General features: G+C 41.3%; 1 protein-coding gene and 1 pseudogene across 3 annotated transcripts; both read right to left on the bottom strand.

Moving 5' to 3' along the window:
• Positions 1-23,106: 23,106 nt before the first annotated feature.
• ABHD5 (abhydrolase domain containing 5, lysophosphatidic acid acyltransferase) lies at positions 23,107-56,491 on the bottom strand. Of its 3 annotated transcripts, XM_072726288.1 has the most exons (8): positions 56,270-56,393; positions 55,628-55,744; positions 44,901-44,986; positions 41,826-42,198; positions 31,465-31,619; positions 28,801-28,912; positions 25,918-26,104; positions 23,107-25,349 (listed from the first exon to the last, which is right to left on the bottom strand). In XM_072726288.1, coding segments are annotated over exons 2-8 (1,005 nt in total). In that variant the 5' UTR covers positions 55,630-55,744; positions 56,270-56,393; the 3' UTR covers positions 23,107-25,259. The 3 variants fall into 3 exon arrangements, with proteins under 3 accessions (XP_072582389.1, XP_072582388.1, XP_072582390.1); XM_072726287.1 differs by lacking the exon at positions 55,628-55,744 and having other exon boundaries at positions 56,270-56,491; XM_072726289.1 differs by lacking the exons at positions 25,918-26,104; positions 55,628-55,744 and having other exon boundaries at positions 25,137-25,349; positions 56,270-56,457.
• A 13,149-nt stretch (positions 56,492-69,640) lies between these two features.
• Positions 69,641-70,950, bottom strand: LOC140594521 (heterogeneous nuclear ribonucleoprotein A1-like; annotated as a pseudogene).
• Between the last annotated feature and the right edge of the window lie 1,139 nt (positions 70,951-72,089).

Here is a 72,089-nt window from a genome sequence, read left to right on the forward strand (position 1 = left end):
AAAGACACAGGCAGAGGGAGAAGCAGGCTCCCTGCAGGGAGCCCGATTCAGGACTTGATCCCAGGACCTGGTATCATGCCCTGAGCTGAAAGCAGATGATCAACCACTGAGCCACCCAGGTCCCCTCCTTTTGTGGTTTTAATTGAGCATTTTGTTATTCTATTTTCCCTTCTTTGTTATCGTATCAGCAATACTTCCTTTCTTACCTTTTTTGGTTGTTGCCCTAGAGTTTGCAATATACATTTGCAGCTAATCCAAGTTCATTTTCAAATAATACCATACCACTTCACAGGCGGTGTGAGGACCTTATGGCAATCATCATCTGGTTTCCTCCTCCACTGCTTCCCCTTGCTGGCACTCATTTCTCTTATACATAAGCAGATATGTACATGAGCATATGCTGTCAAATACACCGTTGGAATTGTTTTGAGCAAATGTATCTGTTAGATCAATTAAAAATAAGAAAAATAAAAGTTTTGGGGGTACCTTGGTGGCTCAGTCAGTTAAACATCCAACTTCCGATTTCAGCTCAGGTCTTAATCTCAGGGTCATGAGTTCAAGGCCCCCCCCATTGGGTTCCACACTTGGTGTGGAGCCCAGTTTATAATAAAGAAAAAACTTTTCTTTCTTCCCACTGTGTTATGCAATCCTACAGCCCTTGGATATTCTGTTCTTTTTTTTTTTTTTTTTTTTTCTAATTCTTGTTCTCCTTTTCAGTTTTCAAGGAATCTATTGATATATCCTCCAGCCCAGAGATCTTTCCAGAGCTGTGCCCAGTCTACTCAGAAGCCCGCAAAGCAGTTTCTATTTCTGTTAGTATTCCATCTCCAGCAATTGTGGCTTTTCTTGGTTCCTTCTTAGGACTTCCATTCCCGCTTACATTGTCCACCTGCTCTTGTGTGCTGTCTACTGGATTCCCTGGAGCCCTCAGCATACAAATCCTGGTTGTTTTAAATTCCTGGCCTATGGTTCCAACAGCCCCGCCGGGTCTGTTTCTGACGCTGGCTCTGTCTTTGCAAATTGTGGCTTTCTCTTTTGGTGTGCCTTGGACTTTTTCCTTCAGGGCAGAGAGGAGGTGCGGATGAGAGGAACTGTAAGTGGGCCTTCGGGGATGTGCTGATGAGGTGTCGGGGAGAGGAAGCTACCTGTCGTTCTGCGTGTAGGCTTCACAGGAACATCATGAGAGTTTCTCAGTTTCTGCACGACCAACACCTTGGATGGAACAGAGGACAGAGCGGGCTGCAGTCGTGAATTTACCTTCCCCCAGATCAGGTTAGGCTTTGGTTAACGGGTTTCCCCTGAGAGCAGGCCCTAAGGAAAAGAGACTGCTGGGTGCACTGCAAGATGGTTCTTTTCCCTTCCCCATTAGCAGCCTGAGATTTTTCCCGAAATTTATGGTGGGAATCCAGTGGAGCCTCTGGAGGTAAGCCTCACAATACTGTAGGGGTCTCTGTTTCCTTGGGTCTTCCCGGGGTGAGCTTTGAGTTATGCACACTGAGCTCCATCAGTTGGTGGGTTACCAGCCAGGTACTTGCTCCCCCTGAGCTTCCACTCCCAAGTCTCCACTCAGGTAAGCCAGGATTCCTCATATTCACCGGTCTCCCCAGGCTTGGGGGTAGGGGTTCACCTGTGTCTTCCTCTCTTTTATGGATCCAAGAAGAGATGAGGATCTCCATGCCTATAGCTTTTCACTTGTCAGATAAAATGGTGACTTCCAAGCTCCTTACATGTGGAGCCGAAACCCTAAATCCCTGCATATTTAGAGGTGGAATTTCTGGTAAAGCATTCAGGGATCAATGGAGAAAAACAATCTGGGCTGCTACCCACATGCTTTTTTGTAGCTCTCTGAGGCTCCACTCTTGGCTGTCTGAGCCCCCAGCCCCCTTCCATTCTCACAAGTTGCTGTGTGTGTCAAGGGTCCTCTTCCTTCCCCGGGCGGTGGGGACCAGAGTGGGGAGTGCTGGGCAGGGACAAATGGGCTCTGCCCTTTCAGCGGATAATGTCTGTTTCCCTCTTGGACCATGAATCAGGTGATAATTTGGTGCCCCCGGTCCCAGCACTGAATTCGTATGTGATCTGCATGTAGTTGGGGGCTGGCGGGTCAGGAAGGGAAGATGGAGGCTGGAGGTGAACCTGAGCAGGACTCAGTGGGAGCAGGAGGACGCTGCTTCCCCAGGAGTCCACGATCACCGCCAAGAGCTTGGCCTCTCTCTTATCAAGACACACATGCAAACACCCGCGCTTCACCTTCAGAAGAGAGAAAACAAAAAACAAAAGCAGCAATAAAAGATGGGGAGGCTCCTGCTTCGTTTTTCTGCGTGGAGAAAACTTTACCTAGAATACAAGGCTGAACTCCCTCAGCCTTTTTTTTTTTTAATTTTTATTTATTTATGATAGTCAGAGACACAGGCAGAGGGAGAAGCAGGCTCCATGCACCGGGAGCCCGACATAGGATTCGATCCCGGGTCTCCAGGATCGTGCCCTGGGCCAAAGGCAGGCATAGGATTCGATCCCGGGTCTCCAGGATCGTGCCCTGGGCCAAAGGCAGGCGCCAAACCGCTGCGCCACCCAGGGATCCCCCTCCCTCAGCCTTAACCACAGCCTCTTTCTCTGTCTTCACTGCCCAGAGACGCATTCTGGTTGTGCAAAAGGCAAAGATGGGCTGGCAGTGTCCACATCTGGCCCCCAAAGCGAGGTCTTTATAGCCCTGACTGGCTCAGGTACCAAGTGCAGCCTGTGACCTTGAGCCAGGCAGACGCAAGGCACTCTCACCGGAGGCGGCAAGCCACACAAGCAGGAGTGCTCCGATGCCATATGTGGGGCTGAAGTTCTCCGCGGGGCTTGATTGGTTTCTCTAAACCAAGAAGGGCTGGAATACTCACCTTACCATTTCCAGGTGTGTGGCCTGAGCACGCTACCTTATTTCTGACTCTAAGCCTCTGATTCCTTCTTTATCAAATGGGGCGCAAAGACTCCATGAGCTCCAGGCACTGGAGCCCTGGGCAGGTGTGTGTATCTTTGCCCTCTCTCTCCCTGCCCCTTGCCCCCACCTTCCATGAGATGGTACGACCCTCCTCTTCTTTGTTGTCTATACCACACGTTATTCACCCGTGTGCTCAGGGGCCAGGCTCCTATTAGCACTGTTGGCTCAGGGGACTCTGTTCAAAGCATCTGTCCAGCTTCCAAAATTTCAAGATCAAAGTTGCTAAAAGAACAGTGCCCATCCCACCCCCCACCTCTACCACTCCCTGCTTCCCCACTGAACATCTCGGGAGTCCTGGAGCTTCCCCTGCTGCTATACAAAGGACCACAAGGTCAATAGCTAGAGACAACAGAAACTTAGTCTTCTAGTTCTGGAGCTCAGAAGTCCAAAGTGGGTCTCTCTGAATTAAGAGCGAGGTGGCCTCAAGGCTGTGCTCCTTTCCTGGGGCTCAAGTGGAGGTCTCTGTCCTGGCAAGTCTGAGCTTCCCCTGGCCCAAACCTCCTCCCATCTCCGAGGCCAGCCATGTCGGTTCGAGTTCTCTATGCCATCGCAACCCTGTGACTTTGACTCTCCTTCCTCTGTCTTCCATATTTAAAACCCCTAGTGGCCACATTGGGCCACCCGGAGACTCCAGGGTACTCTCCCTACTTTAAGGCCAGCTGATGAGCCACCGAATGCCTCCTCGTCATGGACACAATGTATTCACAGGTTCCAGGAATGAAGGTGCAGACATGGCTGGGGGCTATCATTCTGTCCCTTGCATGGACCCAGGTCAGAATGTCCCACTGGGGAGCTCTCCACATAGTCAGCCGGAGGAGCTTTCAAAACACAAGGCTGTCAGCCATCCCCTAGCTGCACCTGTCTGCTGATATTAAGGAAAAGACCTTGAACCTCATCCCCTAGGCCTGAATCTTCTGGCCTCTGCTTTCACATTTGGCCTCATCTTGGGCCTCCCTCCCCTCTTCTCTCTCCTCCTGACCTACAAGCTTCAAATAGTCCCTCATCCTCCCCCAGCTCTGTCCTGACAACTGGCCTTCACAAGGGCTGTTTTCTCTATGTGGAGTGCCCTTCTCTTTCCACGCCATGTGTTGAGTCATTCTCAGCCTCTAGTGCTTGGCCAAGGGTTGCTTCCTCAGTGAAGGCCTTCACCTCCCTGATGACACTGTCTATCTCTCCACTCCTGCACTTGCTGTGATTTGTTTAATGACGACTCAGATGAAAACTGCCAGGGTGACAGTGTGGTAGGCAGAAGCTTGCCCCTTCCCCAAGTATGTCCACATGCAAAGCCCCAGAACCTGAGAATACAGTACCTTGCTGGCAAAGGGGCTTTGCTGGTGCAACCAGGTTAAGGCTCCTGAGATAGGGAGATTAGGCAAGATTTTCTGGGTGGGCCCAATGTCATCACAAGCATCCTTAGAAGGCAAGAGAACCAGAGGTCAGAAGGAGAAGTTGGAAGGATGGAGCTGGAGATGGCAGTGATGCCCTCTGAAGATGGGGAGAGGGACATGCACCAGGAGTGTGGAGCCCCTGGATTTTAGACTTCTGAGCCCCAGAACTATAAAATGGTAAATCTATGTTGTTTTAAGCCACAAGTTGGTGGTAATTTATTACAGCAGTTTGTAGGCAACTAATCCAAACTGGAGCTGAGTCTACGGCTACTTGACATGCTATCGGCACAAGCCCAGAATGGAGCTTCCTCTTTAGTTAAGCTTCCTGTATAGTGGAGACGAATGAAAAGTGAACCGGACAGGTGCTGGTGAATAAAACGCCCAGCATTCAGAGGTGGTGCCCCCCAGGTCCTTGCTGCCCTCCGTGTGCATGCTTCCTTGCCATCCAGTGCCCAAAGGAAGCAATGTGCAAAACCACTCCTCAGATTTCACATACAAAAGACAACAAAAGGAGAGCTAGGGGGACATGCTGCAGCTTTGGGAGGATCGGGAGGTGCCACCTATCCTACTGCTGTCCAGCCGAACGGGCCACAGCTTGCAGCACAGACGCCTCTGGTACCAAGGAAGAGGCTGTCCTGTGAAAGAAGACTTTTCCAGGCCACTTAGTTATGGTAGCAGGGAGAGCTTCCAGGGCCTCTGGCTGGGGTGGGGTGCCTCCTGATGTCCACGGTCAGGGTCACAGGAAGGCGCCAGGCTGGGCTGTGTAGACTGGGCATCTGCACCCCCTGCTCCCCTGCACCCACACCCCCTCCTGTGCCTGGTGCACAAATAAATGGAGCTCACAGCCAGAACTTTGACAGCTTCTAATGTTAGGGAAGCAGAGAACCAACAAAGAAGGTGCCAGTAGAGCAGGAGGCCGTGGGTGGAGAGAATGAACTTGAGGGGGAGAGGAGAGGCTTAAGGAGGGAATTCACACGTGTCCACAATTGTTTATGTCCTTACAAAGAAAAGAATCCAAATATGGCAAAATGCTAACGTTTTTTTAAAACTAAGAATAGGTTAAAAAAAAAACTAAGAGTAGGTTATAGTCTGTCACCTTTTCTGTATTTAAAATATTTTAAGAAGAATAGAAAAATGGACAAAGTATTGCTCTCTGATACGTATTCACAAAGGAATCCCACAAATTCTCTATCATACACATACTGGTTTCTACACAGGCTAACTGCCCACTCTTTCTCCTTTTCTTCCCATCATTAAATCATTCTCTGTGTATGTAGAATTTATATAATTACAGTGAGTAGTCTTAGTGGTTTTTTTTTTTTTTAAATTCAATGAGTTTTCTTATCAGTTTAATTATTTCAACACATTGTTCGAGTTAATTAACTTTCATGGAGTTGATTTACTTTTATAGTCAAAAAAGGTTTTTAAGTTCAACAAAAAGGATTTTTAGAAGTCAACATAAAAATGCATGTTTATTATTGGAATTGTAGTTTTAAAAACCTTTATCTGCATTTTCTAATCACCCTACCAGCCACTATGCAGACATAAACTCTAAAGATTTCATATATTTCCTTTTGATTGCTTTTAAGTACAGGTAAAAATATTTTTAGACGATTGACACAAATTTGTATTCTTTTTTTCCCCCTTAGTATTGCACCATAAGCATTTTTTCATATTAAGAACTTTTTCTAAATACAGTTTTAATGGATCCTCAACATTCATTATAGCATATATACCCTAAATTGTTTACACATCCCTCCTCACCAGCATTTAGAATATTCTGGTGTTTTACCGTAGTGCTGAGGCAAACATTTTTGTATGTGGATCTTTGACCTAAAGTGTGTTTGTTTCCTCAGGGCATTTTCTAGAATTGGAGTTACCAGGGGAGAGTGTGACACATGGCACATAGAGTTGTTGACACCAGCTGCCAAATTGCCTCTACATAGGACACAACCCTGTCGTGTGGCCACCAGAGAATATCTGCGTGCCAGACAGCTTAGCAAGAATTCCGTAAACCTACCTCATTGGTGTGATTCACTTTGCTTCCATCAAGAGTTAACTTGAACATTTTTTCTTAATTGTCTGGAGTCTTTTCAGGTCTAACTGCTGCGTGCTCTCTCTGGACTCTGTGCCCTGCCCCTGCCCACAGGTACAAGCCCCCTTATGTACGACGGACAGCAACCCTTTGTCTATTTTGTTCTTGAAAACTGTTCTGCCTCAGTTTACATTAGCTCCTGTTCCAGGTAAACCTCTAAAAGCCGCGAGTCTTTGATTCTAGAGAGGGAGATTCTAGTTCTCTCAGCTTTCTCTTGAGGACGGGAGTAATGACTGCTCTGCTCTCTACATGTCAGAGTTGGAACCAGAAGAGACTTATTTCTTCAGGAGCTTTCAGCTTCTGAATTCAATTTTTCTAATGGTTATAAGACTATTCAACCATTAAAGAAGTTGGATTCATAATTAAAAAGCTCCCAAGAAGACATCTCTAGGCCTGGATGGTTATACTGGAGAAGCCTACCAAACACTGAATAGTTCTAGACCTTTTTAAAATGCTCTGACTGATTTTCTAGATCTAATCCTTTTTCTATTACTACAAATTTTTATTTTAACCTAAAATGTATTTCTGGTTTGTATCTTTGTTGTGTGTTTGTCTTCAGTATTGGCCACTAGGATATGGGTTGCAGTTACTCTGTCTTCCATACTTCTTAATCACCATGTTCACTTTATATTTTAGCATATTTTCTGTACTTCCAATGGAACTTCAATTCCCTCTACTTTCTCTTTATATACTCCCTGACTTTGCTGATAGAATTTTAAACTATTTTAACTAGAGAAAAAGAAGGGTCTCTTGCACCAACTCTCTCTGAGAGTGGTGTGACATGGCCCCTTTGGATTTTCATCAGCATAAAGACAAAAGCAACAATAAAAAGCACAGTAGGGGGATCCCTGGGTGGCGCAGCGGTTTGGCGCCTGCCTTTGGCCCGGGGCGCGATCCTGGAGACCTGGGATCGAATCCCACGTCGGGCTCCTGGTGCATGGAGCCTGCTTCTCCCTCTGCCTGTGTCTCTGCCCCTCTCTCTCTCTCTCTGACTATCATAAAAAAAAAAAAAAAAAAAAAAGCACAGTAGGAAAAACTCAATCACTTTCCTGCTCTGTCGTACTTCCTCCCTTCAAAGGTTGGTCTCCCTGACTTGCTATTGGTGGCTGTGGATGGGGTATGCAGCTGGCCCATGATTAAATATTGCACTGGGGACTCCTGGAGGCAGGAGCCATGCTAACCCTGAGCTCCTTGTCTCTCTCTTGCAGACGGTAGCCCAGTCAGACAGAAAGGCCGGGAGCAGTGAGTAGCATGGGTACAGTTTGTGGCAGTCACTTCGGCCCTGTTCTAGGGCCGGCAAGAGCTCCTCACTATGGTCTTTGCCAGCAGCCTGGAGCCTGTCAGACAAATGCGTTTTCCATCTTGCTTATCCAACCCTGGCTAGATTTGCTCAAAGCAGCACCTGCTTCAGTCCCTTTCTTGTACTTTGTCCTGCTCTTGATCTGTTGGAGCAGCTACTACTGAGAACAGCCAAAGGTTAAATCAGCTGACACTGTGCCGTGTGCCCGACTGCCTTGGCGGCCCAGGAATGGAATTCTAGGGAAATGAGTACTGAGACCTTTCTAGTCCATCCTTAGATGGTTCTGCCTCACAAGGGTTTTCCTTCTCTAATGCTGACCCGGTCACATCCTGCTTCCATGGTTGAAGTAGAGCTGCCCGAGTGTTACGAAGCAGGATGGTCAGATTGCAGGAAATCAGGTCACCAGGAGTGTCTGCTTTCCTCACACTCTGGGAAGGAGGGCTTCACATGATCCTGCATTCTCTTGACACCTGCTGAGAACCCGATTTTCTGGGAGTGCATTACCTTTGGGCAGGTTTAATGACCCTCCCACTTTTTTTGCCAAGGTCCTTCCACATTCTGTCCCTCCCACCCGAACAAGGAGAGGGTGATGCTGTCCAGGGGCCAGCACTTAGTCACTCCCAGGGTAGGACAGTCTAGATTGTAAGGCTTGTTTTCTTTTTATCTTACCCTCAGGACTATCACATAAGATTGTGAAGTCTGAGCACTGCACGGCTCCACAGGATGCCATTTACACAGACTAAGGTGCCCTGCTAACCCTAATCATTCACACTTCTTGTCTCACCCAGATACCTCCTGATGCGTCTGTCATGTGCCTCTAAGTCAGGGGTTGGCAAACTTTGGCCCACAGACTGGCTGCCTGGTTTTGTAATATTGTAAATTGGCATACAGACACACCCATCATTTACATATTGTCTATGACTCCTTTTGCATTTAAAAGGCCAGGGGTGAGTAGTTCTGGCAGAGAGACCAGATGGCCCACAAAAAAAGAAAAAAAAAATACTATCTGGCCCTTTACAGAAAATGTGTGCCAATCCTTGCTCAAAATGGAAGGTGTTCAGTACCCTTATTCTTTCACCCAGTTGTCCAAAGCCTCCAGCTGCAGCACCTGGCTGAGGGCCTCCTCAGTACTCTAAAGTCACTGGAAAGGTCAGGCACACCTAGATTTGTCCATCAGCACTGATTTCTCATTTTGCAAACCATTTGGCCTCCAGGACTCTGTCTTGTGCCATGGATGTGGCATGAGTGTGACCTGGGAGACCTTCAGCCAATTCTTAAGCACATTTTATATGTGAAGAAACTGAGTCTCAGAGGTGATTTCTCACTGAGATTAAGAGGGTCAGATGAGATGGGTCACGAAAATGCACGTAGCATGCAGCTGTCACCACTCAATGCCAATTTTCTTAGTTTCCTTTCTTTGTCTTCTCCTCTCCCACCCAAAGCCCCCCAGAAAACCTTCACACCCTGCTTGATGGGCTCAGGAGATGGGTGGGGCATTTCTAACAGATGCTTGGTGTCCTGGCTTAGGGTCTGGAGGCCATAGTTGGGAACATCAAATCTCATTCTGGAAACCTTCACACCTCTGAAGAAGTGACCACACCAGGGAGGCCCTGTTCCCCAACTCCAGGACTTGCCCCCTCCAGCCCATGTCACCATTGTTGAGAAGATGATCCCTGTCCATGGGGTCCCTCAGGGAACATTAGCCAGGAGAGGCCTCCAACTCAGCATGGCCCTGCTGTCTGTGCTGGCCATGGCTGAGGGTCTATAGAAAAACTCTAACCCAGAGACAGTACAGGACTGGCTGAGGATAGAAGACTTGCATTCTCTGGTTCAACATCTTTACTCCCTGTGTGGCTCCCATCGCTTATTCTGAAAAATCCAGGAGGAGTCCCTCTAAGTTTTCCCTAAGCACTCAGTGGTAAGGGGATTAAGAGACACAAAATAACTAAAAGTCAGGTGGGCTGAGAACCACAGAGAAGGCTGAGTGTGGGCAAAGCAGCAGGTGTCCCCCAGACACTGAGAAAGAAAGGGTAGCTGAACCCAGGAAAGCCACTGGACGGGAGTTGGCTTCCCCATCAAGTTTACCAACATGGCAGGTGGTGACAAAGAGGAAGATCAGAGCCTACTGACAATGCTCCCAAGGGTTGGCACCTGCAATCCAGGCATACTTGCTGAGATGACCCTTAGATGACTGCTTTCCCCCACCCTGATTTCTACCATGCTGCCACAGGAGCAGGGGCAGTCTAGAGACCAGGGCCACCAGACTTTTCCTTATGCTCTCTCCTTTCTCCCCTTTCTGCCCCCAACTCTTCTGTCCCATGACCAAGCCTCTCATAAGCATTCTAGGCCCCTTTTTAGAAATTCAATTTAGTTCAGTAATTATTGAGTACCCACCCTGAGCAAGGCATGAGCAGATCCACTTAGCAGTGCCATCAACAACACAAATGTAAACTAAATTGTCTATAAACTAAAAACCACATATTTATTTAAATATATCTAGTGCTTTAGTTAAAGGCTTCCTGTTATTTTTATATCTCACCATTCCCCATTTTCATGATGACATACACCCTCAGGCAGATTCAGGAAATCCCACAAACCTGAGTGCTCCCCTCTCAGGTAACTTTCTTGGATTAGAAGTAGATCTCTAGATCTACTAGAACCTGAGACAAGAATTCTGTGTATTTGATTTAGGGAGGTGCTCAGGAGGAGAGAGGAAAGCAGACGGAGTGAGGGAAGGAGGTGAGGAAGTATCAGTTCCCACGGGGAACTCAGAGCATGAATTGTACCACAAGGCTCAGTCCCACATGGAGGGTGAGGAGCAGGCTTTTTTTTTTTTTTAATAATAAATTTATTTTTTATTGTTGTTCAATTTGCCAACATACAGAATAACACCCAGTGCTCATCCGGGGCAGGCTTTTTGCACCCCTTTGTCAGTCAATGTTCGGGAGTGGTTGCATCAGCCCAGTGAAGAGGGTCTGCGGGGAGCATCACAGCACCTGATCATGGTCACCCCTGAGAGCTCACAGTGGAGTGACAGACCCCTGAATGGATGGGTAAGAGATTTTTCATCGGAACCTCTCATTCCACAAACAAGAGAACTGTGAAACAGACAGGGAGGGTGACTTGCAGGGCCACTCAGCTCATGTGGTAGTGCTGGAACACGAATCCCTGACTTTCTGAGCCTCTGATGTGGCTTCACAGGGTGAGCACTGGCCTGATTCTTGTGCCAAAAACAGAACAGCGACGGTGTTAATGAATCAATTCTCAAAAATCATCTAAAAGGCATCAACTAACAGGCTTAACCTAAGGCAGCCACTACCCCTTGCACACAGTGCTTTAAAATTGATGGCACTATTGTTGTGGAAAAGTAAGTACATATCCCAAAATATGTTTCTCCCTGAGTAAAGGACATTTAAAAGGAAGTGCTATATTTGTTCGAGTTTCTTGGAGAGAAACGTGATTCAAATGTAAATGGCTGTGAAGGGCAGGACTAACAATGCTCCAGATGTGAAAGGCAAGCACAAGGGTATGCTGTGGAAAATTTTATTCCTCAATGTTTAAGCCCTTTTTTTTTTATTTTAATGTCACATGGCTTGAAATTTTGACCTTTTAATACACAAAACTGCCAAATCAGTTATATAATGCAAATTTAAAACAACCTATTAGTGGTGCCAGACTCTGTTTTCTCAAAACTGCTTTCATTTGCAGCAAATTGATATGTTCGTTCAACAAATAGTGACTATATGATTGCATTTGAAACCACATATTGATATTTTCGGGCAACACATTTACTCTGTCAACTTCAGGGAGCACAGGCAAGGCTTTTTGTAGACCAAGTGTTTCACCAAGTCTCCAGGATCCAACAGACCCTGAATTGCGCATGAACGCGGGGCAAGCCCTCTCAAAGTTGTCCCAGCAAACTCCACTGCCTTTGTGTGACCTCCTTCCTTGAGTGTGAATGAGACATGTGACTTCTTCTAACCCCAATAGAACCTGGAAAAGCTGATGAGATGTCACTGTTGTGATTATAGTACATAAGATAATAACTTCTGACTTGCTAGCAGATTTGATTGCCTTCTTAGCTTATAAAGTTTGATGAAGGGATGGACCACATTGGGGAGGTTAAATGGTAAAGAACTGAGGGTGGCTTTGGCTGAGAAGCAGTGAAGAATCAAGGCTCTCCACCCATCAGGCTCTATGGAACTGAATCCTCTCCCCAGTAATCATGTGAGCTGGGAAAGCTGATCCATCCCCGCTCAAGCCTTCAGATGAAAGCCCCACCCTGGCCACCATGATGGCAGCCTTGGGAAAGATCCCAAGGCAGAGAACCAATGACACCATGCCTGGGTTCCCAATCCACAAGCTGTGAGATAATAAGCATGTCAAACAGCTGTAGGCATGCAAGGCATTTGCTGAGGAAAATGCCTACAGAAGGGAGAGACCTGGAAGAGACAGAGTGGGCTGGGCTGTGTGAAAGGAGAGGAGGAAGAAAGAAGTTAGGCAGGAAGATCACAGACAGGAGTGCAGCTCCAGGACAGTTTCTGGCAGTGGCTGGGGAGTGACCACTGAGGGAGACCCGTGTCAGGCAGGGATGCCTGGCTCCTGAATGCCCCCAGGCTTGGTCACTGGCTGGGGCTGCCTCTGCCACTGGCTGGGATGAGTGTGGCCTCAAGGAGAATGCAGAGCTGGATTTGGAAGGGTGGCTCCTGGGGCAATTAGTCTGTCTTTCCCCAAAGCACATGCTCCAAGTGGCACCTTCCATGGTCACCTCAACCTTTTCTGAGAAATGAGGCCACTTCCTACCACCACTCCTCTCTTCAACATGTGCCCAGACACAAACCACAGTTTCAATCTCAGCATGCTGTGTATCACAGCCCTCCTGGGAGTTGTGATTATTTACATATATCCAAATATATGCCTTTTAAAAAATGATTTTATTTATTTATTTATTCATGAGAGACACAGAGAGAGAGGCAGAGACACAGGCAGAGGGAGAAGCAGGCTCCCTGCAGGGAACCCAATGTGGGACTCAATCCCAGGACCCCAGGATCACCTCCTGAGCTGAAGGCAGACGTTCAACCACTGAGCCACCCAGGCGTCCCCAAATATATGCCTTTTAAACTGCTCCCTTCCCCAGCTGTAAATGTCATGAAGGCAAAGAATTCCTCCCTTCTGTTCACTTTTATTTAGCTCACTGCCTGGCACACATAAATGCACAACACATACTTTTGAATGAATGAATTAGGATTCACAATTTGCTCAGTTTTATTTTTCTCTTGTAAAATGCAGGTGACTGAATTTAAACCCCGTTGTATTAAGAGTGTTTGTTTTATCTTGGTTTTGATTTTATACTATTTGAGAGTCTGTCATTTTAACTGAGGGTAAAATAATTTCCTATGGCTGCTATAACAAATTACCATAAAGTCAGTGGTTTAATATACCACAGATTTGTTATCTTACAGTTCTGGAGGTCCTATGTCCAAAATGGATCTCACTGGGCAAAAATCAAGGTGTTCCTTCAGCTGCTCTAGGTGAGAATCCATTTCTTTGCCATTCCCAGCTTCTCAAAGCTGCCTGCATTCCTTGCCTTGGGTCCCCTTTCATCTTCAAAGCCAGCAATGGCTGGTCAAGTCTTACTCTCATTGCATCACAATGACTCTGACTCTTCTGCCATTGATGCTATCCTAAAATTCTTAGTGTATTTTTAAATTAGGGACTCCACATTTTCATATTGCCCTGAGCTCCACAAATTATACATCCAGTCTTTTCTGCGTGTCCAAGAGCATTATTATTTTGCTTTCACTCTTAAGAATCATAAACTGGGTGTAGAATTCTAGGTTCAAAATCAATTTCCTTCAGAATTTTGTAGATAGCTCACACTTTGAAGATGAACAATTGGGCACCAGTCTGACTGTTGAAACTGTATTATCTCCCTCTGGAAACTTGTAGGATTCTCTCTTTATCCTTAGCCAAGGATCCTTGGCAACTTTAAGAGTTTGAAATTTCACTAGGTGGTGTCTACATGCGATTTTCCCCCACTATTGTTTCTTGCCACCTAAGGGCACCTCAAGGAAATTTACATTAAAAAAATTGAGCACTATTTTGGGGGAATCTGTATGGCTCAGTTGGTTAAGTGTCTGCCTTTGGCTCAGGTCATGATCTCAGGGTCCTGGGATCAAGTCCTACATCGGGCTCCCTGCTCCCTCTCCCTCTGCTCCTCCCCACCGCTTGTGCTCTCTCTCTCAAATAAATAAAAAATATTTTTAAAGTCCTTTAAAAATGAACTTTTTTTCCTATTAAGATAAAAACATTTTTCTATTAAGATAAAATTGTTAAAAAGTCTCTCTTTCTGTAATGTCAATTAGATGGAAGATAGATCTGGAAAATCCAACATTCATATTTCTCACCAGTTGTTTTTCCTGTTTTCTCCCTTTGTCCACAGGTTTCCTTGGCTTTGCAATCCAATTTACAACTCCAGGTAAGGCTTCTTCTGCCACTCAAGAGCAGTCCTCAAGAAAAAGGTCAGTATGAACCACGGTCACCAATGCCATTAGCAGCTAGTCCAGCCAAGGCTCCAGGGGCAGGTCACCAATGGCATCTGCTCCAACAAGCAACAAGTATACCTTCCCACAGAACTGTTACCAGGGTTAAATTAAATAATGTTCCAAAGCTTGAAGCACACAATTAGTGTTCCATAAATGTTTGTTCTTACGAAAAATGAGTAGTATTAAAATACCAGCTTCTTGACATTTCAGTTCAAATGCCTTGCCTCCTTCAACTTTCCTGATCCCCCCGCCCAGGCCAGCTCCAGTTCCTCTCTTTGCAACAGATGCATTTACCTCACAGCATAAACTGCCGAAAAGTACACAAAGAAGCAACAGGCTCCCAAGTAGCCATGACCTCCCAGGGAAGAGCCCACCCTCACTCATTTTCTCCACTGAAGTCTCTGAGGTATTGAATACAGTGTTGGCCTGTACTGTTACACTTTTTAGAGCACCTTCTATCATATAGCAACTTGTAATCATTCTGAAAAAGGCTATTTCTGCCTTGCTAAGGTCCTGGCAGCTTTGTGAGATCTAGATCAAAACTCTGCTAGACAACCAAGTTATCTACCTTTGTCATACCCATAATTTTCTGTAAAGATCCTGTCCACTCTACACCATGGCAGACCAACCCTACACTATTAATTATTTGGCAAACTTTGCAGAAGGAAGACTTTGAATGAAAAGAACTCTAAGGGGGCTGACACTATTTTGATTCCAGCATCCCAGCTGACCATTCACTAGCTGTGATTTTGGGCAAGTCACTTGACCACTCTGAGGTTTCCCCCCCCCCCCCCCCCCATTTTCCTCCTTCATAAAATGGGAATGGTTTTTGGAGATACCTTTTATGTGTAACTCCCCCCCGCCCCCCGTCCCTTGTATACACTTCCACACCCGCATGTTGTCCTTAGGATGAAACCCAAGCCCTCCTGAGATACACAGAGCAGGTAGTCAGGATGAAATAAGTACCAGCTTATTTCTTGCTGCTCAGTGTCTCCCAAGAACCAGGAAACTCTTGCTTTGACATCCATTTCTAAGCCACCTGGCAGATAAAAAAGAGCAACTGGGAACTGTGGTGAGAATGCCAGCTGCATTCTGTTGAGACGGTCTCTGCATCTTCCCATATCCAGGGCTTTGTGTGCAAGGCTCAGTGGGGGCTGTTTTGAGGGCTCAGGCCTTGTTTCTCCTCTTGGGTTCTCAGCAGTATCTCCAATAGTGGAGGAATGGTATGTGTGTGACACCTGACTTCATGGCTGGCTCCTGTTCCCACAGGCCAAAGATGAATGATGAGGTAGATGTCAATGCACCAATTCACACATCAGAGGACAGTGACTATCAGAATTCCAGACCTGCTTCCTCAGTGCCAGTGTAGTAAATAAACCCCTTATTAGTTCAGATCATTATTTTCAAATTCCTTTGTTATCAGCACAGTAGACATGGAGAGAATGTGTCAGGAACATCACCTTTTAGAGTTTTTATGGGTTAGTTTTAGGGAACCATGAATAGTTTCCCTCAGCAATGCAAAGGTTGAAAAGCATCCAGACCTCAAGATTTTTGTTGATTTCCAGACTAATCAGACTTCACTCATATTATCCTATAGTTGACGCCCTGGGATTCTGAGTAATGCAGAGTATTGCAGTACTTTACCAACTGAAATTGTTGGAACCTTCCTGATTTATGAGGATTTGGCTTTTCTCAAGCATTTAACCATTTTTGCTTTTTGTTGGCTTGGTAAAAATTTACAGCACTGGGGCTATTAGATTACAATGAACCAGCACGGCTCCAACCATAAATACGAGAAATAAATTCCAGAGAGGGCAGAGGGCCCAAAAACAGTGCACCAGGGAAGTGTTGCAAGTTCCTGGAGCCATTGGTGGGCAGGGTAAGCAAGGCCTATGAGGCTAGTCAAAGCTAAAGATAGATGCGCCAAAAAAAAAAAAGAAAAAGAAAAGAAAAAGCAGCTTTAGAGAGATAAGACAGAAACGGTGGTTTCCAGAGGGGATATTGACTGCAAACTATATTTGGTTTTCACCTCAGCTAAGTGTGGGGCCTCTTCTCTAAAAACAGTGCAAATACCATACCACTTTTCCTGCCTTGGCTAATTCTTATATTTTTCCAGTAAAGTGAAACATCCACAGATTGCTAGATGTGGCCACAACAGGCGGATGGTAAGTAAAGAAGTACAGAAATAATATGTGTGTCTTACAGCACAACAGGCCTCCACCTAGCCAAGTCTCAAACTTGTACAAAAGAACCCTGGAAAACGGGACCCCTGCTGCCAGTAGCTGGGGAAGGTCTTACCGGGGACCAGTGCACCTGCTAAGAGCAAACGCCCACTGGACAGTATAAAGGAAATACCACATGAAAGCCTGGAGAATGAACAAAAGCAAGCAGATTTAGGAAAGGACTTGATACTAGGAGTGGAGAACAGCTTTTTCACGACTCTTAGCTTTCTTTCAAGAAGGCCATCACTCAGGGCCACAAGATAGGGAGGGGCCCAGAACTCTGGTGGAAAACCAGTCTTTCTGGCTTCAAGATCCAGAGGACAGAGTTCAGGACAAGCACAGCCACAGCAAAATGAAGGGAGAGTCCTGGAACGGAGAGAGCCAGACAGAGGCGCCTCAGAGTCTGAATATAATCTCTGCCCCAATTTCTGGCAGACTACAGCTAAGGATAAAATAATTGAACTGAGACCTCAGCTGCCACCAAGACATAGCATTTGCAGTTTGAGTCCAACCCAAGTAACTACCTGATGAAACAAACAAACAATGGATATGTCTGCGTCAGATGTAGTGAAGAGATGGGTTGAGGGGAAGGTGTGTGTGTGTGTGGGGGGGGGGGTGTGTGCTGAAAATGTAGATTCCCAGGTCCTGCCCACAGATCTACAGAATCAGACTTTCTTGGGTGTAATGCCTCAGCTCTGCGTTTGTAACAAGCAGCCTTGATGACTCAGACACACAAATTTGATCCTCATTGCTCTGAGTGCAGTATCTTTGGCTGCCAAGGAGGATGCGTCAGCTGCTCACATCTCCCGTGCCTGGCCGCATAAAGCTGAGAGGTCATTCAGAAGGGAAGAGGAGATGCTTCACCCTTAAGATCATCGCTGAAAACTTTGCTATTGAAGAGGGCCACATAGAGACCGGACAGCTGTCCATCAGTGGTCTCCTGCAGGTAGCTCCAGGCCTCCCTCCTCCACCACCTTTGACCCTCTAGGTCCCCTAACTCTGATGTCCCACCCACTGCACAGAGAGAAGCTTTTTCAAGTCTTGAAGTGATACATGTTCAAGATTTGCTGGGGTTTTCACAGATCAGCAGACAGATAGCAAGCTGCTTGGCACGGGAAGGTGAAATACCAGTCATTTGTGCCTGGCATCCTGGTCCTCACGTTTTGCTACTTCCATTGCTGTACATTCCAATTATAAAAAATTCATAGATAAAACTAAGCAGCACCTCATAATGAACATGATGAACATAGCAGTCATGTTTATGAGGCACTTATTCTCTACCTTGGTCATTGTGACTAACACATCTGATCTCACCAAGGAGAAAATAGGCCTGGTTATTTAGCTCTCCATACCTGTCTCCATGACAAGTGTCTATTGTCACAAGATGTGGTAAACCCGACTTGGAACTCTCAGCCTTCACATCTGTCAGCCAAGTGACCCCTCTGTCAAGGCATGAGTTATTCTAAATTTTCAATTAATGGGCACGTCACAGAAACCTTTTAAGCCTTAAGTGAGCATACAGAATTTTTAAAAAAGATTTTATTCACTTATTTGAGAGAGAGTGAGTAGGGGGGAGGGGCAGAAAGAGAGGGAGAAGCAGACTCTCTGCTGAGCAGGGAGCCCAAGGTAGGACTCAGTCCCAGAACTCTGGGGTCATGACCTGAGCCCAAGGCAGATATTTAACCCACTCAGCCACCCAGGCGCCCCCAGAATTTTTTTTTTGATTAAAATATATAGTGTAATAACATTCCTTACCCATTCATTTAGAAAACCACTCGCTAAGAATGTTTTTCAATTTTAAATCTGGGAATTGATCTCATTAAGTGATCCTAAAGCCAGGCTATAGCCAGGAAATAGACAAATACATTTTAATCACTTCTAATTCAACATTAAAATAGCAGGAGAGATATGGTGGTACATACGAGATGGGGAGAGAGAAAAAAATGTGGAGTATAATACAGAGATACAGAGATACTCTAATTCAGGTGCCCCTTGCAACAAGTTTAAGCAAAATTAAACAAATGAAGAGGGCAGTTTCATGTTGAGACTGTGTTTCTATTTTAGAACAGAGACAGACCAATTATGACTTTATAGCTTAATTTTTGATAATTAAATTACTGAGGCTTATAGCCTTCCAAACTCTGAACACCTGTCCCTCTGCCCCCATTCTGGGGGATAATACCACAACTGGTGTATAAGGCCCTGTTAGTTATTTTCTTACCTATTTGGTATTAACTAATATTAACTAATATTTGGTATTAACTAAGGTTTTTTTCTATTTATATATTTTTACCAAAACATAACGAATGCACAAGGATCTAAAATTACAAGAACATACAAAACACACTTGTCCTTCTTCAAAGCTTACCACTGGCAACCAACTTGGGTACATATTTATCCTCCCCAAACTGTCCATTTATATGAGCAGGAAAGTACATCTTTACATGATTTCAGAGCCACATATTATTCTATATGTATTTATTCATTTGTGCATATATGTTTATTTATGTGTGTAACATATTATATACACACTATTCTTAAATCTTTGTTTTTATTACTTTGAAAATTTTCCATATTGTCATTGATAGACCTATCTATGGATGTACCTATGTTTTTCGGCTTCATTATTATTGGCATATAAATAAATTTCAGGTATACAATGTGAAGATTTGATACCTATATATTGATATTTACCTCATTTTTAAGGCTGTATAATATTCTGGTATATGGATATATTGGAATTTAATCAAATATTGGGCCCCCAGACGTTTCTTTTTATTTATGTATTTGAGAGAAAGCAAGAGACAACGAGCAGGGGGAGGGGCACAGGGAGAGGAAGAAGCAGACTCCTTGCTGAGCAGGGAGCCAAATTTGGGGCTTGATCCTAGGACCCCAAGATGAAGACCTGAGCTGAAGGCAGAGACACTTAACTCACTGAGCCACTCAGGTGCCCTGAGCTCCAGACTTTTAATATTACAATGCTGCAATGAAAATCTTCTATATATCTTTGCACATTGGTGCTGGTGTATTTGTAAGATTGAACACTGCAAACAAACTGCTGTGTCAGGTAGCATTTATAATTTTGCCATTATAAATTACTTGTCGAGGGGTAATAGCTATTTACAGTCCTACCAATAGTATCTAAGAGTTCCTACTTGCTCTTAGCTTTGCTAATATATCACCCCAACCATTCTCTCCTGTGGCACCATCTTCCCCCACTCTCTGCTGGGTTATTCATCAGGATCCCCCTCTAGCTATTACCCCCTTGTCTGCTCTTTCTTTTCAAAAAAAAAAAAAAAAGTTGTCTCTACTGGCAGTCCCCAATCTTTTCCCTTTCTCTTCCATCCTTAAATTCCTATTATATAAATGCTTAAGCATGCATAGTAAAACAGAATAATAAACCCCTATATAAGCCCCTATGTTTCTGTCCCTTAGCTTCAACATAACATTCTGCTCATTTTATTTCCTGCCCCTTTTTTTCCTAGAATATTTTTAGGTAAATCCCAGTCATAATTTCAACTACAAATACTTTAGTGTGTATCTCTAGTGGATAAGCGCTTTTAAAAAACAACAAACGTAATCACTATGCCATTATTTCATCCAACAAAATTAGTAATTCTTTAATATCTGCTATCAAATCCATCTTAAACTTTTCTGTCTCAAAAAAAGTCTAAAATGTTTTTTTGTTCAATTAGGATTCAAACAAGTTCTTTAAGCTTCCCTCAGTCTTTAAGTCTCACCATCCATTTACACCTTCAACTTGTTGAATAAACTGGGTTATTTGTCCCATGGAATTTCCTACATTCTGGATTTGGTGTGCTGTTTAACATATTCAATACTGTGTTTACAAACTGATCATAGATGTGGAAGCTTGATTTACATTCAGGTTCAATTTTGTTTTAGCCAATAATTCATTGTGGCTGGTGTTGGGTCCTTGCTATTGAAACACATTGGAGGCATTAACCTCTGGCTGTTCCTTTTTTAGTAGCGCTAAGATTGATCACTAGGTTTGCAGGTTATCAACATGAGCCATTCAACAAAATGTTTTCCATCAACTTTTCATCTAACACTGTTAGCAACCAAGATCCATTATTTCACTAGAAGTGACAAATGGTGCTTTCTTAATCTTATCATTTCTCTGGCATTTAGCTATGATTCTCAAGTGAAGAACTTTCCAGTTAACCTTATCCAGTTAACCTGATATACAAAAGAGGTCAAGAAGTCTCATTTCTCCGGTTAGCAATTTTAAAAATAATGGGTTGGCACCCTAGGAACCTCCAAAGGTGATCTATTGTTTTTAACTATCATTATGATCTCATGGATTTTTATATATTTCATATGTCAATCCACTGTCCTTTCATATGCTCAAATTGCTCCATCTTTGGCCAACAGGAGCCTTTAAGTTGGCTCCTGGGTCCTTCTGACATGACCTTACTCTGATTGGTTCCTTGCTTTCAAGCACAAGATGGTCCAGCCTCATCTTATCCTTTCCCTGCCCCTTTAGTGAGACAATCTTGGTGCCAGGCTGGGCCTCACCACTGGGCTGTGACTGCTTCAAGACCTTTCAGGGGACAAAACTATGTAATATGTGTTTTTCAGAAAAAGAAAAATAAATTACAGCATGTTACTGGTATTTCCAATTGAAATATACAATCAGAGTTTTTATTTGAGTCTTGTATCTCTTTTGTGCTGAGAATCTTGGTTTGTAATTCCATTTACATAATAAATATGTGTTTTATCATCAACAAAGTTTCAAAATGATGATGTCAATCTCATTGTTAAAAACAAAAATACTGAATGCAGTTTAAGATTTCTTTGTGATTTTTTGGTCTGTTGGATGTATTTCCTTAGGGAAGTGCAGACAAAATGTGGGTTTTAAAGTCACTTGAAGAAATTCTATATGTGGTTTTACCTCCAGCTTGATACAGTTAACTTTGTCTTAGTTTTAAGAGTTGCTTTTCTTTTTTTTTTTATTAGAAAACATTGAAGGATCCCAAAGTAAAGAGTATAAAACAAGATACAGATTCAGTTGCCATCCCTGTCCAGCTCCCTAAAACTACCACAAAGGGAACTGATTTATTAGTTATTGGTTTAACACACTCTCTGCTGCATTAAATTTCATTTGTCATCTCCTTTCCTGCACAATAAGTAGCATACCACAGATCCCATTCTTCACTTCCTCTACTCCAGAGGTAACTCTAGAATGGTCTACAGAAAGAATCCTCATTTCCTTTCCCTACTATGTATTCCATTTTATGGATGTACCATTGGTTCTTCCATCAATGCCCTCAGTGGAGAATTAGAAGGCCTCCATCTTTAGTGGCTATCATGTTATAATGAAGATCTTTGTGCATATACCATTTCAGATTTTTGCCAGGGTGTCTCAGATAGATTCTTAGAAGTGAGACTGCCCAGATAAGGAACAAATTCATACTTAATTTTGCTATTTATTAACAAATTCCATTCATAGGAATTTATAATTTTCAGAGTGGATTCCCCACTATCTCAGCAACAGCAGTGTATTGTGTAACTTGGATTGTCCCCCACCTGACCAGGTAAGAAATGGTATCTTAGTAGCTGAAATTTGCCCTTCTCTTAGAAAGCATGCCTTCCTATGTTTAAGGGCTATTTGCATTCTATTTTCCAGAAACTGTTTCTTCATAGCTTTTTGCCTATTCTTCTTAAAGTTTTAAAATTTCTCATATATTAGAGCTATGTGGACCCTCTGTAACAAACAGTGCAAATATTTTTGCCACTTTACCTTATAACTTTTTTGTTTTGCCATCCAAAACTCTTACCTTCAGTTAAAGATGCAAACTTTTGGGCAGCCCAGGTGGCTCAACAGTTTAGTGCTGCCTTCAGCCAAGGGCCTGATCCTGGGGACCCAGGATTAAGTCCCATGTCAGGCTCCCTGCATGGAGCCTGCTTCTCCCTCTGCCTGTATCTCTGTCTCTCTCTCTCATGAATAAATAAATAAAATTTTTTAAAAAAAGATGCAAACTTTTCCATTATTGCTTCTGGATTTTCAGTTACAGGAAAGTTTTCCCTCCTCTCAGATTATTATATTCCCTCCTCTCAGATTCCCTCCTTCATACATATCTTCTTGTGGTTTATTTAGGCTTCATTTTCACAGCTGGGTCTCTGATCTATTCAGATTTTATTTTTATGCAGTATGAGAAATGGATTGAACTTCGTTTTCTTCCACATAATTACGCCCCTTATATATATGTAATATATATGTAATTATATACATATATAATACATATGCATATACACATATATAACATATCTACATAAACAGAGACACTTCAAAAGTGTTTTCTAAATAATATCCTGAAACCAACTCTAGGCAAACTTTCTCTTGAAAATTAGTTTTAGAAGGAAATAGACATCACACTAAGGGTGCATGAACACAGGAACCACCACATATGGAGGTCGGCATACTGCAGAGTAGCCTTCCCACCCAATGCCAACACGTGTCACTATACCAACACTGGATCCATGGTCTTATGAGTAACTAGTATAAACAGATGAGGCCATACCAAAAACTCAAGAAAATATACAGCAGCTGACTTGTTGCAACTATCAAAATAAAATTTATTCTGCAAAATAAAGTTAAAAGTACATTGTGCATAATTTAGCAAAGATCAAATACTGTAATAGATTTTTAAGAAAACATTAAGCACCTACTTATTTTTAGGAATTTGAGGATTCTGACCTTCTCTGCTTGCTCAATGTTCACAAAATTACATATTCTATAACCCAAGGGAGAATTTAACTTCTAAAAAGAATTACGACAATATATCTCAAATAAAGCAAAATCAGTTGGTAGGAAAATATGTTCCACTTGACATTTGGGTACAACTTTTTCCCGAATCACTTGACACATCTGTGGCCAGGAACTCTATTTACTAAGCTGGGACCAAGTTTCCTTTGAAGAAACCTTGCTGTGCAAGTAAAAACTGTCATTTACCCAAGTAAGAGTCGGAGTGTGTCAAAAACACAAAAATATTACCCAAATTATTTGTACACCACTTAAAGGTTTGGAGCTAGCACTCTAAGATACTAACTGAAAAGTACAGGCTACTTTTGTTCTTAGGTAGAGAGATCTGACAACATGTCTTCGCTCTCATGCTACGTTTTGCAGTTACCTAGCTAAAGTGCCAACTGAGACAAACTGTTCACTGGAAAGCTATCTCTTGCGCTTCACTCTATCTACCTATTCCTTTGTAGGGAAGACAATGTTGAAAATAGAACAGTTGCTCTTTCTGGCAGTTAATCCACAGTGATTCAATCTTATATTTCCTAACTAGATTTCCTAATTAACCATCTAAAAAACACCATAGTCAAAAACATTAAATCATTATTTGCTCTAGTTCACTGTTTTTATTTACATAACCACCTTTCTCCTAGACAAGCAATGTTAACAAAACATGAAGCAAAGAAGCCTGGTTAATGACAGTCCTATTCAATTTTCTTTTTTGGAGGGTCTTCTCAGCAGCCAGTTACCACATGGCAACTTTCACAGTTTCAAAGTTTTTCCCCATTTTAAAACAGCAAGAAAGTGTTACACGTGATGGTAGTTATTGTCAAACAGTTCAATCAATCTTATATAGCTCTTATAATACATAGCTTCAAGTATGTATATTATTTAATCAACACAAACCTCAAACACAAAAACAAAACCCAATAACCAAGTGCTATCTCATTTCTGGTGCCATGAGATGCAATAGCACCACCTATTTTTGTATTTTAGTGGTTAAAAATGGAATCCAGTTTTAGCACCCATCTACAGGAGTTAAATAAAGGTTAATGACAATATATGATCGGCTTACTGGAAGATAGCAGTCTTAATATCCCCTCAGAAGGCAATTTGTTCCTTATGTTGCATCCTGGCTCATGAAAAGAATCTTATTAATGGGGGAAGAAAGGACTAACTTTTAGTTAAGGCTTTTAGGTACTTAAATCACTTAAATACTAATGTCATGTTTCCCTGAAAGTATAGAATTATTTCACATATAAAAGATCTCAAGGAGTTCTGTTGCTGCAGATACATCAGGATGGACCACATTTAAAATGTTGAGCATGGCTTTGTAGCCTTAGACAACAGAGGAAAATCAGAAAAATTAATGCTAGTGATCAATTCCCATCTTTTTAGCCAAAATGCTGTCTCTTCACTCCATTTCAAAAATGAAGTGAAAGATTCTAAACAAGTGATAGCTTTTTACATAAAAACACATGAAACTGTGATTAACTATATCAGTTATTAGACAAGGTAAATACAAGCAAAGAAAATAAAGTGCACCTTTACAGTATATAAAATTAATAGACCCAGTAATCATTTTTTAAAATTGGCAATATAGATTGAAATATAAAAAGTACCTGACATAGCAAAGATAGATAGAAATCAAAAAAATTTCTGTTGAAAAATTACAATTTTTCAGTATAGCAGAGGGACAAATAACCTTTTATTAAAGCTAATTAGATTCGGAGACTCTTGAATATTTCAATTTTGTGTAGGAGAAAGGAAAGCCATTCTTCTAGAAGGCACTAACTGGATTAAATGTGCAAGCAGCAACTTCATAAAGAAAATATGTGCGAAGTACAGTAAAGAAGCCTGCCTGGTTCTTTTGTGGTATTCCTCACTCTGCACGGTAGAATGCACAGTATTGCTGAGAAACTATGTCAGTCTGCAGGCTCTCTCTCCCACATTCTCTTCAGCGTGCTCAGTCTACAGTGTCACAGATCTCCTTCACTTTCTGGTTGAAGTCTTCTGGTTGATCTGCATACACATAATGCCCTGCCCCAAGAATGGCCTGGGAAAGGAAAAGGAGTTGGAAGGTCAGTGAGCAAAGGCATTTAGTAAAACACAATGATATAAGCAAAAACATTTAGCAATGAAAGTGAGAACAGCTATACAGAAATAAAACATAAAACAATGAACAACACTGATTTGTAGTAACTTTCATGTATATCCATCAAATAAACAATCCGAGAATAAAGAGAAGAATCTATTGGGCCTTGCTAAAATCTTATATGCAAAAAAACTATTCTAAACTGACTACTAATGACAGGGCCAGCAGATCCAATGAACCAAATGAGAACACACTGCCTTGTGAGGTGGGAGCTGGTCAGGTGCCACTGGAATGTTCCTCTCCACCTTAGAGATGCCATAACTCTAGGGACAGGCACGGCCAGTTTAGACATTAAGATGTGTGTGGGGCAAGCCCTGTCCCTCATCACAAGTGACATCAGGTCCTGATGCAGGCTGCTGGTCTAACTCAGATCTGAAAGCACAGGGACTAACTGAAATCTCACTGAAGGCAAACATAATGCAGCAGGTTTCACCTACAACTGAAAACTCAAACTAAGCTACACACTTACTATTGTCTTCACGTATGAATGTGGTCGTAAGGACTGGATGCTGGTGCCAGAATTGCCATCTATGCAGGATCGGGCGCCAAAGATCACTGAAACTGGAATGTCAGGGTGCATTTTACCAATTCGCTGGAGCATTGGTCTTTTTGCCCATCCATAAGGAATAGTCATATTTTTGAATGCTGTCTCACCACTTAAGGAAAAGGAAAACAAAACACATACGATTTTTGGGGAAGAATATGTACTGTACCCCCACCTCCATGAAAACACTCAGACTTAGTTTCTCCCTTCACTTAAGACAAACCTCAGCTTAAAAAGAAAATATTAGAAAGTGTAAGAAACAAACCCCACGGAAGATATATGCTTTTAGAAAAACGAGGATGCTTTAAACTCTAGATAATTAAAAGTCACCCTCTTCTAAATCAAACATGCAACCTTATCATTATTAAATTTCCTGTGGGGAGAGTTAAAATGTTTTTTTCACTGTAACTTGTTTCAAATGTAGAAGGTAGCTTTTCAATATGTGCATGGCACCAGCTCTTTACCTGTAATAGTAAAAAACCAATACCAAGATAAGAAGTGCAGATTAAGTATTCTTTGTGTATTTATAATATTTTCTGCATATAAAAAGGTTTCTTTTCTTTTCTTTTTTTTTTTTTTACTTATTTATTCATGAGAGACACAGAGAGAGAGAGAGAGAGAGAGAGGCAGAGACACAGGCAGAAGGAGAAGCAGGCTCCAGGCAGGGAAGCCCGATGTGGGACTCAATCCCTGGAATCTAAGATCACACTCTGAGCCGAAGGTAGACACTCAACCGGTGAGCCACCCAGGCGTCCCATGTTTCATGTTTATAAAAACCTTTTTAGCTAGAGAGAGACTGTGTCTCCTGGAGACACAGCAAAGAATTCAACTGGGAACGTGGCTGTCATGTAGCAACTAACTAATCCAGAGCCATACCTCTCCAGTACGCCCACACATCCAGGAGGCAACATTCCTCTGCCTTCATTATCCTAGGGCCACAGCTACCAGGCAATGAGAAACTATCCCTATATCTTAAGAGCCCACCAAATTATTCAACTACCCAATCTTAAACTATCTGTCATATGCCCCTGCCTTGCCTTTCCTAAAGAGCCCCCTCCCCGCCCCCCCCAATAAAAGTTCTGGCCTCAGCTTTCTCTTCACTGCTGTTTTCTGCCACCTGACCAAAATCTGGTGCTTCCCTGTTACCCTTTCCTGGCATTCAGTGACCTCCCTCTCTAGGACCTGTGAGTATAATAAACTTTGCTTTCTTGAGCCTCTGTGTTTTCTCTTGTGGCCACACGTGACTGATTATCACACAAAAGAACACAAAACACTTTGAAAACTGCCAGGATAGATCCACTCTGCTGTTACTTCTGTTTCCTTGCAATATTAGGAATAACTCAGAATTGTCTGCTATGAAGAATTAAGTTCAATCACAAGAAAGACAATAAACTACCACTACATAGGCACATGTAATCCTGAAATGGAAGTAAAGAATAAGCATAGAGACCAAGCAAGAAAACAGATGATGTACCTGGGACTGACCACTAAATACTGTTGGAACAAGTCAGTAGAGCATGAAGCCCTAGTATACCAGACCCAGCCTAGTGAGTCATAAAACGTCAAATGTCTTCAGGACCGCAAACCTTTCCAGCCTCCTTCACTCCAGAGAATCTCTAATGTATAGTATTGAAAAGATTAAGACTTTGGCTCCATCCTGATAGCGGCCATAGCCTCGACCCTTTAATAAAGCAGGTGTGCGTGTTCTCTGCCAACAGAGGGAAGTTGGCTCTGCCCTGAGTCTTTTGGCTTTGTACCCAAGTCTCAAGCCTGGAAAAGCTGAAGTACCACTTCAAGGTTCTGAAGTGTGGCCTACGGTCCACCTACATAGGAATCATCTGAAGCATTTGTAAAGATGCAGCCCAGAACCACTGAGTTAGTCTTAGGAACAGGGCTCAGGAATCACATTTTAGATAAGCTCCCCCAGTAATTCTGGTACACCATGAAGCATGAGAAGCAGAGCTCTCTGCTTACTACCTGCTAGACCCTCTCCCTGGCAACTCCAGGGTCTTATCTTCCAGGCTTCTTCCAGCTCCCTACTATCTTCAGGCTTTCTCCAGTGGTACCTTACATCTAATGTTCATAAGTCATATATTTTAAAAAACAGGAAACACCTTTGTTTGGCCCTCTTGCTCCCTGTGGCTTCTGGGCTCACATGCTCTTGCTCTTCCTCCTTCTTTCTCCCCTTTTCTAATCACTGTCAAAACACCTGTAAACTCCCCCTCCCCCATCTTCCAGGCCTCACTCACTCTTCACTCACTGCAGCAGTGCTTCTCATGCTGATCCAGGGTCACTAAAACGTGCTCAGCAAAAGAGGGGTGTAGTCATCATGTGAACTGGAACCATGCTGAATGGCATCTCCCAGACACTTGGGAGACTAAATACCCTTTTGGCATATAGCAAAAGTTTCTAAGAAGATCCACAGTACAGAAAACCATTAACTTTTATTTAATTCAGCAGCCCTTTTTTTTTTGTAGAACATGCATACTCAGTGTGGAAATGCTGTTTTATTTGAAATTCTTCTTCATCTCTCAACTCTAACCACCTCTCAGAGGTCCAGGACCAAAGCTTCCTCAACTTATCCATAAGCAATTCTGGGGAAGACAGGACCTCCTGCTTCTCAGTCTTTCATTAGCATCCAGTTTGTAACATGTAAAACAATTGTTTTACGTAGTAGGCACTCTATGAATACATGTGTAAATTAAGAAGTACTAGTCAGTTAACTACTAATAAAAATCTCCTAGAGTATTCCCATACACACAAAAGTGTAAAACACTAACAGGGTAAATTCAGAATCCTAATCCTTACCTTGGAGTCTGCACATTACAGTGGTAGATGTACTCTGTCACGGTGTCATCTTCAAACATTGAAGAATACTTCCGTTTGAAATCAGGTCTTAAACGCTGCACTAGACTTAAGCCTATATAACAGAAAACAAATGTTTTAAGTTATAGTTTACTGACAGACTAACAGAAAGGTTTTGTGTTTCTTATAGAATGAGTAAAATTACGTGTATTTATTTATTTATTTATTTATTATTATTTTTTTTTAATTACGTGTATTTAAATATATAATTTAGGTAGAAACGAGCACAGATCCTAGAAGCTGCTCTCCTCAAGTTCCCTAAGAATTAAAATAAGAGGTAAAGAATATTGTATATTGCCTTATAGATGCACTTCAGGAGCCCAAAACATACAAGTTAATTTTCTAAGACTTGTCTTTGTAGGCAAATAAATTCTATTAAATATGGCAGGTGAACAGAGCAGTTTGAGTTACCTTAACTTGTATTTCTCCCACAAATTTTAACACATTAGTATTTAAATGGAGTAAACTGGAATACACAAGTCTTTCTGTGGAAAAATAAATCCAGGGTTTCTGCGTAGGACGTAGTCAATCCTCGTGGCTAAGGCCATCCACTTGTGAGGTGAGAGGTAGGGCATCCTTTGCCCAGGGGAAAAAGGATGAAGAGTAGAAGCCTCCATCTGGTCACTATTTTCCCTCTTGGGGCTCCAGGGACTAGCCAGTTTCCCTTTCTGTTATCACTGCCCATTAGTCTAACAAGGTCTAACTTCTTTATTGGTCTTCCTTCCTATCTCTGAAGGAACTGTACAGCTCCATGGAGAATGCTTATGATGCTGATATTCTAGATCATGCCCAACCCCAACCATGTACAAGCAATAGTGGGAGACAGAGGGTATTGCATGAGAGGGCCCCTCCCAGGTACCCTCCCTCCCCAACCACTGTCTCCTTTTTTTTTTTTTTTTTTTTTTTAATTTTTCTTTATTTATGATAGTCACACAGAGAGAGAGAGAGAGAGAGAGGCAGAGACATAGGTAGAGGGAGAAGCAGGCTCCATGCACCGGAAGCCCGACGTGGGATTCGATCCCGGGTCTCCAGGATCGCGCCCTGGGCCAAAGGCAGGTGCCAAACTGCTGCGCCACCCAGGGATCCCCCCAACCACTGTCTCCTAGTTTCTTTTCATACTGTAACTCTTTCCTTAATTATTCCCTGTATAACTGTAATCATGCACAATCAAGACTGTACAGACTGAATGAAGTTCTTAACTAGCCCATCAAAGGAGGACCAGGCACCTAAGAGGAGTGGCTCTACCCAGGAGGGGTGAGGAAGATAGGCTGTCAGAGCACTGAGGGAGTATGGTGTAGTCACCAACCCAATCCCTGTGTAGTCCAAGGTTCTCCCTATCCCAAACAGAGGCATGAGAGCAAAGAGGGGCCGGGCCTGGGTAGAGGGTAGGTAGCAGAATCTACTATCCCCTCCGCAGCAGTTATTCCAACTCCCTCCCTACCCCCATGCCTCTCTTCTCATCTAACAGAACCTGACTCTTACCTATCAGTTAGGCAGCAACATGCCCAGGAAAGTGGGGCCCTCACTCCAGCTCTTGGCAACAAGTGATAATTGATCAGCCACACAAATGTATTCTTCTTTGCTAGTGGAAGAACTAGGGGTGTACAGAGACATAAGGAGGCCTGCTGGGGCCTTCCAAGGAAGGCTGTCTTCCCTGATAAAGCATTATGCAGAGAAGACCATTTTCTATTCTCTCCTTTCTTCTTGCTCAGAGTGCTGCTCTGTGGAATGGAGGCTTTTTGCCATAGCAGCCATCAACCACCAAGAAGAAAAAGATCAAGAGAGTCACAGTTGCAGGCACAAACCTCAACATCAATGAGCCAGCTACTAGAACAAATGCTAAAACTACCTGCCTCTAGCCTGCTTGTTAAGGAAATAATGAAAGGTCCTATGGTTTAAACCACTTAGGTGTTCAGCTACTTGCAGCTAAAAGCATTCCTCACTGATACAAAATTATAGGAGGGAAAGTGGAGGTCCAAACCATCACCACTGGTGACAATGAGGGAAAGAAATTCCCCTGGCTTTGGGTGAAGACAGAGGAGCTGAGAATCAAATAAAATTACATCAGAGACTAAACACTGGTAAAATATGACCAGAAACACTAATCAGGAGTCCCTAAAATGTCTGTGGAAAAGGATGATTTTATGTTCTTAACATTCTAACATTATGGGGCAAGAAAGAAATCTGAGGACCTGAGCATATGTACATGTTATCCCCATGGGCAATCAAGTCAGGCTTTGTGATCTGCCAGCAGCGTATCATCAACTAGCCAAAGGCTCTCTAATGTCCCCAACAAGTCAACATGCTGCACTTCTCCCCATACCCTGGGCTGACTAACCCCAACAGCAGCATTTCCCACCTTCTCAGTTTTGCTAATTCCAATATTTGCCATATAAAGATTCCTCTTTGAGATTATCCTGGTTTCATTATTTTGATGCATGGACTGTTACTTTTTAGAGGAGGAAAAAAAGGAACTTAGTAATTAAGAGGAGGAGGAGAGAAAGATTCAGTTTGTTTTTTAAGACTCTAACAATGGCCATCAGTAAATACTCCCCTACTACCAATCTAAACATTTTGCTTTCCTAGGATACAGATATAAGCACTCACCAAAGGGTCCTGCAATCCTGAGGCCAGCTAAAGGGTTAAAGGGAGTCAGTGCTGCTCCCAAGGCTCTGATCCACACTGGGATTGGTCTGTCTTGATCAGCAAGGTCTGGTCGCTCAGGAAAACCCCAAGGCTCCACTAAAATGAGATGATTAACCCTGTTGAAGGAAGAACAGATATAATTTCATTTGGCAAACTCACCCTAGGACTCTAAAGAATTAACACAATTTATGAAGCAAAGGCAGCATAAACCACCTTCAAAAACCTTCACATTAAAGAGAAGACTAATGGCTGACCAATTACATCACGTTCTTTTTTTCATCATGTTCTTATTACATGTAAACTTGCAGATTTGGTAGGATCTGAAAGGTGTATGGTAGGAAGAGAGCATCCTTTTTCATATATGTAAATGTGGATAATAAAGGGTGTGTGGAAGGGCACATAACCATGTGGCTACTCTTGAGGAATGGTATTTGTTGTTGTTGAAGCTATACTCCAATGAGAATACAGATCACTGTCCACTCAGAAAAGTCCAATGGTTGCATATAGCACAAGGCTGACACTGCAGAAATCACTGAAGATTAATATTACTTATAAAATAGCTTTGGACACCAACAACAGTTACCCCTGTGAATCAATCATTCTAAAAATGTAAGAGGCATTAGCACTTTAGATGGATTCAAAAGGACTTTTAAATGAACTTTCCACAAACACATAGATAATGTATTAATATGGGCTGAAATTTCCCCTAGTTTGGGATTCCAGATTGGTGAACATGAGCGTATCTACCCTACACACAATATCATGATATACTGACATTAGACTCTGTTCCTAACCCTTTCCTAATTTTCTTCTTTACTGACCAAAGAGACAGAAAATTTCCAAATCTTATATAAAATTGTTTTTGTATCACTAATAGTTTTAATTTTTCCATCTTATGAAAACCTCTTCCTGATGAGGGAAAACCAAAGCTATCAACAATACTTCCATGTGCCTGCATCATGATATTATGTCATACAGCTCCTAAATAAGGCATAAAGGTCCTCATGATACAAATGATACTCAACTATAACCAAAAAGGCCAACGGCCAACAAATGCCACCAAAACCTTCTCAAGGATGAACTGATTCATCCTTGATTCTAAGGTCCCTTTCCCATTCTAATGATTCTAAGGTCCCTTTCCTAAGTCATAACTGAAACCAGAACATGAGCACAGATGGCTATTATTCCCAATATAAAATGTTTTATTATTTTTGCCACCACAGATAAGGATGAATTATTAATGAGGCCTTTGTTTTTGACTGCATTTTCTCAAAGAGAAAGCCTTAGAGCACAGACCCAGAGCTCCAAGGGCTCTTGGAGAATACTCAGTCCAGCCTTTCACTTCAAAGATGAGAAGGAAGCTGAGACACACCATGTGGCCTGCTTTAGGACATGTAGAAGCAGGGCTAAAATCCATTCCCTGACTCCAGCATAATAACCAATGCCAACAAGCCATTGGGTACACAGATCTATCTCCTAAGAACAGGCCAAGCAACACAAGATAACATCTCAGTAAAGGTAAAACTTAACTTTTATTAACTCTAGGCCAGTCCTAACCCTATACTCTAAATTTCAGAACATCGATGAAATGTGGAGAATATAACTACCAATTTGGGTGGAGATACATGTTAAGTGAGATTTCCATATCCTTAAGAGTGCCTTCACTGCTTAAAAGTTTTAGGAGACTATTTTCTCCTAAAATATGGGAAGAGTGATGGAAAGGAATTTGTTTTATTCTTTAATGGCACAGGCCAACTGATATTGATTTCCTCCTAAATTCCTCTTATTACAGTCCACAGTAAGATTTGAGGGAGAGGAAAAGAGGCGAGGGAAAGGCATGTCAGAAGTATCAGTGGAATTAATGAAACAGTCACCCAGTTGAAAGCAGCAGAAATTCCCGTTGGAAATAGCTAGTATTATTCACTATTCACTTAGCTCCTAAAGAGAAAAATGAACTCTTTATTAAAAAATGCCTTACCCTAAAAGATAATTAAATTTTGTTATGAATTCATTTGGGGATCCTGCCCAGTCTGTTCTATGTTCTTAATGACCTGCTAACCTAAGGGGGTGAGGGGACAAAGGAAAACATGAGAAGGTCAAGTCTCTTCTAGCTAAGTAATTGCTTTGTTTCTGCCTTAGTTTTGGCATGTCTTTAATATGGATCTTCAAACTAGCATCCCTAGATAAAAATACCAGTTAAAAAAATTTTTTTTAAATGCCAGTTTAACAAACTATGCAAGGTATATATACTAGAAAAGATTTTTTTTTTTAAAGGGAGTTAGTTAACTGACCCAACAATTGTTCTGTCTTGTGTCTTCAGCCGAGCAGGAAGCTTAGCACATAGTAGATATTCAGTAAACATTTGGAGTATTTTTTTCCATGTTTCCTTTTGGTCTTTGTCTATAAGAATATACAAATTTTATAAACTATAATCATAGGAGCACTTGGGTGGCTCAGTTAAACATCTGACTTCAGCTCAGGTCATGATCTCAGGGTCCTGGGATCTAGCCCTGTGTCAGGCTTCTCATTCAGCGGGGAGTCTGCTTGTCCCTCTACCCCTCCCTTAGCTTGTTCTCTCTCATAAATAAAATCTTTTTTTAAAAAAAACCTATACTATAGAATAACTATACTCATAGAATAAGTCTCATCTTGTTTTTTGATTCTCTAGATGTTGATGATAATTTCCCACATAACCCTATTTCCATTTTTATCTAAAATTGAGATAAAAAATGCAATAAGCAATGGCTGCATAGAGGAACTGAATCTGTGTCTGATCTCTCTGTTAAAGAAACAAAATCCCTGGTTTTCTGCCAGAGGAAGATGATAACTTCTAGGGTATTTCTTATTCGTTTTTTTCGTGATCTTTTCATCCAGGTCTCGTGTTATCGTTGTTGCAAATCAGAGTGATTGTGCAGGTGGAAAGAGATTGATGGCTAGGCCTGTTCGGTGAAGGTTAAAACAGTTACTAATGGTGGCCCATCTTAATAGCCCCAAGGAAGCTCTGCTATCCAGTGTCATGGTGGAAAGCCTTTAACTCTGGATTATTAAGATGTGGGATATGAATTGAAAGTTTAAGACCAGTGAATAAGTAGTACAATATTTGCTGGCAAAACAAGCAAAAATTCTAAGTGCATTCATATTCTCAACTCATCTGATAGGAATAGATAATGATTAAGCCATTAATCTTTTTCTTGAAGACGGTAAATGTTCGAATTCTAACTGATATTTTGCTTATTTCGGAGATGTTGGAGATCTTTGTTTTTCAGTCATTTTAAATCATTTTTGAAATATTGTTCAGTGATTATATAACACATAAAAACAACTGGTACTATGAAAATAAACTCAGTTAATGTAAAGGATTCAGTATCAGTAAGCTTATTTAGCTTTGCAGATATGTGTTGTATCTAAACCATTCAAAAGCCGATTTTATCCTGTTGCAATTCAATCTTGAATAATTTCATTATAATTTTGGAAGAATTAATTTTTCCAGAAAAAATAAAATTATTCCTGGTTGTTCATTTTCTTTCAATAAAATATTTAAAAACCTAAAAAAAAAAAAAGTTCAGTCTGGATTTTTCTGGCCCTCCAGATGACAGAACATCACTGTTATTTCTTATATGAATCTTGCATGTCACTACCCATTATTGGGTAGTAAAATCTACTTAAGAGTCAGGGTCAGTCTGTGGTCTTTTTTTTTTTTTTTTTTTAAGATTTTATTTATTGAGAGAGAGAGAGAGGGACCACCCACACAAGAAGAGGGGAGAGGAAAGGCAGAGGAGGAGGGAGAAGCACACTCCTCACCAAGCAGGAAGCTCAAAGTGGGGCTGAGCCAGAACTCTGGGATCATGACCTGAGCTGGAGGCACTTAACTGAATGAGCCACCCAGGTGCCCTTGTGGTCTTTTTAATTGTATAATTTGGAATAGAAAAATATGTAACAGGCATGAGTATCATTCCATGAAACTTTTATTTCAGACACATACATATATAATTCTTACTGAGGAGTTACAATCCAAAAAGTTTGAAAATAATTTTTAAAAATATTTTATTTATTTATTCATGAGAGACACACAGAAGCAGAGACACAGGCAGAGAGAGAAGCAGGCTCCATGCAGGGAGCCCGATGTGGGACTTGATCCCAGAATTGCAGGATCATGCCCTGAGCCGAAGGCAGAGGCTCAACCGCTGAGCCACCTAGGTGTCCCAAAAATAATTTTTTAAAAGCTCTGCAGAATTGTCTGAACTGGAATTATATATCATCTGCATCTCTACATGTAAAAGGCCTCAGAAAAAAACTGTTGCTTATTTTTGGTTGTAAGACTTATTCAAAAGAGAGACCATCCAGAGCACTTAAGCTGTGGCTTTGAATAATAAATGTCCAGTAAATGTTAGCTACTGATAGTAGCAAAACTAGGAAGACTACTAGAGAAGACTTTTTTTTCAGGGAGCACAGGAAGACGATGGCTAGAACCATGTGAGCAATGAGTAATTTAACTTTTATTCTTCAGGAAAGCATGATCAGTCAGGTTTTGGCTCACAGGTTATTATAGCGTTGCACCAGATGAAGTTCCCAGGTGATCTTCTCACCAACTCTTCTAGTAAAAAGATTATCTCATCTGATAGAAGTTCTTTGGTTTAAAGAAACCGAAGTTCTTTGGTTTAAATCTAAACTATTACAGTAATCTAGAACTAAGCTTCTAATACTCCATAAAGGACAGCATGACGCAATTGTTAGTTCATATCCTGGAGTGAGGAATGGGTCTAGCCAGACAGCACAGGTGAATCATCCTATCAGACATCTTTGTCAAGAATCAAGAGACTGATTCAAACTACAGGAAAAGAACTGGCAGAGCAGGAATAGGAAAACAACCCATCAGTTTCCAAACATTTAAAGAGGCATTCTTCTTCAGTTTAGTCATCAGGGTAGGTCTTGAATTTGAAGAGGGTGAGCAGATTACAGCCTAAAGGGCAAAGCAGTGGATAACATCTGTTCCAACAGGCTGGGATAGCTGAGTCTGAACGCTCACTAAGTATATTATATACACCTGACTTTCATGAGCTTTAAGGTCAACCACCAGCCAGAAATAATACAACAGAAGAACAATCAGATCCAGAACCAAAATGCAAAAGGGAATCTACAGGACCCACTTACAGAACAAGGAAAAGGAACAGGAAGAACTCCAGTCAGCGTACAAACAAGGCATTCTCAAAGTGAAGTTCGCCCCAGGTATTTCCCTGTAGGCTCCAAGCCCCTGCGGGGAGGATGCGAATGCGAATGCAACAGACCTAGAGAACAACAAACTAAAGATCTCCAACTTCAGGTGTAGAGCAGCCTTTCTTCTCAAGATAGACTGACAGGAAATGCTCCACCCAGCTCTGTACAGTCAGGAACCAGAGCCAGGCAAGGTTGCAAGGTCAGATGATCTGAAAAGTCATTTAGTGCAGAAGTAGAGACCAGTTGCAACCTCTTCTATTGTATTTTTTTTCTCTCTGCTAAACACTCTCTAGGTTAATACAACTTTTTACAGTCTCTTTTTACTTAGTTTATAACAAGCTGTTTATGATGTCCTGAACAGTAGGGGCCAGAAGGAAAGGAAAATTAACAGCAAAAAGTGAGTGCGCAGACAAAAGGAAAGAGAGGACATGTTTGGCTATTACTGCTGGCTTACTTTACTCTCTCCCCATGCCCACCTTAAGGGGATCAGACACAGCTTGATGAAGGTTTAGTAGAATGGCAGCCCACAACACCTCATTTCACAAGTGGCCCTAGATTGTGACACAGAACATTAATTTACAAGTGAAACCACAATGGCATCTCTAAGTATTATACATCATGGTAAGAGAACAGAGAGAAAGGAAGGTCATTCGGGGGGATGAAACATGGGAGTGGGGCTAGGACCCAACTACAAACCAGTTCATAACTTCTCTGCTCACTAGTCACATGGCCTTTCCTGAATAGCCCACATGTCCACCTAGCAATTTCTGTCCCCACTGCCTAGAATGCTCTCCTGCTACTCCCCTTTGGGACTCAATCTCAGCTTACATTGCACTTCTTTAAGGTACCACACTGGGCTAGGTTCTCATCAAGAGTTCTCACAGACCTGCCCACTCCCTTTTACAACCCTTAGCAGCTTTCTGCTCCTTACGTGGTTAAGTTGTGTCTCTTCCCCAGCACACCGTAAGCCTTCTAAATACACAGGCACTCAACATTCTGTAAACACATCCAACCTGCTAGAATATAATGTTAGAGTATTTCAGTCGTGTCTCTTCCCCAGCACACCGTAAGCCTTCTAAATACATAGGCACTCAACATTCTGTAAACACATCCAACCTGCTAGAATATAATGTTAGAGTATTTCAGTCATCACCAATATTTTTTTTAAAGATTTATTTATTCATGATAGAGAGACAGAGAGACAGAGACAGAGACACAAGAGGAGGGAGAAGCAGGCTCCATGCCGGGAGGCCAATGTGGGACTCGATCCTGGAACTCCAGGATTGCGCCCTGGGCCAAAGGCAGGTACTAAACGACTGAGCCACTCAGGGATCCCCCATCACCAATATTTCAATGGAGGAATCATCCAGGTGCTTTTACATAAAGCACCACAACAGCTGAATGCTGAATGCTCAGTTTCCAAAATTGGGAAAATACGTGACCACTGCCACAAAGTAGGCCATGGAACAGCTTCCATGGACAGAAGCACTCTGCTGCTCATAGAGTTGAAGCACTGGACCGACATAATGTACCAAAAATCAGAAAATAAATGGATTGGGTTTTATCTGTTCTCTAGCAAAAGAATGCTTTCTAAACCAGTACATTAAACCAGTAAACTTGGCATTTTCAATCTTCTTCTCAAGCTGTCCTATAAAAATAAACAAGGGAAAGGGGTGCCTGTGTGGCTTAGTCAGTTAAGCCTCTGACTCTTGACTTTGGTTCAGGTCATGATCTCCAGGGCGTGAGATGGAGCCTCATGTCAAGCTCTGCACTCAGCAGGGAGTCTACTTGAGGTTCTCTCTCCCTCTGCCCCTCCCCCCTTGCTCCCCTGTGCTCTTGCATGCTCTCTCTTAAATAAATAAATCCTAAAACAAAACAAAACAAAACAAAAACACACATACAAGGAATAAAAGAATGAGACTGCCCATAAAAGATGAGAATAGACATAGCTTTTTACTGAGACAAGTAAAACATGTTATCTTTGTGTTTTTTTCCTAAATAGAAATAGAATAGAAATAGAAATAGAATAGAAATAGAATTTAAGGAGAATTACAGAATTAAGGAGAAACTATTTTACTTCAGAAAGAAAAAGGAAAGATTATATTTGTTAAACTTGAGGAGATGAAGAAAAAAGTAATTCTCTCAAAGTCTATTAGGAGAAAAAAAAAAGAAGAGAGAGACCAGGAAAGATGCACTGTGAATGAGAGAAATTAAATGAATCTAATTTGATCTCTATTAGACCATTTTTTCCCCTCTTCTCATCCCCTTCCCTGCAAAATCTTTCTGAAAAGCTAAGATTTATTTTAATCTCATGACAGCATAATAAAAACAGACAATATAATAAAAATGTGTGCAGGGGCAGGAATTATATGGGAAATGTCTGAAACTCTCAATTTTGTTGTAAACCTAAAACTATTCTAAAAAAATTAAAATCTTTTAAAAAAGCTGAATCAAGTAAGCTATGTAAGAGACATTTAGAGTAGGTAGCTCCTTTCTCAGTTAAAACTGTTAACTGAGGCATACTGAAAATTTTAAGAATTTGAGTAGAAATCAATTTGAATGTGGCAGTGTCAAACCTGAGTGGTTAGGTGGGAGGAGCTGGGTAAATAAACTTATATAGAGAAGGCGTAGAAGCAAAGAAAGGAAATTATCTGTTTGCCTGTAGCTAAAACTCTAGCTGGCTATGTGATCGATGTTCTTCAGTTTTAATTTCATAACCTTGAGGCACTTATAGGCTTAGATTTTGTTCATGTAGACCACAAGAACATTAGAACCACCTTACTCTGATGGCTGCCTTGTTTCATTCATTTAACACTGGGCACCTACTATGTGTCAACCAAAGTGGTATGACTGAATTTCATACATGATTTGGTGTATCTAAATTGCCGAAGAACCTATTTTGAAATTAACTTGTGTTTAATAATGTAAGTTATGCAATTAAGAACAGAATTAAGAATAGAAGCTTGAATATCCAACATGGTCTACACACAGTTCTACTCACATATTGGGCAGTAATTGGCCACATTTTTTTTTTAAGATTTTATTTATTTATCCATGAGAGACAGAGAGAGAGGGGGGCACAGATCTAGGCAGAGGGAAAAGGAGGCTCCCCTCAGGTAGTCCGATGTGGACTTGATCCCTGTGAACTCCAGGATCTCGCCCGGAGCTGAAAGCAGAGCTCAACCACGGAGTCATCCAGGCATCCCAGCAATTGGCCAATTTAAACATGCTAATTATTTCAAGCATTCTCATATTCATCTATTACTACCACTTAGTGATTCTTGGTCCTGACACAGTACTTTGGTTTTATTTCTAGCATTAGGCGTAAGCATTCAAAAATCATTTTCTAAAACACAGTCCAATGCAGGGATCACTGGCTTTGTTTTAGATACTTGTTCTGCCCTCCATGTCATTCAGACTATGTTGCTATTCTCTTTCATAGATGGTTTTAAAGTGCTCATTCTCTTCTGAATCGCTGATTTCTTCAGAGCACTTCGCAACTGCAAATTAAAATCTCACCAACTGGGGGGATCCCTGGGTGGCTCAGCGGTTTCAGCAAAGCGCCTGCCTTTGGCCCAGGGTGCGATCCTGGAGTCCCAGGATCGAGTCCCGCGTCGGGCTCCTGGCATGGAGCCTGCTTCTCCCTCTCTTCTGCCTGTGTCTCTGCCTCTCTCTCTCTCTCTCTCTCTCTATGTCTATCATAAATAAATAAAAAATAAGTTTAAAAAAAAAATCTCACCAACTGACCTAAATAACAGATAGCCATGAAGAGTCACAACTCTAAGACTTAGGGGTTTCACCACCAGAGTATACCCCACATAGTCCCGTATCATGCTGCCAAGGAATAAATACCACAAGATAGACATAATAAACTTCTGATAAGAACCAAATGAAGCTCAACCTCCCCGCAATAGCCCTGTTGTTTTATACCAGAAAAGTATCCATTTCCTTCTTTTACTTTGCATTGAGAGTAGGACACAATAAGAGAAAGTAAACCTCAAAAGCCAACTAGAAAAACAAAATTTGTATTTCTTTTGAAAGAAGGGGTCTGCCAACTGATAAGACTACAACCATCTACCACAAACAGGACTACAGACTCTCCAAAAAAACCAGTGTTAATGCTGAAGTTGAGATAAAGAATCTAGAGGAAAAAAGTTGACTGTTCAAGGGGAAGAAAACCTCAGGGCTGCTGCTCTATACTTCAAATTCTGTGTCTACAGCACACCTGAAGTAATGCAATGAGACAGCTTCACAGGTACATGCATGCAGTCTGAAAATAACCATCATCCCATGTCTCGTTCAGAGACCTCCATACCAAAGTTGGTTGCAATTTTGGATTTAAAACTTAGTTCAATGGAAAAATATATTGGCAACATAAAATATTAGTTTTTGTTTCTTTGCAAAACCAAAGTAAAATAATAATAATAATGTTTTTATTTTCTTAGCACTCCAATGTGACCTCCACTCAGAGATGAAACAAATAATAGGATATAGCATGAGAAAATAAAGATAGGAGATGCTACAAGATTCTGAGGCAAAAGTTCTGAAGTTATTAATTCAATTACTCTGAAAAATAATTCTGTAACTATAAAGGAAGGGCACAGTATAATAAAAACCCTGCCAGATACATCTTGCAGATATATTTTTTTGTACTTTACAGGTGAGAAAACTAAAGCCTCAAGGTTGAGGGATTTGCTCTCAGCCAAAAGAATAGCACTGGCACTGAGGACTTGTAATTTCTCACCTCTGGGTTCATATTACAGTTTATTACAACCTGGAAAAGGTTAGAAAATCACTGCTCAATCCATAGGTCTAATGAGAACAATAACAATAAATAATACCATCAAAAAGTTTTTACTTGTGGTTTAAACCGTAGACATTCTAAGTTAGGCAAATAGAAAGTATTTTCTCAAGCCTTCTACCAATGTGTAGCATGTGTCACAGGAAAACCCTAACATCATTATTTCAGCTACTAAATCGGCCATCGGATGTGGCAATTTGGTCCCCTTTAAGAGAAACTGTCTCATAAGGCTCGGATACCAACAACCATCAAAGACAGGAACTAGAGACTAGTATTTGGGTGCCTCTCTTCGGTCAGCATCACTTACCTTGATGGGTACTTAAGTGAATAAGCAGCAGCCAAGAACCCACCCAAGTTGTGTCCAAGCAAGATCACTTTGTCCAGTCCCAGGGCACATCTCCACTCTTCAATGGATTCCACAAACTGATTCTCTACTTCTTCTGCATCACTGTCAAACCTGGGCCTACTACTTCGTCCAAAGCCCAACAGGTCAAAAGCATAGACAGGTCTATCGGTGCAAAGATCTCCAAAATTCAGTGCCCAGAGTCCAAGACCTCCTCCAAAACCATGGAGGAGGACAAGTGGAGTCTTATTTGAAATGTTGTGAGAGAACTTCAGTGTCCATATTTTATTTCCATTAGATATAAGAACAGGTTCTTTTTTGTATGTGCAGGGGACACCTAATGAAAACATAAAAAAGAAATTTTGCTTAGCTTCACTACTTCTGAGGAGTATTCTCAGAGTGATCAGAAATTAACAATCCAGAAATTATCTGATATCCATTTATATGATTTTAGCCTTTATTATGCCGTCCTAAAAAAAGCATACATCTTATTGAAGCAAGTAATTCTCAATTACTGTATATTACATCTCAGTAGGAAGTTCTATTGCACTTAAGTTTCAAGGTCTTTTGGCAAGTCATGTTAATTCTTTGGACTTCCTTTCACATCTATCAAATGAGAATCTTACATTCTTAGAACGGGAGAGGAACTTAGTGTTCACTGGACCCATTATTTGGAGATCTCTAACTGTGCAGACAATAAAACAATACCTTGAATTTGTCTAACACTTGAATATTAATCATTGAAGACTGAAGTCAGACTCAAAAGAAACATTTTTCCTTAAAAAGTAACCATGAATTTAGGGAAGGACTAGCAGTATCTGTACTGAACACATAACTGAAATCTTAAATTACTTCGAAGTGTAGTAGAAAAGAGAGAGTAGAGTATGGCAGGAAGCCCTGGCATGAGGTATCAGGTAGTGTGGGTTTAAGTCCAACAATCTCCCTGGGAAATACAAAGAATCACAATTTTGTAGATAAAAACTTTTACTTGCCTTCAGTGCGGTGGGACTCAATACTTTTAATCTCCCCCAAGTTGACTAAAGATGAAACCAGTTTGAAATTCCTTTACATTAAATTATCAACTGAATAGTGATACTTCATATATACCACTTAATTATTTGCACATATTCATCTGCAGAGGACAAACACTGGAGAACTGGGAGTTTCTGCCCTTTAACCAAAGAAATAATCTTGAGTTTTGTAACACATAGTAGCAGCAAAGAGGAAACCCAGAATTCATTCAGATTACTAACAGAGCCCACGCGTCCAAATGGGAAAAATGCTACCAGTTTAGAAAGATGATCCAGCAATAGAACCAAACCAAACCACAGCAGCATTATTTTTTTTTTAAGATTTTATTTATTTATTCATGAGAGACACAGAGAAGCAGAGACACAGGCAGAGAGAGAAGCAGGCTCCCCAAAGGGAGCCCCATACGGAACTCCATCCCAGAACTGGATCATGCCGGAGCCAAAGACAAACACTCAACTGCTGAGCCACCCAGGCATCCCAGCAGCATTCTGAACACAGATTTCTGCATATTCCCAAAAAACCATCTGCAATCTCTATTAGATAACTCACCCCACTATATTACAGGTCACTTGCTTTCATATCTGATACTGAAACAAAGGCCAATTCTCATTCCTATTTGCATCCCTAGAGTCTAGCAGTAGATAATCAGTATGTTTGTTAAATGCATAAACTGGGCATCTACCACTCTTTTCTATCTCCTAACAAGAATTTTTTTTATTTTAGTAAACCACAAAGTCAACTTTTCCAGCTTTTATAGAGAACAAGATTACCCACGTACACAGATTGAGTAGAAATTTATTTTCATGCTAAAAGTACATGTAAGATGGCTAACTGTCCCTTCTTATGGATATATCCAGTTACAGTCACTTACTCCTGAGTCATTAAAATACACAAACAAGAAAATTCATCAGTGTAGAGAGAATTAAAAGCAAGCAAAGGCAAACATCACACATACATCCACAATAATCATATATGTGAATTGCCCCTCTTAATCCACCCCTAAACTGTATCAGCAGAACAAAATTATATAATAAGCGCCATTGCTTAAAAGTTTACCTAGAGATATCAGGACTGCCCTGACAGTACAGGTTTGGATAAATTACAGTGCTCATAAGAATTTTTAAAAAGGTTTGCACACCACTGTAACACAGAATTAAGAAATCCTAAGAAACTAGAACCAGAAGTAACTCTAAAGATCATCCTACCTGGTACTTCATTTTATAGATAACAAATGGGAAACTGAGAAAGGGACTTACCCAAGACCTGACACCACCTGACTGCAGGATCTGGGCCTGGACTAGGTCACCTTGTTCTAGTATGCACTCCACTACACAAGGCTACCAGTTCTGGACCATCTAGAACCTATAATCAGATTGTAGTCAGGGGTCTTTGGGGGAGTCCCTGAGACAGTTTCAGGAGGTCCATGAGGTCAAAACTATTTTCATCACAAAACTAAGACACCTTTTCATTCTCATTCTTTGATTGGTATGCAGCAGTTTTCCAGAGATCATATAGATGTGATTACCAGCAGACTGAATCCAGAAGCAGATGAGAATCCAGCTGTCTTATATTAAGTCAGACATTAAAAGGATTTACAAACAATACTACTTTCTCACTACATTTCTGTTTGGAAAATAGTTATTTTTAGAAAACATGTTATTTATTTTAACCTATAATGAGTTTCTATTATTTTGAAATGAATAAATTAACATATTTTAAGTAATTCTGTTTTAATTTCTAATTGGTAAGTACTGATGGTTATAACTGATAAACAGCGCTCCTTAAGGCTATTACTAATTTAAGAGTATAACACGGACACAAGACCAAAAGTTTGAGAACCCCTGCCTCCCAACATTTCTATGTTTGTTGACACCATGCAAAAGGGAAAAAGTACTTTTGCCAACACGTTAACACACTACAGAATCTTATCTCCAGTTTCTGGGCAGTGTGATCTATTAGATCTATTTTAGCAAACAGCTCAGTTAACTTACAAAAAGAAAACCTTACATTTTAAAATTTTCTCTTCAGCTTCTTTAAGGTGTGATGTAGACGTAGGGCACCACGTGGGAAGCCAACCAGTTAGCCATCCTGACCTAGAGCATCAAAAAGAAAATACAAAGAGGTAAGTTAATGCTGTTCTCAAAGAAAAGCAGAAAAGGAAACTTACTATGTAATGGCGAAGGTACCTACATCTAGCAGCATCCACATACAAAGCATTGTAGTAAAGTACTGGGGAACAGACATTCAATGTCAGCCTATGAACCTACAAGTAGATATCAAAATCCATCTTTATGGATAGCCAGACTCCAAGTAACCAAGCAGAAATTAAAAACAGGCAGAACAAGAAAAGATTAAAAAAAAAAAAAAAGGGCATTCTATCCCAACCTATAAGACAGCCTCTTATCAGGGTGGAAGGGCAGAAAAGTTAAAGATCATGAGTAGGTTCATTTAAGTGGTAGGCTCACAAGCAAGTATAAAATCTCAGGGTTGAGAGAAATCTTACTAAAATAGGAGATGAGACTTTTTTTTTTAAAGCTTCAAATTTCCCAGTTCAGAGTGGGAGCACACCCCTAATACAAATGCAAAAGGCTGGCCTCTGTATAACCTACCTAGAGTGACCTGGTTAACTGTTAATGAAAATCTCTGGGGTCCAACCAATAGTAGATGAAAAGAATGACCCAGGCATTGGCAGGAGACAGCAAAAGAAAGAGAATAAGGAAGTAAGCCTGAGGCAACAATTAAGGAAATGTGTGGGGATGCTGGAACAGTCAGGCTTTGCTAGTAGCTAACCAAGGAGAGAATGAGTATTTAACTCCTGGTCTGGCAGCGGCAGATCACATGCTTATCCTAACAATCTGGGATAATACGGAGTTATCAAGGGCTAGCAAGGGTTTAGCAGCTGACCAGGAGTATTTAAAATGACAGCTTTCTGATGAAAGAGAAAATGAATCTGAGGAGGAAGAAAAATAAACTACTGTAGGTTTCAGAGGATAGGTATGGCCCTGAACCAAGGCTTTGGCAACAGAGATGGAGACAAGAAGATAAACCAACGAATATTTAAAAATAAGACAGGCTAAAGAATACAAACTTATAATGAGAAAAGAAGTAAATTCTGGAGATCTAAAGCACAGCATAGTGATTATGGTCCGTAACACTGTATACTTCAAAACTAAGAGACCAGATCTTAAATGTTCTCACCATAAAAAGAAATGGTAATTATGTGATGTAATAGAGGTGTTAGCTAAATCATAACCATACTGCAGCATATAAATGGTATTTAAATACATCAAATCAATATAGTTATATGCCTTAAACTTCTACAATGTTTTATGAGGGGGGGGGGAAATCTAAGGGAGGGAACAGGTGACCCAGCAACTATATTACATGATGTAATTAGCTCATTCCACAAGTATTTATTGAGAACTTACCGTCTGTGAAGAACTATTTTAGTCACTTGGGATGTATCAATTATCAAATAGAGGTAAGAGTGATTAGTTCTTCTTAAGGGCATTAGGGAGTGGCTTTTGAGCTGAATCATCATACAATGAATAGGATATTATTTCAAAAGGTAGTGTGGTAGGTAGTTCAGGCATCCCCAGTGAAAGAAAGGGCATAAGCACCTGCACATAAGGAAGTGCATAATGTGTGTTCTGAGATAACAAGTGCATTGTTTCCAATGACTGCTGTAACAAATTACCACAAACTTGGTAGTTTAATACAACAGAAGTTTATTCAGGGCTATACTCCCATCAGAAGCTCTAGCGGAAAATTCATTCCCTGCCTTCTTCTGGGTTCTGGTGGCTACTGACATTCTTTCTTGTGGCAGGGTCACTCTAGTTATTTGTGTCCATTACCTCACTGCCTTCTGTGAGACTTCTCTTCTACCTGTCTGTAAACACCCTTTGCCTCTATCTTATAGAATCACCAGTAATTCCATTTAGGGCTTACCCAGATAATCCTGTTTCTAATAGTTTCTAATTCAATTGGTTAAATTGGAAGTCTGCAAAATCTTTGCCATGTAAAGTTATACAGGTTCTGAGAACTAAAAAATGGACACATCTTTGGAGACCATTATCTTTGGGGACCACTACCACAAATATGAAGCATGGAGTATGGAAATTCCAAGATAAAATATTTTAAGCATTCAATAAATGGTAGTTGATATTATACTGATGACAACAAAATAATTTACTAAAATTATGTTGTGTTAATTAGTAATCCCTAAATGAGAGTTTTAACTAAGGTTCAGAAGTACTTCAGAAATAGAAATTGACAAAGAATTGTCATTTTGCATCACTCCTTACCTCAAAGGTAAGGCTACTTCTAGTTGACCGACAATAGGAAACCCAGCTCTGTTCCAACATTTTACTTGACATTGTAATATCATCTTATCACTTCTTATTCTCTGTTTTCTAGCCATGTAACATTCCTGCTCTATTGCTTCTCCCCTTCTTTCCATCATCCATTACACCTCTTACTAACTCAGACTGCATTTCATTTCCCTGTTGCCACATACCCAAACTGGATCAGGTGGTAGGATAGCACCCAATTCTCAAGCTCTATTCTCTCTCTTCCTTCTCAAGTTGTATTACAACATTCTTACTTACTCATCAATATCCTCACCCAACTGTAAGAGTCCTTAAAGGTAAGGCCTCTGTGTTCACCAATGCATATTACTATATGTTGATGTTATAAATAAAGTTATTGCTTCATCTGAAATATACTGGCTACCATGAATTACAAGTCGATTACCTGAGTAATAAAAGAGAATTTTCCAGGATGATAGTGACATCTATCTTAACAGGTGATTGGATTACACAAATGTATGCATATGTAAAAATTCAGCAAATGAACACTTAAAATTTAAGCATTTCATCCTAATATAATTTTATGCTAAAAAAAAAAAAAAGTAAAACAGGCTGCATTTGATAACTGGTTGGATAGAGAGAACGTGTAATAGAGGATTCCTAGGTTTCTGAGTTAGGTACTGCTAATAACCGCAGAGAAAAACATGAATAAAGTGTTGAGTGAGAAATGTGCTAAGTTTGAATAGTTCGACACAGCATCTAGTTTTTTCCAAGCTTTGTAGGCTCATCCTACATTTGCCTGCTCTATAGAATTTCTCTGGGCATTATGTATAACAGCAGCTCAATAAATTCAGAAATGTGAAGCACCAAATGTGAGAGTATTAAGGTAGTAAGAAAATGATACAAGTAAAGATTTAAATTCAATTCTGAGTAATTTCAAAGCCCTTTTTTGTCAGGTGACTACCTTCCTTAAAATGTGTGAGGGATTGTCATGACTTACTTGATAAAGTCACAGGACAAAGTCACATTCTGTAAGACCTACATGGAAAAGAAGCTACATAATAGCCTGCATCATAACCAGGCTCACTTCAAATGTTCTCCATGCTAGTTTTAAACCTTCTACATTAACAGGGTAAGAGTATATGACCCCTTGGCATCCCCTACAAATATTACATAGAACTTATTTTGAAGGTATAGACATAATAGAAAACATTATTAGTAGTCTATTTGTAACTATATAAAGCTATTTATAAATTATCAAGGAAGGGATGCCTGAGTGGCTCAGCAGTTGAGCATCTGCCTTTGGCTCAGGGCATGATTCCAGAGTTGCAGGATTGGGTCCCACACTGGGCTCCTTGCATGATGCCTGCTTCTCTCTCTATGTCTCTGCATCTCTCATGAATAAATAAATAAAATCTTTAAATAAATAAATAATCAAGGAAAAACAATTCAAAGTTTTAGCAATGAGTTTTTCAATCATTCAACATTTTATCAATTGTTGAAAAAAGTCAGTTAACAAGCAATTAAAAAACTCATGATCTTTGTAGCTTACGATTTAAAAAGTAAAGCATTATTAAGCTGAAGCTCTTTTGTCACTGACCAGGAATGGTCATCAAAGTCTATGTTAGGCCACAAAAATATGAGCTAGTGCTGAGAGGAAGTTACTTACAGCTCAATCTCATCAGTTTTCTTAAATATCCCTCAAATCAGAGCACAGTTCTTTGCCAGAGAGAATCAGAGGTCAGTACAAAAAAAAAAAAAAAAAATTAAAGCGAAATGAACTATAATCTACTATTGCTCCAGTTGACATCATAGACATGTTGGGGCAAAGAAAACAAAAATGTAACCTTCATTTCAGTCTTTAAAAAAAAATTTACATTCTCTGAATACCTACTATGTATAGGTCCTTGTGTTTAAAATGTTATATGCCAGCCTGCAATATAGGAATTATGCCTACCCCTCATCACAAAACCAACTTTCAAAAGATAGGATGTCTTGTCCATTCATTTTGCCTCCTAGTGATGGGCATAACTCAAAGAGAAAAGGCAAAAAAAATGTTTTTATGTTTGCAAGTCTAGTGCATTACACTAAAAATCAGGGCTCTTCAACCACAAGAGCCTCTAACCCTCTTCAGGTTTTCACAACCACCTTCTCATCAAAGCGGGTAATTGTTTTTAAGTGGAGTTTTTCTGAAGTATATTTAAACTGAAAAATCTATATTTAACAAAGCATAGTAAAATATTTTTATTTTCACTCAATGGAACCATAAATATGCCTCTTTTCTCCTAAACCTTGATAATATTTCTGTCCAGTTTTGCCTAAACCAGATGATAAAATGTTTTACAAAAACTGTCTTCTACGTCTTTCTTAGAGATATTCTACACAATTGAGTCCCACACACATAATTGGTTCAAAAGAACATTTCTAAAAAATAGAAGGAAAGCTGGAGTCTATCTTTTCTGTCCTTACCTGATCACCCTTTGTTCACAAGTTCCCAACCCTACAAAACACTCATTCAGGTTTGCCTCCTGTCTTTGGGATAAATTAAACTCCTCTTCAAACAGGCCTTCAGCCCCTTCCACAAAATCTTCTGTGTTCTCCAGTGTTATTCTACATCCTAGGCTTAGTGTGTGAAAAACTGGACCTAAGGACTCAAGACAGAAGCTTGTCAGATATCCAACCATTCTTCTAATGTACAAAATCCAAAGTAAAAATTAAATTCATGTGGAGACCCCTGGGTGGCTCAGTGGTTGAGTACCTGCCCCTGGCTCAGGGCGTGATCCTCGGTCTCAGGATCGAGTCCTACATCAGGCTCCCTGCTTGGAGCCTGCTTCTCCCTCTGCCTACATCTCTGCCTTTCTCTCTATGTGTCTTTCATGAATAAATAAATAAAATCCTTTAAAAAAAATTAAATTCATGTGGCCCAGCTACAAAACAGTAAACAAGATACAGCACTGCCTCCTCATAGCTTTGGAACATAGACAAAGCAAAACTTAACTTCCCCTGTTTTATTTAAGCAAATAATAAACACCAGCATCTACCGCTGATGCCCTACTTTCAGAAGCAACCCATATGTCAACTGAAATATAAAAAAAAAAAAAACCATAAGCCATAGAGACTACATCTATTTAGGGCAACAGGAAGACGTATCAAAAAAAAAAAAAAAAAAATGTACCAAAAGGTTTTCTACACAGCCCCATCGCTGAGCACTGACTTCTCAGCAAGGCTGAGGATCTAAGTCCTAAAGCATCTCATCAAAATACAAATAAAAGGACACTTGCTTTTAAGTCTGTCATAAATACAGCGAAAGAATCTTTTTAGTGAGATTTTGGAGTTAAAAAAGAAAAATAACTTTGAAAGACTACACTAGCGGTGGCATTCTAAGCAAAGACAAAAAAGATGTACTTAACATATTAACAGAGTTTATTAAGAATCTGATTTTAAGTATCCTGAGTTTGAGAGATAAAATAATGAATTTTTTCCCTTAACTTTCCACCTATCTTTTTTCTTTTTTTCTTTTAAATAACATTGTACTTATACCCTATTGCCAACAACATCTAAGTTTCCTGGTAATCCCTGTTTTGTTCTCTTAGACATTTGACTATCTATAGTATTACCAAACCTGAATTGCACAATCTATAAATATTGTGAAACAGGTTTCAAAGTTTTCTGAAGAAAATATACAAAAGTCTGGCCAATTTCCACATACTGTTGGCCACTTAAATAACATTGCTAATTAGGTTATAAGTAAAGAGGATTTCATTATACTACAATTTTGTTTAAAATGACCTCCATTTCTATGCTGGTACTGTCAGGAGAAAAAAGTTGTTTATTACTGCTCTCTATCCTACTCTAAGTACAGTATTCTCTCTCAGAGAAACTATGAGGTTTTGCTTCTTTTGTAAATATCCAAATTAGTTAAAGGTGTGAATATACATATTCCTCTGAAATAATTCTTCAACCAATGAATGATTAAAAACTTCCAAACTGGGGATTACAGCACTTCTGCAAATAAAGCTCTTCCTTCCTGGGTAATGGTTTTTTAAATCCTATTCTTGGAAAAGAAGAAACAAAAAGAATATGTCTCATATAGCCATAATTTAGGTGACTAACATGCTCTTTCATTTTTTAAAATTCTTTTAAAGATTTTATTTATTTATTTATTCATGAGAGACACAGAGATACAGGCAGAAGTAGAAGCAGGCTTCTGTGGGAAACCTGATGCAGACTCAACCCCAGGACCCTGGGATCACGCACTGGGCTGAAGGCAGATGCTCAACCACTGAGTCCCCCCAGGCGTCCCCATGCCCTTTTATTTTAGATAAATAATAATAACATGACTCAAATTATCACTAACCATCAGATCAATGATAATCCAAGCCCTCTAATATATTTTAACACATTAATCCACATTCTTCAGCTTTTCACCTCTGTATTTCTAACCTATAATTTTTAAGGACCCAGAGTTGGAGAATCAGTATTTTAGACAGAATCATGTGCTGGTGATATTTTTTCCCTAGGTGTTTCCTACCTTCTCTCACACATAGTAAATAAACCATTCTGGAGTCAGACACACAATCAAAAATACTTAAAACTACAGGCGCACTTTTAGATTTACACTGCTTAACTAATCCAAGTGGCATTTCCTATTACTTCTAAAATAAGTTTATCTACTAGGTAAATAAAAACTAAAAATCCAAAGTCTCAAACTGAATAATAATTTTTAATAAAATCATCTTTCCACATAATTTTTTATGATTCACAATCAGGAGTGAGGAATTAAAGAACCATGAGTTTGACTAAAAACCTAACAATATAATATTTGTGAATGGCTATTATAAATAATATAAGTCAAATCATTAAGGATTGCATTCAGAGTCATCTGTAATTCTTAAATGTATTATCCAGTGTTGTTTTATTAAGTGGACCATCCTAGGACTTTACAATCATTTGTTAAGTTCTTTGTCACAGGACTGAAATCTCCATTTGCTGGTCTGTGACTGGCATTTTGGAGAACAGGCAAAAGAATGAAGTATGAGTTGGTTCATCCAAGGTTAACAAATGGAATCATATTTCCGACCTCCCCTATATAACTTAAGTTTATGATCTTAGTTGTCTTAGTCAAATTCAAACTTTGAATTCTTAGGAATATATCTTTTGACGTTCTTTGAGTATCTCAAGATGAAAAAATACCAAGTTACAAAGCTGCAAAACATATAATCAATAACTAGGCTTTTTTTATCTTAATACTTGTGTCAGCATAAATTTACAATTTTGAAATTCAACAAACATTTATTGAATCTTACTAATTATGAAGCCCCTTTAGGCTCTACCAGATATTTGACTAAAAAGCTTTGACCTCAATGAGCTGACAAAACAAATAGCTATACTACAAAACATGGTATGATTGCCATAAAGAAAGTTTAGGAAAATAACCACAGGCTCTTAGGGAAGGAAGATCACTGCCTGTTTTGGGTCAGAGAAGACAATGTGAACCAAGCCATGAGGGGAAATAGTTGATTAGCAAGGAAATGTTTAGGAAACAATGAAAGACAGCTTTGCTAGAGCCCAAGTGCATAGGGAGGAAATAAGACTCCAAAGATAGGTAAGAGCCATACTGCCTGCAAAGGGCTTGAAGTCAGGCTGAACACCTATAAAAAAGCCTCCGGGTGTGGTTGTGCTACAAACAAGACTGTGCCTCTTGGGGAGATGAAAGTAAGTGACGAAATAAGCAATGTTGAAAGCACTGGAACAATATGGGTTACTAAAGACTTCTATAATCCAGAAAAGGGAATATGAATGGTCTGATACAGGTGGTTTCCAGGAGACAATGAAAATGGAAAGCTACTCAACTTGGTAGATTTGGTATTCTGGGCGACAAAGATGGAAGGGGGCAGTTGAAAGATCAGGCCACAGTTCTGAACCTAGATGCTCAGAAGAACAGAAGCGGCCAAATGAAAATAGGAAAATCAAGAGGAAGAACTGGATTTTTTATATTGTTTAGATCAGGGAAAGAAACATAAAAGTAACATCCTAGTCTGGACATGTTACATTTGAGGAATGAGGTGTAAACATCCCACACAGAATTAGAAACATCACTAAGAGTACTAAAGAGGGCTTCATCATGAGGATGAGATTTCAGTTTTCTCCACAGAAAAGATGCTTCAAGGAGTATAAGTAAACAAGACAAAATATGAAAATACAGATGAAAGGGGAAGATAGAATCTTGGAGAATCATGACATTTACAGAATGAGAAAAAGAAGAGAACCTAATAAAAGTGACTGCAGGTCTGAGGTAAGGCATGTAGCAAAGTGTCTTAAAGAGCTACAATGTCTGGTAAGAATTTCAATAAGAAGAAGCTATCTTTACAGTGTCAAACATTGAGAAAGATCCAAGAAAGATAAGTACCCAGAATAATAAAAGCCCCCAGAGATATGTCATTGAGAAATGCTGAGTTTTAAGAAGTCATTTAGCAAGGATTTAAGAAGAAGAGATGGCAACAGAGAGAAGTCATTGATCTCAGCAGTCTTTTAAAAGACAGCAAAATCCACTATCCCACCTACAAGGCAAAAGACTAGAGTCAAATTCTAATGTAAATCCAATAAGTGGCTAGTAAACCCACCGGAGGAGAAGGGGAGAAAAAAATCCTTTATTTATAGCATTTTATGATTTCCATGATGTAAATACCACCACCATGGCTGATTTCAAGCTGCTAAAAGTTGGCAAAATTCCTGAAAATTTAGCAGTGGTTGCCAGTACAAGCCAATTCCAACACACTGCAAACCACCTATTTTACCGTCTGCTTTGCAACTGAGCAATTCTGTGGCAGCTTTGCTCTAAACTCAACTCATATTATAATTATTCTCTGGGACAACCTTGCAGCAATTCACAGAAGTCTACCCTATTCTTATTACATTTAGCTTTCTCAACTGTATTGCAATGGAAAAGGGTTAGATGTTGAAAGCCAATGGCTTCTAGGCCTGTCTGTTTTCACTAAGAAAGTCACAAATTAAAAAACAAGAATCATGTGCCAAAAAGCTTTCCCATGACCATTTTATAATTGTTTCCTTTGTTAATGTCTATTCCTAATATAAATCTGAAATGTCTTAAGATAGGGAACTTTGAACTTTGAGTCAAGACCTGTTTCACCACAACCTACACTGGCTCTTGGGATAGTTCTATCGTTGATTAATCAAATTAAAAAACAACAAGGGCAGCCCCGGTGGTCCAGTGGTTTAGGGCCGCCTTCAGCCCAGGCTGTGACCCTGGAGACTGGGGATCAAGTCCCACGTTGCACTCCCTGCATGGAGCCTGCTTCTCCCTCTTCCTGTATCTCTGCCTCTCTCTCTCCCTCTGTGTCTCTCATGAATAAATAAATAAGGTCTTTAAAAAAGAAAAAAAACAACTTTGTGTCAATGCATGGATTAAATAACAAAGTGTCAGTATAGTAAGGAAACAAGAACCAAACATCCCACATGAGTCTCAGTCCTACTGAGAGACAGCAGAGATATGGGTGAGGGCATTAAATCTAGTCACCTGGGGAGCTCCAACCCAGCTCTTCCCCTTGCTAGCGGAGTGCTGGCAGCCCTTTCAGTAGCAAATGAAAAATGGACAGTAATACCGTGCACACAGCATTGACCTTAGGTTTAATATAAACACATTTAGGGAGCACCTAGGAGGAGAAGGTACTTGCTCACCTGCTTGGTACAGTTCAGAAGACTATACTGATACAGACACTGACATTGCTCAAGTATACTGCCAAGAGTGGGAGGCCCACCTCTGTCATGAGACTATGGCTGGTCAGCTGCCAAACATATTTTTTATAGTCTGTCCCCAATGATCTGTGTATATCACCCGATCCACAAATTCCTTTCAGTCATGCCCTGGACTCCCAGGTTCCACAGCAATGTGGAGACCAAAGAATCTACCTAAAAGCAGTTTCAGAAAGAACAAAAAAATGTTATGACAAACTTGATGGGAACAAGCTACCAGTTAGGCCCCTACTCGTGTCCACATGAGGACATTCAACATCTTACCTCAAGGAGGTTCATCAACAAACCAAAACAATGGACCCCTGCATAATGTAAACAAACAAAGTTTGTAAACAAACTTGAAGAACCTATTTTCTAATATTTCAAAACTGTCACCCCACACACACCTTTCCACATACAACTGTCTCACCGAACTCCATACTACCTTCCATCATCTAGGTTGTTTCATATGCAAGTTTCTTCAGACAGTTGAAGGAGAATCGTTACCAAAATAGTAAACATATATTCAGAAACATAAAAGTCTACTTACTTACCTAAAGAAGTGACTAGCCTTGAGAAATGGAGCAATAACATTCGTAATTTGATTTTCCGTTAATTTCTGTTTCCTGACAAGGGCCTGAAGTTAGTTACAAGTGGAAAATAATTTAAACTTACATATCTGCACATTAAAAAGTTTCCTGTTGGACATCTATCCTCCAAATCCCATCCAGTTTTGTGCACATACACATGTTCTCAGGCGCCCCCACACACCTCTCCGGTAACGCCAGAACACTTGGAAGCAAAGAAAGGTCTCTAAACGGTTATTCATTCCACCTCTCTATCGAGCATCTATAAACCACAGGGTTCCCGGTAGCCCCGGCACGGGCCGCGGCGGTCTCGGGCTCCCCATCTCCTCCCGCCCAGAGAAGCGCCGCCCCTTCCTCCAGGCTCCGCGGCTCTGCTCCGGGGCGCACTCGTCCGGGTCAGGCAGGACCGAGCCGTTCCCCCTGCTCCAGGCAGGCAGGGGCCGACCGGGGGCAGGCAGGGGCCCAGGGGCCCCGGGGGCGAGCCCGGGTGGGTCGGCCCCGCCCCCCGCCCGCCGAGGGCCCCCCACAGCGCGGCGGCCGTCCGCGCGGCCGGGCCGGATCCGCACACCCCCGGTCTCGGCGCTGAGGGCCGCCGGCAAGGACGGAGCCGGGTTGAGGCGTCCGCCGGGCGCAGCGCGGTCTCAGGCCGGGCTGAACCACCGACAGGCGGCGGCGGCGGCGGCGGCGCCCGGCCCGGCCCGGCCTGTGGGGCCGGCCCGGCTGCACTCACCTCTCGCAGGTGTCCGCTGAGTCCACCTCCTCCTCCTCCGCCGCCATGGCCGCCGTCGCCGCGCGAGCGCCGGGCTGCGCCTCCAAGCCGGCTGACAGGCCGACTGGGACGCCGGGACCCGCCGCCGCCCTTAAGGCCGCCGCTGCCCGCGCTTGCGTCGCCCTCCCCCCATCGCCTGATGCGGCGGCGCGCGTGCGCGCCCGTGCGCGCGCCCGGCCCCCTCCACCTACGGTCCCCCGCTGCGCATGCGCCCCCTGCCCAGCGCGCTCCAGCCTGGTCGCTCCGTGAGTCTGTCCAGCAAGAAGCGGGGAAGCGCCACCTGGCAGGGTTAGGTAGTAACTGATTTCGGGAATGACCGTCTCCACGCATCAAACGCTGATGTGAACTGGGGGTGCTGGGAACGGGGCAAGCATGGTGGCAGCGCCCTGGACTGAGGCGCGGCCTTCCCTGCAAGAGTTAAGCTAGTATCCCATAGACGCTGCACCTGCGAGTGGAGCTGGGTCACCCAGGGCACTCAGGCCTTCCACCAGCCCGCCCGTCCCGGGGGCAGCCAGAGGGCAGGAGGGCTCAAGGCTCTGCCGCCAGCCAGTGTTCCCTGACGGCCGGGCTTACAGGGGTGGCCAGAGCCAGCAGCTCCTTGAGCCCCGCGCTGGGTGCAGGCAGAGACAGAAAGCCAGAGTTCTGGAGGGGATCACTGATACAACTGTCAGCATTCTTGACCTACGGTAGGGGCCACGAAGGCTGCCCCAGAATGTGCCACTTGGGCATATTGATGATTTTAAATAAAAGCTATTGAAGAGACAATCTATGTAGGAAGGACATTCAGACCCTCCTCTGTCCCCTGAAAACAGGAAATAAATCTCCATGTGATAGATGCTCTCTCTGTACCAGGAGGTTATCATCAAAGATGGGAAACTTAGAGCCAAGAAGGCTTTATAAACAACCCAGGCTACTTTTTACTATTTTACTACTCTAGCCCAAGTTCTGTTAGGAATTCCTCACTAATTGAAGCTTCCAAAGTTAAGTTTTCTGTATCCTGTCAATTCTTCAGTTATACTTTTTTTACTCTGAAAAGTATAAAAACTGCCTGCCTTGGTCATTTATTTAGGTCTCGGTTTCATTATCGAGCCTCTGCTCACATAATAAAACGTTGGATTTTTTTTCTCCTGTTAATCTGTCTCATGTAAATTTAGTTCTTAGTCCATTTGGAAGACCTTGAAGGTACAGAAGAATTTTTCCTTCCCTTCAGTACCATTCATCCATTCTTACCTACTGCCTATTATGTGTCCACTCTGCTAAGAAACAATGCATTGAGAAGGTCTGAGACCAGATCTCCCAAAGTTCTAGGGCAACTGGTGCCCTATTTCCAAATCCACTTCCTTTTGGTGACCTACCATCCAATTACCTTGAGTGAGAGTGCCTGTGTTGGAAGATCACCAGCTGACTCTCCTATCAGGTAGTCAGGTTGTGATGCCTTTTTCTTTTATTATTGGAGTTCAATTTGCCAACATATAGTATAACCCAGTGCTCATCCGCCAAGTGCCTGTCACCCAGTCACCCCATTCCCCCGCACAACTCTGCCTCCACTACCCCTTCCTTGTTCATTTCCCAGAGTTAGGAGTCTCTCATGTTCTGTCACCTGCAAGTGGAGCTGCAGTCACCGAGGGCCCTCTGGCCTTCCACCAGCCCGTCCATCCCGGGGGCAGCCAGAGGGCAGGAGGGCCCTGATTTTTCCCACTCATTTTCTCTCCTTCCCCTATAATCCCTAACACTATTTTTTATATTCCCCATATAAGTGAAACCATGTAACGATTGTCCTTCTCCAATTGACTTACTTCACTCAACATAATACCCTCCAGTTCCATCCACGTGGAAGCAAGTGGTGGGTATTTGTCTTTTCTAATGGCTGAGTACTATTCCATTGTATACATAGACCACATCCTCTGGAAGGACATCAACGCTCTTTTCACAATTTGGCTATTGTGGACATTACTGCTATAAACATAGGGGTGCAGGTGTCCCGGCATTTCACTACATCTGTATCTTTGGGGCATATCCCCAGTAGTGCAATTACTCGGTCATAGGGTAGCTCTATTTTTAACTATTTGAGGAACTTCCACACAGTTTTCCAGAGTGGCTGTACCAGGTCACAGTCCCACCAACAGTGCAAGAGGGTTCCCCTTTCTCCACAGCCTCTCCAACATTTGTTGTTTCCTGTCTTGTTCATTTTCCCCATTCTCACTGGTGTGAGGTGGTATCTCATTGTGGTTTTGATTTGTATTTCCCTGATAGCAAGTGATGCGGAACATATTCTCATGTGTTTGTTGGCCATGTGTGTGTCTTCTTTGGTGAAATTTCTGTTCATGTCTTTTGCCCCTTTCATGATTGGATTGTTTGTTTCTTGAGTGTTGAGTTTAATAAGTTCTTTATATACCTTGGATACTAGCCCTTTATCTGATACGTCATTTACAAATATCTTCTCCCATTCTGTGGGTTGTCTTTTATTTTTGTTGACGGTTTCTTTTGCTGTGCAGAAGCTTTTTATCTTGATTAAGTCCCAAAAGTTCATTTTTGCTTTTGTTTCCCTTGCCTTCATAGATGTATCTTGCAAGAAGTTGCTGTGGCCAAGTTCAAAAAGGGTGTTGCCTGTGTTCTCTTCTAGGATTTTGATGGATTCTGTCTCACATTTAGAACTTTCATCTATTTTGAGTTTATCTCTGTATGGTATAAGAGAATGGTCTAGTTTCATTCTTCTGCATGTGGCTGTCCCGTTTTCTCAGCACCATGTATTGAAGAGACTGTCCTTTTTCCAGTGGATATTGTTTCCTGCTTTGTCAAAGATGAGTTGACCATAGAGTTGAGGGCCCATTTCTGGATTCTCTATTCTGTTCCATTGATCTATGTGTCTGTTTTTGTGCCAGTACCACACTGTCTTGATGATCACAGCTTTGTAGTACAACTCGAAATCGGCATTGTTTTGCCCCCAGCTCTGGTTTTCTTTTTCAATATTCCCCTGGCTATTCAGGGAAACCACAAATTTCCAAAACTGGAACAGGAAGAAATAGAAAACCTGAACAGGCCAATAACCAGGGAGGAAACTGAAGCAGTCATCAAAAACCTCCCAAGACACAATAGTCCAGGGCCAGATGGCTTCCCAGGGAATTCTATCAAATGTTTAAAGAAGAAACTATACCTATTCTACTAAAGCTGTTCCAAAAGATAGAAAGGGATGGAATACTTTCAAACTCATTCAATAAGGCCAGAATCACCTTAATTCCAAAACCAGACAAAGACCCCACCCAAAAGGAGAATTATAGACCAATATCCCTGATGAACATGGATGCAAAAATTCTCAACAAGATACTAGCCAATAGGATCCAACAGTACATTAAGAAGATTATTCACCATGACCAAGTAGGATTTATCCCCGGGATACAACGTTGCTTCAACACTCGTAAAGTAATCAATGTGATAGATCACATCCACAAGAGAAAAAACAAGAACCATAGATCCACTCAATAGATGCAGAGAAAGCATGTGACAAAATACAGCATCCATTCCTGATCCCAACTCTTCAGAGTGTAGGGATAGAGGGAACATTCCTCAGCATCTTAAAAGCCATCTACAAAAAGCCCACAGCAAATATCCTTCTCAGTGGGGAAACACTGGGAGCCTTTCCCCTAAGATCAGGAACACGACAGGGATGTCCACTCTCACCACTGCTATTCAACATAGTACTGGAAGTCCTAGCCTCAGCAATCAGACAACAAAAAGAAATAAAAGGCATTCAAATTGGCAAAGAAGAAGTCAAACTCCCTCTTTGCAGATGACATGATACTGTCCATAGAAAACCCAAAAGACTCCACCCCAAAATTGTTAGAACTCATACAGCAGTTCGGCAGTGTGGCAGGATACAAAATCAATGCCCAGAAATCAGTGGCGTTTCTATACACTAACAATGAGACTGAAGAAGGAGAAATTGAAGAGTCAATCCCATTCACAATTGCACCCAAAAGCATAAGATCCCTAGGAATAAACCTATAGACCCCTAAAGGGTCTATACCCTAAAAACTACAGAACACTTCTGAAAGAAATTGAAGACACAAAGAGCTGGAAAAACATTCCATGCTCATGGATTGGAAGAATTAATATTGTGAAAATGTCAATGCTACCCAGGGCAATTTACACATTTAATGCAATCCCTATCAAACTACCATGGACTTTCTTCAGAGAGTTGGAACAAATAATCTTAAGATTTGTGTGGAATCAGGTTGTGACACTTTTAAGGCAAGTACATGGCCTGCTCTGCATGCTATTCCCCAGAGCTGTGGAGTCCAGAAAACTAAACATGGCACAGCCATTATATCACCAAGACTAAGTTTACCATACAGATTAATGACTAGTGCCCCATTGGTTCCAAGATTGGCTTTAATCCTAATAGGGATTTTTCATTTCATTTCATTTTATTTATTTTATTTTATTATTTTTAGGGAAAATTTGATCATAGGGATCTGGGCCTTTAACAGAAATCTGTCAAGCAAGCCCTTACCAACCAGAATAAGGCTGAGGCATGGAGGGTTTTCTGAGGGCTTCAATGGCCTGACTGACCTATAAATGCTTATAAAGTGCTGCAGTTAAAGTCATAAAGTAAGCATGGCAGGAAGATAAAAAGAAGGATGGGATAGAGGCACCTGGGTGGTTTAAGCATTTGGGTGCCCAACTCTTGATTTCAGTTCAGGTCATGCTCTCAAGTCATGTGATGGAGCCCTTTGTCGGGCTCTGTGCACAGTATAGAGTCTGCCTGAGATTCTCTCTCTCTCTCTCTCTCTCTTTTTCCCTCTCTCTCTCTCTCTCTCTCTCTCTCCCTCTGCCCCTCTCCAACCCCTGTGGCCCTACTGACACTCACGCACTCTCTCTCTCTCTCTCTCAAATAAATAAATAAATAAATAAATAAATAAATAAATAAATAAATAAATAAAATCTTAACAAAAAAGAAAAAGGAAGGACATGGCATAGTATGGAAAAATGATACTTGGATCAAAGGAAGGGCTGGGACACCAACTGTAAGACCTTGGGGGGAAAAAAATCACATGATGAGGGTTTTTCAGATTCTGAAAATCTGAAGGGTTTCACAGATCCTACCAACATTACGATGATAATGAGGCAATATTGTAAATAGCTTTATGCCAATGAATTTGACAACTTAGATGAAATAAGACAAGATATTCAGAGAACATAACTTGCCAAAAACTGATGATGAAGTTTTGGAGTATAGGTGAGGTTGGTGGGGTGAGGTCTGGAGCCTCTAATCTGCATGCAGATTTTGCGGGGATATTGCTAAATTGCAGATTCTAATTTGGGTCTTGTATGGGGCCTGATTATTAATTAATAGAGATTCTCTATTTCTAATCAGCTCCCAGTGATGCCTATGGTCTTGCACATTACCCTTTAAATAATAAAGCTCTAAAACAACCACTAGACCTTTTATAATGATAGAAATATTTTAAATTCCATTGCCTAGTCATGTAGCCATGAGCCACATGTAGCTATAGAGCATTTGAAATTTGGCTAGTGTGACTGAATTTTTTATTTTAACTAAATGGTACCATGTTGGACAGTAAGGTCTAGATCTTATACTCCTCATCTATGAAAACGAGAGTCGAAACTGGATGATTTTCTACATTCCCTCTGGCATTTTATGGTTCCAACTTGTTTTCAAGATGTGTATGGAAGGAGGGGATTGATGAGGGGGCAGATGTTATAGATGTTAAAATTTGGAGTGAAGGACTAGGAATTAAGAACTCTACCACAGTGGGGTTAGGGAAGAGGGGTGTGGTCCCCTAAGGACTGGATTCTAGAACTCAGTGGTAGAACTTCCCTCCAGAGACTTGAGACTCTGACTAGCCAATAAATTTCAGTTTAACTCTTTGGAAGCAGATAAAAGGCTTCCTTTAGCAAGATACAAATGCCAGGCCATAAGGGAAAAAAGTGAGTAATATAACCACTTCAAAATTTAGAATCTCTGTGAAAAAAAAAAAAGACACAATGCAAAAATGTGAAACAGACATAGGTTTAGTATCTTCAATATATGAGAAAAATAATTTAAAAATAGAAAATAGATTTTAAAAATCCTTCTTTAAAAACCCTCAAGCCATAAACAGGCACAAGATGCCTGAGATCAAGGGAATGGAAATTCAAACCATGATAACAAAAATGAAAAAGCTTCATGGTGCTAAATATCGGCAAGAGCCTGGATCAATGGGGAATACTTCTGCCCAGTCCATGGGAGTGCCAGTTGATTGGAATTTACCTGTCTGAAAATGTAAAATTAATGTACCCTCTGACCCAGCAATTTTAATTTCTGGCAATCAGGCCTTTCTCATGTGCACAGAGAGACATATAAAAGGATGTTTCCTTCAGTATTATCATAGCAAAAAGAAAAGGAAAGAAAGAAAAAAATTAATAGGAATGCCCATGATTAAATAAATTCTGGTACCCCCATAATATAAAATACCATGACAGCAATTAATAAAAATGAGGTAAACCTATATGAACTAATTTGGAAAGCTCTCTAACACATATTGATACGTAAAAAAAGCAAAGTCTATGAAATATGAGCCAAAAGTTGGTTCTTGAGACTAATAAAATTGATAAACTCCTAGCTAATCGGGGGGGTGGGGGGAAGCACAAATGAAGACTATCAGGTTTGGAAAAGTGGATGGTGACCACAGATCCTACCAACATTACGATGATAATGAGGCAATATTGTAAATAGCTTTATGCCAATGAATTTGACAACTTAGATGAAATAAGACAAGATATTCAGAGAACATAACTTGCCAAAAACTGATGATGAAGTTTTGGAGTATAGGTGAGGTTGGTGGGGTGAGGTCTGGAGCCTACGACCAAGAAAGAATTTTTGAAATGTCTCTGGTGCAAAATGGTGGTTTTATTGAAGCACAGAGACAGGACCTGTGGGGAGGAATAGCTGCTGCCCCAGGCCTGTGAGAAGTGACTCATTATATACCTGGGAGTTGGGAGGAGTTTGGGGAGAGCATACTTTCTCAGGAATTTTGGGAGCAAGGTTTCCAGGACCTTGAGGGGGCTGGCTATTGTTGGGAAAAGGTCACTTATACCTTCTAATAAAACCTGAGTCATGAGACCCTTCAGTCTACTTCAGTCTACAGTCTACTATATCGGTGGGCCATGTGCTTGGAGGATGATTGCCAATATGTATCTCGGGGGTTTAGAAATAAAGGACATTTCTAAAGGAATTTTTATGTTAAAGTAGACTTATAATGGGTTGGGCTAAGAATGTCTTTTGCCCTTAGCAAAGTATGAACATTGAGGCAGTTGAGTCCATAGAAGAATGTCCCTCGGCCTGTTTCAAGGATGGGCACTGAGGGGGGCACTTGGTGGGATGAGCACTGGGTGTTATGCTATATGTTGGCAAATTGAACTCCAATTAAAAAAAAAAAAAAAAAGAACTTGTCAATGTGCTGCTCCGGCTTGTGCTTTGTCCCCAGCTAGTCCTCTGTTCCTTCAACACTGACACAATAAAATAAGTAACTTGAACAAAATATTCATTTTTAAAAACTTGAATGTATAATTTTTTAAAACTTCCTACAAAGAAAAGTATTTTTTTTAATAATTAAATAATCGCCCTGTGTGGTGGAATAAGATAGGTCATAAATTCTTCACTGCCTCTCACACTGAAAATTGGAGTGTATTTTCCCTGCAGTCTGAGCTGTGATTGTTTTGACCACTAAAATGTGGCAGAAGTGACGCTGTAATTTCCAAGGCTGGAACTTAAGGGATCAGTAGCTTCAGTGTTTACTGTTAGGTTTTTCCCAAATGAAGGGCGGAGAACTTAAAAAACGAGCAGGGCCAGGCGGTGGGCTGGAGGGTGCTCTACCGGGAGCGCTCCCGGAGGCGGAGGCGGGCGGGCGGGCCAGGTCCCCCCGGGCCGCGGAGGGGGTGGAGCCCGGGCCGTGGCCCAGGCCAGCCGCGGGGGTGTGCAAAGAGCCTGGCGGGAAGGTGGGGGCAGGGCGGCCTTGCGGTTAGGGCCAGGGTCCCAGGGCTTCGCAGGCCAGGCTGGCAGGCGGCCAGGCGGCGCTCTTGGGAGGTTGCTGGCCCCGGCTGCCTCCGCCGTCCCGAGGTCCCCAGCCTCGCCAGCCCGACACTTACAACCCATAATGATTCCTCCTGGAAGTCTGAGTACCGGAGGCGCGGAGCGTGGGGCGCCCCGCCGGCCGCGTGGGGCGTCCGCGAGCTCCACGCCGCTAAGATTTGCAGTCCAGCCTCCACTGAATGCAGCTGAGGGAATCACAGGAACCCAAACCAGGTGGATTAAAAGTACCTTTAATCATCTTTAGAAAGATAAGTTTAGGGCAGCCGGGATGGAGTCCCACGTCGGGCTCCTGCAGGGAGCCTGCTTCTCCCTCTGCCTCTCTCGCTGTCTGTGTCATGAATTAAAAAAAAAAAAAAAAAAAAAAGATAAGTTTAAATTCCTCCCCCAGAGGATGATGAAAACAACATGGTGGTTGTTTTTATTCTATTTTTTTTAGGATTTTATTTATTTATTCATGAAAGACAGAAAGGCAGAGACAGGCAGAGGGAAAAAGCAGGCTTCTTGCGGGGAGCGGGACAGGGGACAGGGGACTCGATACCAGGGCTCGGGATCGTGACCTGAGCCTAAGGCAGACGCTCAACCACTGAGCCACCCAGGAATCCTGAAGTGGTGGTTGTTTTAAATCCCTGCATTAATAGATAGATAGATAGATAGATAGATAGATAGATAGATCCATCCATCCCTATATTTTGAGGTACTTTGTTATGTAGCAAGAGATAATTGATTACCTTTGCATCCTGTAGTGATAACCCTTTGCCCCACCAAAATGTGATGCTGCTATTTCATTTACTAAATTAAGTAGTTGATTTATAGAGTTCAAGTTTTTTTTCACCATTTTTTTCACTTTCTATATTTGAGATAATTGCAGGTTTACATGCAGTGGTAAGAATATGGAGAGTTCCCACGAATCCTTTACCAGTTTTCTCTTGTGATAACATCATGCAAAACTATATAGAACAATATCACAACCAGAATATTAACACTGATATAATAAATATATAGAACATTTCCACCATTACAAGGATCCCTGAAGTTGCTCCTTTGTAGCCACACCCACTTCCTTCCTGCACACACACAGTACCCCTCCATCCTTGATCTCTGGCATCCACTATCTTGCCTCTATAGTTCTATCTCTTCAAGAAACGTATGTAAATGGAATAACACAACATATTACCTTTGGCGATTGACTTGTTTCTCTCAGCATAATTCTCCGGAGAAATATTAATGTAGCCACCTTTTTAAAATTTGTTTATAGCTGAGTAGTATTTCATGGTTGGATATATCACCATTTGTTTAACTATTCATCCATTGAAGGACATCTGGGTTATTTCCAGCTTGGAGATCTTACAAATAAATCTGCCATAAACATTCATATAAAGTTTTGTGTGAAGTTTTAATTTTTCTGAGATAATGATGCAATTGCCAAGTCACACAATAATTGCATATTTAGTCTTTTCAGAAACTGTCCAGACTAGGGCAGCCCTGGTGGTGCAGTGGTTTGGCACTGCCTGCAGCCTGGGGTGTGATCCTGGAGACTCGGGATGGAGTCCCACATGAGGCTCCCTGCATGGAGCCTGCTTCTCCCTCTGCCTCTCTCTCTCTCTCTCTCTCTCTCTCTCTGTCTCTATGAATAAATAAATAAAATCTTAAAAAAAAAAAAAAGAAACTGCCAGACTATTTTCCAGAGTGGCTACACCATTTTCCTGTTCCCACTAGCAAAATGTAATTGAAGTACTTTCTTCACATACTCACTAGCATTTGTTGTTGACTGTTTTTTATTAAAATAAAAAATTTTAATCTTTCGGATAGGTGTGATAGGTGTGAAGTGATGTCCCATTGTGGTTTTAATTTGCATTTCCCTGATGACTAGTGATATTGAGCATCTTTTCACATGCTTATTTGCCATTTGTATATCCTTTTCAATGAAATGTCTGTTCATATCTCTTGCACATTTCCTAACTGTTGAGTTTTAAGAACATTTTGTCTTTTCTAGATAACTAGTTCTTTGTCAGATAAATGGTCTGCAAATATTTTCTCCCACAGGCAGCTTGTCTTCTCATCCTCTTCACCTGGGCTTTTGCAAACAAAGTTTTTAATTTAATGAAATCCAATGTATTAATTTTTTAATGGGCTTATGCTTTGATGTTGTCTAAGAACTCTTTGCCTAACCTGAGGTCCCAAAGATTTTCTCCTTTGTCCTTTTCTAAAAGCTTTATGATTTTCATGTTACATTAAGATTCCTTTTGAGTTAATATTTGAGTTAATATTTGTATTCCTTTTGAGTTAATATTTGTATAAAGTAAGAGGTTTGGGACAGGAGTGTTGTCTGTTTATTGCTTACGGCTATCTAATTGCTCCAGCACCATTTGTTGAAATCACAAATAGTTTTTGACATATTACTCAGTAGCCTTTTATGTCTTATGAAGGAGGTATGATGTGTGAACCATGGTAGATATTTTTCAGGGTAAGGAGATTTGCAGGGGGTGGACATGTGCTCAAATCCCCCTTCAAGGAAGAACTTATTAGCATAGCTGCTGTGAGAGTTTCAATGGAACAACCTTCAGCCCCTTCAGGGAATACCTCAACTACAAAGAGCCACCTCACCAAAGTCATGCCCTCTTGAGGATAACTCACATCTAATAATGGCAGGAGGTAGGAATATAAAGGACCAACCATTTCCACCCAAAATGGGACAATTCAGATGAGCCTCTTTGGCTCTAGAACTCCCCATGGCTGAGGCTCTGAAGCCTGCATCACAGCTAATTTTTCCTTCCTGGTCCCACTTATCCCCTCCTTCCCACTGGTGTTTATCTTAAGGGCATTCCCTGAACATTAAGCTCTGTCTCAGAGACTGCTTCCTGAAGAAGCCAAACTGTGACACTTGTTTTCATTTGTATTTCACGACAAGGATGGCATTTAGCTTAGGTGTCGACAAGTGAAAAGGTTGTAACTTGGTGGTTTTTATACTATGATTATAGGTAGGAGCCAGTCACCACGGGGAAACCTTCACTCTCAGCATGGACCACTGCAAATAAGGAGAGGAATCTGAAGGTAGGAAGAGGGCAGATGTGAATGTAAGATTAGCACAGGCATGCATATAAAAGAAAGAGAGAGATCACACGTGAAATAGAGGGAGAGCTGCAAGATGTTGTCCCTTCTGTCGCTGTTGTTCATAGTGGTGCCAACACTAGGAAGGTAGATGTGTGGGTCAATATCCAGAAGTACAGCAGGGCCAAATCTCACCATTGACATTTGACCAAAAATCAGATAGTTATGAACCTGAACCAGGACATTTTGATGTCCTTCTAATATTTTTCATGACTCCTTAAGAAACCCAGACTTAAAGAAGGAAGTCAAAGAGCATAATTGTCCAGTTTCAAACTCCAGTGCCATTGAAGGTGGGGGCAGGAGAGAGAAGGGAAAGAGGCTAGCATTCGATTTCCAGCCATGTCCCCTGACCTCAGAAAATTTGAGGTCAGGATGAGTTGGGGAGAGGAGTTTAACAGTGTTCCTTTCTTCTACCTTCCATGTCATTTAATTATAATAGAATCCGGGACTTTTGTTTTCAGTAGAATCAGTGTTTCTTAAAACATTTTTTTCCTACCATATTTCAGATCTTTTAACCTTTATTTTCCTTCTGGTTGTATTTTTTCTTATCAGAGCATGCTGAAATAATAAGCATCCTCATAAATCAGGAACATGTCCTCTGAAATGTTGACATTGAAAATGTCAGTTGCCTTTCTGTGTTTGAACTTCCAAGAGCAAATCCTTCTATGTAGTCATTATTTTTCCCCTGAACATTCATAGGAGGGGCAGGTTTATAGAGAAGCAGACAGTGTTCATTCCCATAATTCCCTCTGACATTAATGTTGCCTCTTGATTCACCCCCTCACCATTTGGAAAATGCATCCTTTGGTTTAATACAGCTTATTGAATATCCATTCCGTGTAGTCGGCACTTGTGGCAGAAAACAAACAGCAACTGCTATCTTGTCTCTGTTACATTTTCTGACAAGTGTGAAATACCTGTTTGTGATGCAATAAATACTTGGTTCTAAGTAATTCAGCAAATAGGCTTATTTAGCTTTAGCTCTGCAAGGATGCACAGAGGGAACAATTTTTACCCATCATTGATTCCACATTGAAATATGTTGATTGTCTATGGCCACAGCTGGAAGAATTTTGTGGTGCTATGAGTGAATGAGCAGTTAGTGTAAATGCTGTTCTAAGTCATTACAAAACTAGCAGTAATCTTATTGCTTACCTACATGGTTGGAGACAGCTCTTATCAGCTCATGAGACTCAATTGTTAAATTCAGGAATTCTTGAGCTGGATATGAAACCTTAGAACTTTGAAATTGGGGAGTATATTTATGCCACAGAAATTGGCAATCATTTGAAATTTGGTTTTGTTTTGTTTTAAGGTCTGGTTTACTAATACACCACTGCCTACCCTACCTTAATGTAGGAGAGTTACAAAGGAGATGGCAATACGATTTCACACATGTAGAATTTAAGAAACAAAACAGATGACCATAGAGGAAGGGGGGAATAATAAAATAATATGGAATGAAAGAGGAGAAACAAAAAGAAATCAGAGAGGGAGACAAACCATAAGAGACTCTGAACTCTAGGAAACAAACTGAGGATTGCTGGATGGGAGGTGAGTGGGGGATGGGGTAACTGGGTGGGCACTTGATGTAACGAACACTGGGTGTTATATGCAACTGATGTATCATTAAACTCTGTTTGAAACTAAAAATATACTCTGTTAATCAATTTTAGATTAAAAAAAGGAGAGGCGGGATCCCTGGGTGGCGCAGCTGTTCAGTGCCTGCCTTTGGCCCAGGGCAGGATCCTGGAGACCTGGAATCGAATCCCACGTCGGGCTCCCGGGGCATGGAGCCTGCTTCTTCCTCTGCCTATGTCTCTGCCTCTCTCTCTCTCTGTGTGACTATCACAAATAAATAAAAATTAAAAAAAAAAAAAAAAAGGAGAGGCAAGGAAAAAATGAAGATTTTACAAGAAAGTGAATAAATTCAAGTAAACTGAAAACACACAAAGAAACAAATGACAAGGTTATTACAACTTTATGTAATAGTATATAGGTATGCATAAGTATATTTAAGCGCTTAAAAGATAGGGATCTGATTATTTGATCAAGCAAAAGTGGTAATGATTCATGAGACTGAGTCTCAATTATGGCTTGTTTTCTTTTTTCTTTTTTTTTTTTTTAAGACACATTTATTCAGCGTCATGATCAGACTATTACATTTAGCAATCAACAGCATGGGTGCAAAAAAAAAAAAATCTACATTAAAACCCTTTGTTGGAATGCTTTACACTTTCCACAGAACAGAAACTAAAATAACCTGTTATACAATTAGTCACAAATACAGTCCTCGAGTTTTTTGCCCATACACATGAGTATTGTCTAAAACATGTCTTCTTTGTAGCAGCTAGGCCCTGCCACCACTGTGCTTGGCTGAGTTCACAAATCTGTTGTAACCTGTAGCTTCCCTGTCACTTCTCTGCTCTCCTCTCCTGCTAAGCTTTGTTTCCTGGCAGTAATTAAAACCTTCTGCCACCACCATAGCTGCTGCGGCGGCTGCTGCTGGAACCGCCATAGCCACCTTGGTTTCGTGGTTTGGCAAAGTATTTGCCTCCACCACCATAGGGGCCAGAGCTTCTGCCTCCAAAATTTCCTCCTTTCATGGGTCCAAAATTTGAGGATTGATTGTTGTAATTGCCAAAATCGTTATAGCTTCCGCCACCACCAAAGTTGCTTCTGTCATTACCAAATCTGCTATAGCCATTCCCACCGCCACCGTATCCACCACCACCTCGACGGCCACCAAAGCCACCTTGACCACTGAAGTTCCCTCCACGACCAAAGTTGTCATTCCCACCAACACCACCTCCATGACCACCACCAAAGTTTCCAGAACCACTTCGGCCTCTTTGGCTGCACGAAGCACCAGCCATCTCTTGCTTCGATAGGGCTTTCCTTACTTCACAGTTGTGGCCGTTCACAGGATGGTGTTTTTGAATGACAATCTTGTCTACAGAGTCGTGGTCGTCAAAGGTCACAAAAGCAAAACCTCTCTCTTCACCACTGCCTCGGTCAGTCATGATCTCAATCACTTCAATTTCCCAAACTGTTCAAAACAATCTCTTAGATGATGTTCTTCAGTGTCTTCTTTAATGCCACCAATAAAAATCTTTTTCACAGTTAAGTGGGCACCGGGTCTTTGAGAATCTTCTCGGGAGACAGCCCTCTGGTTCCACGGCTCCTCCGTCCACCTGTGAGGCCCAGCGTTCCTGGCCCTCCACCTCCTCCAAGTGGCCCACGGGCGAACCCAAGGCCTCTGGAGCGCTTGGCGTTGGGGCCTCTCGTTACCACACAGACTGTAAGCCTCCCCCAGTGCTCAGAATGGCTCCTCAGACTCTCATCGGTTGTTTCCAAGCTCAAACCTCCGATGAAGAGCTGCCGCAGCTGCTCAGGCTCTTTGGGAGACTCTGACTTAGACATGAGGGCGGTGGGAGGGGAGACTTTACTGATGCTTACTCGGCGGCGTCGAGGGGCAGAAAGCGGCTTGTTTTCTTTTAAGTTGAGGTATATAGCACAAATCATAAGAATTACCAAAAAGTGAACACCCCCACATAAGCACAATCCTGATGATTAAGGAAATTTTGCAGGAGAAAAAGGTATACTCTAGGAGAAAGTAATGGAGCAGGCAATCTAGATAGGCATGCAACAGAAGGAATCACTTGTAGCTCCATAACAGATATTGGAACTTTAAGAATTTCAGTTGGACAATATAACCTGCTCTGGGTTCTTACTTTGCTTTAATGTTAAGATGCTGCAAATCGATTTATGAAAACTTTTATAGCGGTAGTGATGAATATACAGTTAATAGCTGAATTTAGGGCTTTTCTTGGATAACTCTTCTCCTTTGAGATTTGATGGTATTGCTTAGCTATCCCCCCCCTCTTAGTATAGTATCTGATTTAATGGACCTTTGACCCTTAAGGAACATGGGCTTGAACTGGGTAAGCCCACTTACATGCAGATTTTTTTTTTGATAAATACAGTCCAGTGCTATAAACATGTTTTCTTTTCCTTATGTTTTTAATAACATTTTCTTTTCTCTAGCTTACTGTATTCTAAGAATGAAGTATGTAATCCATGTACCATACAAAACATATGTTAACTATTATTTCTAAGTCTTCTGGTCAACAATAGGCTATTTGTAGTTAAATTTTGGGAGAGTCAAAAGTTATACATGAATTTTCACTGTGCAGGGGGTTGGTACCCCTAACCCCCACTTATTCAAGGGTCAACCAATTTCTTCAGTTGCAGTAGGGGAAATGGGTTATTGTTAAATATTCTTCAAATTTCATAGCATATGCAGTATGAACATTGCTCTCTGCTACTTTTGCATTAACTCACCAGTCTCCCCAAACTAGACATTTAAACCTTTATTTATGTACATATGTGCAATTCTTTTTCTGGGAGGTGAAAAATGATAATTTGAATGATAATCAACACGTATAGTTTTACTAGATTGAATCTATCCTTTTTTACCATAAAATTTTTTTTCTGTGCAACAAAACCTTTCAAACAGAAATTACACTGTACCACACTAAGATAATTTACCAAAATAATTATACCCTCAGTAGTGAACCC

The sequence above is a fragment of the Vulpes vulpes genome, chromosome 11 (genome assembly GCF_048418805.1).
Source record: "Vulpes vulpes isolate BD-2025 chromosome 11, VulVul3, whole genome shotgun sequence".
In the NCBI taxonomy this organism is placed as follows: Eukaryota; Metazoa; Chordata; class Mammalia; order Carnivora; family Canidae; genus Vulpes; species Vulpes vulpes.

Coding starts and splice junctions, on each gene's coding strand:
- ABHD5 (XM_072726287.1), bottom strand. CDS start 56,316: ATGGCGGCGGAGGAGGAGGAGGTGGACTCAGCGGACACCTGCGAGAG. Junction 44,987..56,269: donor TCAGCGGACACCTGCGAGAG/GTGAGTGCAGCC, acceptor TTGATGCTCTAG/GTCAGGATGGCTAACTGGTT. Junction 31,620..41,825: donor TCACTTAAGTACCCATCAAG/GTAAGTGATGCT, acceptor TTCCTTCAACAG/GGTTAATCATCTCATTTTAG.